At 35.5% G+C, this 72089-nt stretch overlaps 1 protein-coding gene across 1 annotated transcript; it reads right to left on the bottom strand.

The window, feature by feature from the left end:
- Positions 1-52645: 52645 nt before the first annotated feature.
- On the bottom strand, positions 52646-58710 carry LOC110734687 (UDP-glycosyltransferase 73C3-like). The gene is made up of 4 exons (XM_021914828.1): positions 57723-58710; positions 55604-56964; positions 53846-55204; positions 52646-53349 (listed from the first exon to the last, which is right to left on the bottom strand). The coding sequence occupies exons 1-2, from the start codon at positions 58500-58502 to the stop codon at positions 56281-56283; spliced, it is 1464 nt and encodes a 487-aa protein (XP_021770520.1). The 5' UTR covers positions 58503-58710; the 3' UTR covers positions 52646-53349; positions 53846-55204; positions 55604-56280.
- Positions 58711-72089: the final 13379 nt, after the last annotated feature.

The following is a 72089-nucleotide window of genomic DNA, read 5'->3' as shown; positions in this document are numbered from 1 at the left end:
AACTTGAATACTTTCAAGGCTGTCTATGACTTAGGCATCGAGATCGAAGATGACCTCGCAAAGAAAAAAGCTACTAACAATAGTAACCATAGTGGCTGGAAAGGAAAGAAGAACGACAATCCTTTTTCTTTTGAAAACGCCCACTCTAGTAACAATGTTAGTACCTTAGATCTCAGTGAAGTTTTAGCCATAGACAACCAAGGATCTAAAAAGAAACCCAAAATAGAGTTCAAACCCATTGGAATGACCTATGATGTTTCTTTTGATTGTCTCTATGATCGAGGATTAATCAAACCTATTGGCCCTGCCAAGGATCCAACGCCAGAAAAGCGATATTCAAGATGGGATCCCAATTCTTATTGCAAGTACCATCAAGGAAATGGTCATACAACTAACGAATGCTACACATTTCAAAATCTCATTCAAGATCTCATAGAAGCAAACAAGATCCCATTGCTTCTAGCTAGCAAGAAGACCGGGTGATGATAAGCACAAAACAAGAGGCGAGCTTCAACGACAAGATATCATGACCTATTTTTCTATTTCTTTTTCATTTTTTCCTTTCCCCAATAAGTCTAGCATAGGCACCTTTTTATTTTCCTTAGATTTACTTTTTAGGTTTTTTATTTTTCCTTTTTAATAAAATGAGCATTTATTTCCTTGCATATGATCAGTGCATTTCCCAAAAAAAAAAAAAAATCGTCGAACTGAGCACAAGGTATATCAATGATTTGAGGCATCTCTTGTAGCCATATCATATCTCCTTTCACCTTTCAAATATACAATCCTTTTTTGATAAACCACTTTTAGCCTCGTCTAACGATAGACCTTTATTTCTTCAACCCACATCTACCTAACCTTGGGATGGGACATGTGCAACTTATGCAATTTTGAAAAGCTTGAGTTATTTCAAAAGATCAAAATAAATAAAATAATAATAAATAGCAAAAATAATAAAAGTGTACAAAAGGGCAAGTGTTCCAATGTCATTGATATGAACACGTCTCAGATTGCGTCTCTTATCGAGTGCTCGGTACCGTTCCTGAGAAACATGAATTCCAAGTGAGTGATAGACCGTATGATCATGATTGCTTACACTTATCAAAAAAAGGTTCAAAATAAAAAAAATGCAAAGGCAACAAAAAGAGCAAAAAAAAAAAAAAAAAGAAAGGTTCAAAAGTAAGGTTGCACACCTTGGGGGCTTATCTATGGTTGTAGGGAATAATTTCAAGCCTTATAAAATCTCACTAGCTTGAACCCCACTGTGATCATACACTAAAGTACGGTGGCGTCCAAAAGGGAAGAAGATAGAGCAAAAGAGTCGCCAACAAGTTTTTAAGGAACTTGTAAACCGTTCACGAGGTGAAGGTTACACCCCTTAACGATCCAAGAGATCGTCAACTCCATAAGGTCGTGAACCAAATAAGGGTTCGAGGATGATGGTACAAATCCAACCTAAAAGAGATTGAACCTGCCCTAATAATAGGCCTCTACTTTATTCTGCTCGTATTCATGTGCGCTTTCTGATTAACATGCAATCAATAGGATTAACCGTAAACCTGTTTAGTCTATGTTGGTTGAATATTAATGCACATACAAATCTATTATTGGCGATCACTTGAATTATAATCACAATTAACCTAACAAGATTATTAATTATCTTATTAAGCGTGATTGCAAATACCAATTCCCTTTAACCTGCAATAAAAGGTGATCAAGCAATAACAATATAAAGTAATATGCATATCAAGCAACATAATAAATAATCATAATAATAAATAATCATAAACATTAGAAAGAACATAGGAAGCATCATACTTGAAATCATACTTGATATTAAAGATACCCTAGACATGATACTAGAAATCATAACAACAATCTAAGCATGATATCTACATCATGAAATTAATTAAACCAATAAAATACTTACTTGGATGCCTCGTATCTCTTTCTAATTACAAAATACACACGTTAGTAAGTTCAAGGAAAATAATAATCAAAACAATTTAATTAAATAATTGAAATAGAGATTTGGGACCAAACCCTCAGAAATTAAAACCTTTCACGTCTAGGGTGAAGGCAACTTCGAATATGGCTAGGTGTATCAAGATCTTATGAATGCGGAATTTTGTATTAAAGAGTAAAGTTTAGAAAGAATGCTAAAAGATCAATGATTCATAAACTAATTGTTGACGATTAATTATTGTAGATGATGAATGAAAACAGAGTTTATTAAAACTTCAGAGTAAAAGAAATTGGTGAATAATAGATGTAGATGATTAAATGGTGAATGAATATTGATAATCCGTGAATCAAAACGGAGTTTTTGATACGATATTTATAGAGAAAAACATCCAAAAAAGATAACTTATCAAAACAGAGTCTGAAGATCGAAAAACCACCTTGGCGCCAGCCGTAATTCATTGGCGCCAGGACCAGTGGCTAGCGCCAGGCGCCAATGGCTGGCGTCTGGCGCCAATCCTGGATCCAAGCGCGAAGGTCTGGGGTTGGACGCCAAACCGAATTTTAACACGTTTTCGAAAATCGGATAATTTTATTGTACTGGAAGATAAAATAATATAATTTCAGTCGAAAATGCTATTTGATCTAATTAAAACTCTAAAGAATCCTAATTGAATTAAGAATGGTAAAACTTTCTAGAATGTTCTAGAAGAACAAAACCATTCCTAATTGCATTAGGAATGATAAATCATATTAGGCCCTCCCCTAGATCATTGGACCGTACTTAAAGCTCAAACCACGCCCAGTTTAGTAAATTGGCCATAAATTCCTCAATATTCATCAAAATTGGGCTTATAATATATCATTGGAAAGGTCTTTGCAAGCCCCATCCAACTACACCACTATTGGACCCATATGATGGACCAACCAAACTGGATTGGCTGTTTTCTTAAAATAAAGTTTTCAAAAACAGAGAGAAGAGAAAAGAAAAGAAAAGAAATAAAACTTTCCGCAACACTAGACCTTTCCACACTTTTGTTTCATTCGATTATGATTCGATGTGAAAGGTACTCATCACTAGGTTTGTTTTTGGGGAGACACAAATGGGTGTCTACAGAAGCCCCTACTTTGACTGAGTTTGGAGAAACGCAAGTTTTGAAAACGAAAGCCAAAGTATCGATTGGGACGGAGAATGATTCAGAACGTTCTGCGATCCTAAATCAATCTTGTAATGCCGATACCTGCAAAACTAGAATTAGTTAAACAGATAAAAGAGTTAAGAAACACGTATCTTACACCGTCGAGCACACGCCTCTAAAAGTAACCGATTTTTTTTTATGACCTCCTACAAGCTAGAGAATGCCATCCCGCTTGAAAACCACTACGCCTCGTAACTGCTTCCAAACTAGAAGATTGCTTCGCTTGAAACTACCTTCTCCGCAATGATAATATTCCATGTCCAAGGGAATATCATCGAAAATTATTTCTCTTGAAATAATTATCATCCGCATTATGATCATCTTCCATGCCTCAGGAACTATGATCGAAGACAATTTCGCCCAAAATTACCTTCAGTTGTTTGTGACAACTTTCCGCAAGCTCGGGAATGATGTCGAAGACAACTTCTCTTGAAGTCATCCTCATTTGATGCGATAATCTCCCAAAGGAAAATACCAAAGATCCACGCCCGTCGATCTCTAAAAGTTCGCTTGAACTTGCCTTTTGCTATGCCTGTACGTCGGCGCTCTTTGCTCTTGAACCTATATGTCGGTGCCTTTTGCTAATAAACCTGTATGTCGGTGCTTTTTGCTAATGAGCCAATGCTTAAGCGCTTTAAGCTTAGTGAGACGATCCTTTCATCAGGTCAATCACTTCATGTAATCAAGCCGATTACCTAATCATGTCAAATTGCTTAGAGGGGCTAACTGGCGTTTCAAGGAACCAGAAATATATTGCAGAAGGCTAGCACAACCCCAAAAGGTGACTGGCTGCTTTGGCGTCGCTGAAAATCAATCAGCGCCAAACATTTGGCATTAGCGCCATGCGTTGAAATTGGCGTCTGGCGCTAAGCACAAAATGTGACGCCAATGCCTAGGGACTGGCGCCAGCATGGGAATCACTTTAAATTCCAGTTTTCAGTTCATTTCGTGCTCTGGTTTGTTGCGAACGCTGCTCGAAAGAAGTCAAAACTTCAATTGATTGTTGCTCATTCGTTTCTCAACCGAATTCGCTCAAATTTGTTGCAAATCAAAGCTCTTCTCATCCATATTCCCGATCTATGTAAGTTTTCCTCCAACTCACGTCGGTTTTTATGAATTTTTGGCATGTTCATTCACGAATTTCATGAAAATTCGAAACTTATAATGCTCAATTTGCTTTGTTTATCAAGTTTTATGCCATGAAATCGCTTGTTTATGTTTGTATATTGCCTTGGGAGTAATTTGAGACTTGTTTGACTCAATTTGGCGAAGAAATGAGCAATCCACCATTGTTGGACCTCCTAAGGTCGTGAAAAACAATGTGACTCGTTCTTGATGTTTTTGCTAGCAATTCTTATTCAATTTGTCACAATAATCACTATGGTGTTGCAAGAAATTGTTTGATTGCTTGAAAAAATGTTGTCATGCTCAATTCGAATTTGTGCTCTGTTTTAGTACTATGTACTCTGTTTTTTTTTGCGAACGTAGTATCATGCGGCTAGGAAAACCTTTAGATACTATAGAACCTTGATTTATGATGATTCTGCACAATGTAGCATGGCTAGACAACGAGGCTCAGGTTCACGGTCCCGAAACACTAGACAGGAGCATGAGCCCGTGGAGGACGACACTACACCGTCCACTTCGCTTGGTCAGTTCCCAGAGTGGGATGAGCAGACCTTGTTCTTTGCCCCTGTCCACCACATTTCTGAGAGGGTGAGACGGGGAACCGAGCCTGGGAGGACACGGCATCACGGCTCTGGCTGCGATGGCCTAGGCGATTTGTATAGGATGCATATCGCCAGAGATCGAGAGAAGAGACTCCTATGGGATTCTTGCGGATTGGTTGCCCTGTTTGAGACCTCCGAGGCTATGGTTGCCTCAAGCGGGGGTCACCACGTAGTACGCGCTCTGGTGGAGTTCTTTTGGGACACCACCAACACCTTTCATTTTCCATGGGGTGAGATGATGGTCACTCCTACAGACTTCAGTCTCATCACAGGACTCGAGTTCTCTTCTGTGCCGCTGCCATTTGACGGCGGTATCGACGTCTTTTCTCCAGAGGTTGAGGAACTGCTGGGGCCGATTGCTGTTCGGGCCCGAGCTGAGGTCGAGACGACTCAGTTCAGTGCTAGAGGGATCCGCCGCTCGACGCTGGCAGCGGCTCTTGATGACAATGCGACCACCCGAGAGCAGCGGGTGCGCATTTTTGTGCTGATGCTGTTGTCAGGGACATTCTCCCCTGACAGGGGTAGTAGGGCGTTGCTTTACTACCTCCCTGCTGTTCGCAATCTCCGGCGGATCGGGACTTATGACTGGGCCAGCTTGGCCTATACTGACTTCGTTCGCGCACTGAGGGACTTGTGTCGCCACCGGTCTTTTAGGATGAATGTTGCTTTGTCTGCTTTCTGGAAAGTTGTAGAGGTAAACATTATTCCCTATAAAGTTTAGCCCTATATGTTTAGTAAGAATTTACTTATGCTTTAGCTTTTTTGTAGATCTGGTTTTATGAATACTTTCCTTCCATTGCGCCGGCGAGACCATCGCCGAGGGGGTATCCGGTGAGCGCCTCTTGGGGCGACCACCATGTGGACTTGTCTATTGCATGTGTCCGGAGTCGGATCATCTCGGTACGATTTTTGGTGCTTATCTTGCTGTACTACGACATTTTAGACATGTTCTTACCCGATTGGTATTTTTTATAGGGACCTGAGGTAGTATACCGGCCATGGGGCGGTTAGACAGTCCCTGGATTAGCTGCACAGTACTCTGCTGAGCGCCGTTACTTTCTGGGGACCTACGGAGCGGTTGCGTACTTAGGAGAGAGAGTTGCTAGACAACACTCTTCTGATGCCTTTGTCGTTCCTTCTCCTCCACCACGCCACATGTTCGACGAGAGAGATTTGTCGAGCATGGTTGAGGAGCCTGGTTCTCTTTGGCGGTCCCATGTGATCCTTGGGCGGAGTTATGCTGAGGAGCTGCTTCCTTTGTTAGCTCCAGCCCCCGTGCCGGCCGAGGATGTGAGGGTAAGATTCTTAACTTGTGTTTTTTTTTTGTTTTTCGCTGAGTAGCCCCCAAATAATACCTTACTGATTTCTTTCTGTTTTATCAGGATGGTCCTACTGAGTTTGTGCCACCCCGTATGTCCATCCACTACCAGGGGATGTACGGGCCGATCGAGGAGATGATTTCTCCAGCTCCTGAGGGCGAGCGCTTCGTGGAGCGGTCGATTCCTCGTCACCAAACTAGAGTAAGTCTAGCTCTAATTCAGACTCTTGTATTCAGTTATCGTGCATTTTTACTGACTTAACTTTCCTTGACAGTTCTCACGTGAGGTGGTTTTGGCTATGGCACGATGCATCGATGCCTTCCGGAGCCAACTCGTCCGGATGAGGAACGCGGCTACCTATCGTCGAGGCGACGCTATTCGAGAGGTAACTTTTCTTTACTTATTGTTTCTGCACTATGCTTCAGGTTTCACCTTGTTTCTGATTTAATTCTTTTTTGCAGGGTCAGCCGATTGCTTCTCAAACCCGTACGAGGCCTGAGGGGCGGAGAGAGCCGGAGAGGTCTAGCTCGAGACGTCGTCGCACTTCATCAGGAGGTAGAGGTGGCCGTTCCGAGGCTGCTCGAGCCGACGTCGCTGAGGGCTCAGGGTCTTCTTCTGAGGATGCTCCTGCTGCACCGTTAGGAGAGGCTACCTCGGCTTTCAGAGGTGTTGGGATGTACGAGGTTGGCTCGTCATCGCAGCAGCCTCCGCGGTCTCAGCTAAGGTTGACCTTGGCTGGAGCGGTCCTGTTTTGAGTTTCCCTCCTCCTACGGAGACTAGAGCTGGTACTGAGGCCGGAGCTGGTGGAGAGGTGACTCCTCGGACGGCGCAGTTTTATGGCATGATGGGCCTACGTCCTCCGGCGCCGTAGTTTATTTCTGTATATGTATTTTATTTTGACTTTTTATAGAACTTTGCCTTTGACTTGTTATTTAGACACTTTGTTCTGTATTATCTATTATTATGTTAGTGTATGTTAGTGTGTGCAAATGTGATAACAATTTTGTTGCAAAAATTTCGTCATTTTTATTATTAATGGAGGGTATTATCCGACTCTCTCCCCCAAAAAGAAAAAATAAAAAGGAAAAATAAAACGGAGAGAAAGGCTGATTTTTTAATATAAAATCAAGAGAAAATAAAAATTAATTAAAAATATTTGATATATTTAATAAATTAATAAAAGGATAGGAAGATATTTAGTGAAATTAAAACGGGGCCATAAAGTCATTAACCGACTCTAAATTAAAATCAGAACGCAAACTGTGCACGCGCGGCTGTCCTGCTGACTTGGCGCCAGGCGCTGTTGCTAGCGTGTGGCGCCCATAGCAGATGTGTGACGCCAACATCGGGGTTTTGACGCCAATGGACGATGACTCCGTATTTCATACAGATTGAAATTCCCCGTAATTTGTGCATAAATAGCCCCCTACTCAGCCGATTCTTCACATAATTCCAGCGAAAAATTATTCTTCTCTTTAGAAAAAATAATATCATGTCTTTAGCCACTAAAACCTTCACCCAATATTCGCATGAATGGTGTCGATCTCTCAATGCTAGAGAAAGAAAAGAATTAGATTTATTTCACTTGGGGGGAATATATGTCATTAAAGGGGTAGATCTAGACATAGACTTCATACATACCGCTTTAGAATATTGGAACATTGATACACATTGTTTTAGAATAGGGTATGATGAAATTAGCCCTTTGCCAGAGGAATTTGGTGCTATTTTAGGCTTCCCTGCAATAGACTTGGTAGTAATCCCAAGAGTGGATGTATATTACTATAAGGATTTTGAGCGCTTCTTTAACTTGAAGGAAAGGGATTTATCAAGGATAGTGAATGGCAACGTGGTGAACTTAAAAGAATTCACACGCTATTATTTTGATAAACCGCTTTCTGAATCTTTTCACATATATAGAAGAAGGGCGTTCTTATTCTGCATGCTTAATCAATATTGTCTTAGTAGTGGTAAAATTAACGAGCACCATGCTTGAACAAATTGAATCAGGGAGAAATCCAATGCCTTTAATAGTTGGAGAGACTATGATTAGTCTAGATGAGTTGAAAAGGGACCCAAAAGCACCTCTTCGCGGTTCTCTAATTTTATTACAGGTAGAAAAATAATATTTTTAATTACAGAAATCAAAAATATATTTTTGTATTGTAATATTAATTTATTTGCATTGAATTTTTTTTTTTCAGATGTGGCTAATGGAAAGGCTAGGATTAATTAGTCCTCCGGACGACATTGAAAGTTATACGCCCACTTGCTTTGTGAGAAGAAAGAAGCGCATCCCTAAAATTGGGCGCCATGGGTGGAAGAAAGTCTTTAAATCACGTGATTTCACTATCAAGTGGGTCATTCCATGGTGGAAAATAAAAAGGATGGTTGGTGTTATCAAGCAACCTTTCTGCCGTCTTCCAAGCTTGTCTCGCATGACATATTATTACCCCTGCAGAGTAAAGAGACAATATGGCTTGCTTCAAAATATTCCTTCCGGGGATCTTCGTCCTCCCTATGAGTATCCCATATCTCAAGAAGTTGATAAATTTGACACTTACTGGAGCGCTAGACCTTTATGGGAGGTGATTACCCAAAAGGTTCCCCCTTCTTTACCTAATGATGTAAAGAAGTGGTTGCTGAAGAAGTCTTCAATTGATCAGGGTAGAACCGATGTGAAGAATCGTCTAGGTGACAGGGTGACACCGGCCAAGGAACGCTTAGGTGCAAGAATTGAGTTCAAGACACCTATAATGCCTAAGAAGAGGAATACTACTAAAGACAAGGGAAAAAGGAAGGTTATAGACAAGAAGGCTTGGGTGGAAAAGAAGCATGGGGTGCTAGCTGAAGGAGAAACAATCTATTCTAAGATTGAATGTCGGTCCTCCAAAGGATGCCTACTAGCTAAAGTAATGGATGAAGAGGAGGAGGCAGAAAAGAATCGGAAAAGAGCAAAGAAGGAGAAGAAAGACTAGACCATTGCTTAGCTTTAGATTTATTAGATTCTTAATTTAAAGTTAATTAATTTCAGCCTTATTTAAATTCCATTAACGATGCAATTTTATTTTATCAATGAAATTTCAGTTTCAATTAAATTGTTACTTTAAACTTATTTTATTAAAGCAATGAAAAAAACCGAAAAAATTGCTTTTCCAGAAATTCTTCGATTACGGAAGTCAAAAATTTTCCGAAAAACACCGAAATTCGCCCAGATTTTATTACTAAATTGGCGTCAATAATTGCGAATTGGCGCCAGCTATTGAGGTTTGGCGCCAGGCGCCAATACCGTCGTCTGGCGCTAATGGCTTTTTGCTGGCGCCAGGATTTGTTTTGTGACGCCAGTTGCTTTTCCGACTTTTGTTGACTTTTTGTTGATTCTGGAACGCGGAGATGTCGAAAAATAAAGTGGCCGCACCCGTAATGGGTTGCCTACGTATCCTTTCTTAAGGAATCAGGCCAAACGTAGCTCTCTTGAGTGTCCTACTCAAGTAATTATGGGTAGTATTTTTTAAGTTGGTCAAGATTGGTCATGTTTGAGAATTCATTGCCATCCATGTCAGTGAATTTTGCTGCACCACCTGACAGGATTGTTTTGACAATGTAGGGGCCAGACCAATTAGATCTAAACTTTCCCCTTGGATCTAAAACATTTTTTCTTAGCGCTTTTAATACCAAATCTCCTACTTTGATATTTCTTGTCCTGAACTTCTTATTAAAATGTCTAGACATACGAGTTTGATAGCACTGAGTGTGATGTAGGTCTTCTAGTCGTTTTTCATCGAGTAGGATCAATTATTCATATCGTGCCCTAGTCCATTCGACTTCATCGAGTTTACTCTCTAGCGCAATACGTAGAGATGGTATTTCTAGTTCGACAGGTTGTACGACATCCATTCCATATACAGAAGAAAATGGTGTATTTCCTGTTGACGTATGAATTGACGTGCGATAACCCCACAATGAAAAGTGAAGCTTGTCAGGCCAATCCTCATAATTTTCTGTCATTTTCTCGATGATAGTCTTTAAATTTTTATTGGCTGCCTCGACTGCTCCGTTTGCTTGAGGTCTTTAAGGGGACGAATGATGATGTTGGATACCATATTTATGTAGCAATTCTTCACATTTGGCTTGAAAGTGAGTTCCATTGTCACTTATCATTTCATGTGGGACTCCATATCGACAAATGATATTTCTCTCGATAAAGAGTGCTACATGTTTTGCGGTGAGTTTAGCATATGATTGTGCTTCAACCCACTTCGTAAAGTAATCAATTGCTACTAGAATAAATTCATGGCCTCCTGTCCCTGGAGGAGTGATCTTGCCAATTATGTCAATTCCCCATGTAGAGAATGACCATGGTGATGTGTAGGTGTAGAGCAAAGATGGAGGAACGTGTTGTAAATTGGCATAAATTTGACACTTAGGGCATCTTTTTACATATTGATGGCATTCCCTATTCATGGTAGTCCAATAATACCCTTCTCGTATTATTTTCTAGACTAACATTTTGCTATTTATATGAGTTCCGCAGATTCCTTCGTGGACCATTCTCATTATTCTTTGTGCATCCACCTTCCCTACACATAGGAGGGCTCGACCTTTAGGTACCCTTTTATGTAGCTCGTTGTCTATGAGTACATATTGAGAAGCCAAAAGTCTCAAGGCTCGCTTAGCTCTTTTGTCAGCATGAGGAGGGTATTCTCCATTGGTGACATAGTTGAGAATGTCTGTGTACCATGGTTCTTCTTCTTGTTCTTCATCTTTGTCTTGGACTGGGTTGTCATCTTCTATAGCCTGTATATATGCCGGTTTGTGCCTTTTTCGATAGTTAGAGGCATTTGCTCGATATCCGTGGGAATCCTAACCATTGAGGCTAATCTTGCCAAGGCTTCAGCAAATTGATTTTCTTCTCTAGGTAGGTATGTGTATTCTACCTTCTCTAACTGATCGGTAAGGGTTTCCAAATAAGTTTGGTAAGGGGCTAGGCTTTCGCTCCTAACTTTCCACCTTAACTTTTTTACCCCCAATGCCAGGGCTGTTTCAAGGCCTACCACACATGCTTCATATTCAGCAGCATTGTTGGTAACGTCGAAATCAAGCTTTATTGAGATTGGGACGTGTTCTTCTTTGGGTGATACTAGTAGCACTCCGACACCACATCCCTTTTGGTTTGAGGCTCCGTCAAAATACAAGGTCCAAGTATCATCTTCGGTGACCATCAAATCTTCATCTGGAAATTCATTGTCTTGTATTGGTGTCGAGTCTTCTATTGGAAAATCTGCCAGAAAATCTGACACCACGGATCCTTTAATAGCTTTTTGTGGCATAAATCGCACATCGAACTGGGCTAAGTTGACTATCCATCTTGAAATACGTCCATTGAGCGTTGATTTCTCGAACAAGTATTTGAGTGGATCTAATCGAGATACTACAAAAACGGTATGCACCAACATGTAATGTCTCAACTTAGTCGTGGCCCACACCAAAGCGAGGCACAATTTCTCGAGTGGTGTATAGCGTGTTTCGTATTCGAGCATCTTCTTACTTAAGTAATAGATTGCATTCTCTTTGTTTTCTACCTCTTGTGCTAGCATGGCTCCCATTGTCTCTTTGGTAACCGTCAAATATAACCTAAGAGGTATTCCGGGAAGTGCTGGTGCTAATACGGGAGGATTTGCGAGATAGGCTTTGATCCGGTCAAAGGCTTTTTGACACTCGTCATCCCATATTACTGGTACATTCTTCTTGAGCTTTTTAAAGATTGGTTCGCATATCGTTGTTAGTTTTGATATGAACCTACTTATGTATTGCAACCGGCCAATGAATCCTCGAATCTGTTTCTCGGTTTTGGGCGGTGGCATTGACATGATTGCTTTAATCTTGGTTGGATCTATCTCTATTCCTCTAGAGCTTATGACGTACCCTAAGAGCTTGCTTGATGTGACTCCAAAAGCACATTTTGAGGGATTTAGCCTCATATTGTATTTTCTTAGCCTTTCGAAAAATTTCCTTAAGGCTACTTGATGGCCTGGACGGTCTTTTGATTTCACAATCATGTCGTCTACATATACTTCGACTTCTTTGTGCATCATGTCATGGAGCAAGGCAGTTGTTGCACGTTGGTAAGTAGCACCTGCGTTTTTCAACCCAAATGGCATTACCGTGTAACAGTAAGTGCCCCATGGTGTGATAAAAGTTGTCTTCTCCATGTCTTCTTCCGCCATGAGAATCTGATTGTACCCTGCGTATCTGTCCATGAATGAGAGAAGCGCGTGATTTGTTGTGTTGTCTACCAGAATATTGATGTGTGGCAAAGGGAAGTCGTCCTTTGGACTTGCCTTATTTAGATCTCGATAGTCGACACACATCCTTACCCTTCCGTCTTTCTTAGGAACTGGGACGACGTTAGCGACCCATTCGGGGTATTTGGATACCTTGATGAAACCTGCAGTTATTTGTTTTTGAACTTCTTCTTTTATCTTAAGTGCTACGTCGGGTTTCATTCGGCGTAACTTTTGTTTTACAGGTTTCATTCCTAGAATTAATGGTATAGTGTGTTGAGCTATTTCTCTATTAATGCCTGGCATATCTTCATATGACCAAGCAAATACATCGATAAATTCTTTGAGCAAGTTAATTAAATCAGTTCTTTCTTGTTTATTCAATGTTAGTCCGATTTTAACTTCTCTTTTATGAGTTGAATCATTTGAGATGTCAACTGTTTCACTCTCTTCAATTACTGGTGTTTTCTTTTCAAGTGTTTCCATTGCTTTAATAAATTCTTTATCTTTTTCATCGTTAGCTAAGCAATGTTCGTCGTCTTGGGTTAGGGAAGAACACGAGAAGTAAGGAGAATGAGCGATATTATTATACTCTGAGATCATTACATCAAAGAGTGATATGTCCTCAGGGACAGGATCACTAACTATCCTAGAAGAAGAAATAGGAAGGGAAGGCGTTATAGCTAAAGACTTAGAAGATTCTAAAGGGAAAGGCTCTAACTCAGACTCTGACCCTGACTCTGACGATTCTTCAAACATCGGCCCTTGTCCTGTCGTGATTGATATCTTCCTTCCACTCGGAGTAATCACCTTGATAGTCTTGCGCCACCCTTGCAATAATCCTTCAGCTGGAGTAATTAGCTTTGAGGGGTCGAAGTTTTCGCTTTGTAGGACCGTTTGAATGAGTGAGGAGTTATCTTCCTCATAAACTGGCTCATTCTTTTCTTGCCCAAACAGTAATCCCATGACGTTAAAGTCAAAGCATGGAGGTGCTTTCTCCTTATGAACGGGAATTGGGATTTCATCAGTGAAATAACAATCCAAGAAAATCTCGAATCCTGGTTGTCGTATGCCATTCACAACAAATGGTTCGGGAAATTCATAGCATGGATAGCCCTCTCCTTCTTTTATAAACTGACCAACAATTGGAATTGCTTTCTTTTGAATGCGAGCGTCCCTACGTGCTTTTAATTTGTCCTGGGCTCGCTTGAGATCTTTTCGAGTCGGTTCAAAACCAAGTCCGAAAGTATCTAGTTTAGGGAGGCCAGGTGACTTTATTGATTTTGCTATCCCTTTCTTCTTTCCTAAGGTCATCCTAGGAAAGTGTCCTTGTTTCTTTAGCATAGTGTTGATAATCATGTTGGAATGGGGGTCGTGGAAAAGAGATGTCCTTTCATCCTCTTGGATTAAGGAGACTTCTTCGTTAAAGCCCCATAGGTCTTCATCATCTTCGTCGTGCTCCACGTTGATGATTGGATTCTCTATTGACTTGATCCTCATTTGCGAAGCATCAATAGTGATGGGGATTCCTCCAACTATTGCTTTCACTTGTTGGTGGAGAGATGAAGGGACGGCCTTTAGATCGTGGAGCCAAGGGCGTTCTAACAACAGATTGAATGAGGCTTTGATGTCTACCACTTGAAAAGTAGTAGCATGTTCTATTGCTCTTGCCGTCACATTTAGGGTTATTTTGCCAAGAGCTTGACGTCAAGTATTATCGTAAGCTCTTATTCCTTGTGTGGACGGAGTTAAATCCTCATCCTTTATGCTGAGCATCCTCGCAGTCCTAAGTGGACAGACGTTTATAGCCGATCCATTGTCTACAAGGGTCATGGGAACATTCATTCTTTTGCAGACTACTGTGAGGTTTAACGCTTTGTAGTGCTTGTCACCTTCCGGGGGTAAATCTTTATCAGAGAAGGTGATTAGATTAATTGGACTAGGGAGATCACTCGTGAGGAAGTTAGCTAGTCCCTCAAGAGTGGTGTCAGAATCTATCCCGATTTTATCCAAGGCATTCATTACAGCCAACCTATGTTCTCGAGATGTTGCCAGAAGCTTCCATACATTCATCTCCACTTTTTTCTTCTTGAATTGTTTAACGATGTCATTGTCTTCGATGATAGGTATGGGAACTTGTTGTACGGTAGGCATGGGTTGTGTCGAAACAGGAGGTTGTATTCTCCCGGATCTTGTGAGGACGTCTATTGATGAATCTTCTTCAGCCCAAATGTCGTCCGTGGTGTATGATATGGAAGGTGAAGGTTCTAATATGTCTTTTAGATAGACATCTTCTTCATCACTGTCCCATACTCCATTAAAAATTTATATCCTCTTCTTGTTGAACTTGGACTAATTCTTTTTAATCAATCATTTTCTGCACCAAATCCTTGAATTTGAAGCAGTTTTCTATGGTGTGTCCTCCTGACTGATGGTATTGACAGTAATATCTATCTGTTCTTTTTAATTATTCAAATGGTCTCGGTTCGAGAGGTTTGACCTTGCCACTTTCGGAGAGCATTTTAAACATTTGTGCATACGGGATCCCAATTGGAGTATAAACTTTATTGCTCTTCTTGGGTCTTTCGGTGACTTGTAAGGGAAAGTGTTTTGCCTCTTAAGTCGTTTTTACTGGTGTGAATTCTCTCTTAGGTTCTTGATCATATTCCTTGCGAAGTTCATTTAGAATTTTGAGAATTTCATGTAACAGTTGTGATATCTCCCTTAGATATAGTGTGAGTATTCGTATTTCTACCTCATTTGCTGGTTCTAGAAGATTATCTTCGACATCGAAAAAGGTCTCTTCTTCTTCGACGTTGGTTACTTTGACAGGCTTAATGAGAGATGAGGGGTCAACTTTGCCTTCTTCATCGGAGATAGCCAATGTGTGAGCTAGAGGTGCATTGTCAATACTCGGTTTCTTACTGGCAGGAGGCAACGACAGCTTATTACTGTCAATCAGGTCTTGTATAGCTTCCTTAACCTTCCAACAGCTTTCAGTGGAATGGCCCCTACCTTGATGATATTTGCAATGTGCATTGGGGTTCCAATTAGGCGACCTCTTCTCGACTGGTGGATCTCCAAATGGTCCAATGGGAGTTATAAGACCTTTTGCATTTAGCCGATCAAATGCGGTGTCATAACTCATGCCAATAGGAGTGAAGTTTCTCCTAAACAGTTTCTTTTGTCCATGGTTGTTCATGGCGAGGACTTCTCCCAGATTAAAGTTGCTAACATTATTTGAGTGGGCGGTTTTGGAAGAAGAAGGATTGTCATTCTTCTTTCCTTTCCAGCCACTGTTGGAGTTATTATTGGCAGCTTTAGATTTAGCTAAGTCATCTTCAATATTAATCCCAATATCATAAACAGCCTTAAAGGTATGAAGGTTATTTTGATATTTAAGATGTTTTGAATATTTTTCTTGGAGATTTTTAATGAACAATCTCACAGACTCTTTTTCACTTGGTACCTCAATCATTTTAGCTGAGGTTTCTCTCCACTTGTTAAAGAAAGATGTGAAGCCTTCATTCTCCTTCTGCTTGAGAATTTCAAGTTCTCTGTGGTCAGTTTCGACTTGAACATTGCATTTGTACCTATCGACGAAAGAGTTTTCTATGGATTCCCAGGTAGAGGTCTTTTCTTTTTCAAGAGAAAAGAACCATTGTTGGCAAACGGTCTCGAGAGATAGCGAAAACAAAGAAGGGAAAATTTTCTTATCGATACCCTTGATACTCATTATTGTTTCAAATGCCCTTAGATGGAAGTAGGGGTTGTCGATTGCCCTAAACTTTGGGATGTCGTTGGCACTGAACTTCTGCGGAAGAAGATCTTTATCCACCGAGACCCCTTGGGATGTGAGTTCTTGAAATTTGTAGTCGATGGACAACTTTCTTAGGCTTTCTTGCATGAGGTCCATTTGTTGTTGCTTCGCGGGATCCTCGATCTTAAGTGCGAGAAGCTTTAGTGTCTTAGATACAGTAGCCAGTTGGTTCTTGAGATCATTAACTTCTTCCTGAGTTGCCATTATAACTCTTGCTTTCCTCTTGCGAGCTATAGGTTTGTCAAAAAGTTGGACTTGTACGAAGAGGTTATTTTTGGTTAATCGTCCTTCCTTTCTTGACCACGCGCTGTAAATTAAGCCAGTTTGCGTTTTAATTACTTAACTCGAATCAGTTTGACTTTATGGCTTTTATTTTTTATTTTTTTTAAAAGTATGCATATTTTTAGGGAGCAATAATGTACATGTGTTTAGGGAACTTAAATACTATTATTTATTGGAGGATTAATATCCGACTTACCCCCCTAAAAAAAATGACGAAAAATAACGCGCGCACATAATACTCCCTTAATCATGGTCAAGACATGTGTATTAGTGTGTGAATTGAGTGTAAGTGACATGCTTGGACTCTTGTGTAAGACCATGGGACTTAGTGCCTAAACTCGAATATTGATTCAATTAAGCATTATTGCCAGCAAAATTAACCGAATTAAACAAGAAACTGATTAATTAGACATTAGGTGATGACTCGACAAATAATCCGAACTGTCGGCCAAGCGACAGGACTGGCGTCACAATATGGTGGTTGGCGCCAGACTTTTAGTAAATTTCTGGCGCTACACACCATACAGTGGCGCTACAGCCCAGATTTTGGCACCAATATTGGAGCCTCGGCCTGGGACTGTTTTCGATATTATTAGTCAACTGGGGTATGCCTAAAGTCGTACTTGGTCAATTCCGATTAAAAAAAAGAAAAAGCTTTATTGACTCGAATTAATTAATTAATTAATTAAGCAAATTTCATTAAGTCATTAATTATAATCTCAACACAAATCAACAAACGGTTAGGAGGAGCATAGAATATTTGTGCACAACAAATAATGCACAATTAGGCAAGTAAGCACAATATGATGCAATGAGTTCGCAACCTAACCATGGCTCTAGTTCTCTAAAGTTCGGGATATGGTTTAGTCAAACAGGGTCCATGGTTAATTGTTCAGATGCACCGCGTAGAAGCCTAACTGTGAAGGGTTAACGCGTGTGGATAGAACACCGCGAGTTTTTAGTTAAAAAAAACTCACTTCCATGGTTTGGTGAATTCAACATCTCAGATGTACCCTTTGTTGCCAGGAGCGTTCAATCGGGTAGATAGAGCATGAATTCCCAGAGGGTTATGTCCATATGTAGAACACATATGGGTTTCAGAAAATTGAGAAAAAATTCAATCAGGAAGTAGGATCGAGCAAACAACACTAAAAATCGGTCGAAATTAGAACGCATATTTCTGGCTCGGTATTGGGGGACATTGGCGCCAGCAAACAGAGACTGGCGCCAACTTTTAACTGTGGCGTCTGGCGCTACGGCTAAAAGTTTGGCGCCAAGCTCTGGCCCTTGACGCTACTTCCCACATGCCTCAGCAGCTTTCTGTGCTCAATAAAATCATCCAGTTCGCGCGGTGTTATTTCAGTCCTAGTTGTGAAAGACGTTTCTCAAATTTCCTATATGTAAAATTCTATGTTTTTGACTCATTACGGATGGTCTTTCCAATGAGAACCTTTTTACGCATATGACAATAATGTTAATCAAAATCACGCACATGAAATACTTAGAACTTTTCGAGTCTCATCCACTCATTCTAGATCATTGCCGAAACAAATTCAGGAATTAAAATAGAAATCCTCCCCAGCGGAGTCGCCAAAAACTGTAGGGAATAATTTCAAGCCTTATAAAATCCCACTAGCTTGAACCCCACTGTGATCATACACTAAAGTACGGTGGCGTCCAAAAGGAAAGAAGATAGAGCAAAAGAGTCGCCAACAAGTTTTTAAGGAACTTGTAAACTGTTTACAAGGTGAAGGTTACACCCCTTAATGATCCAAGAGATCGTCAACTCCATAAGGTCATGAACCAAATAAGGGTTCGGGGATGATGGTACAAATCCAACCTAAAAGAGATTGAACCTGCCCTAATAATAGGCCTCTACTTTATTCTGCTCGTATTTATGTGCACTTTCTAATTAACATGCAATCAATAGGATTAACCCTAAAACTGTTTAATCTATGTTGGTTGAATATTAATGCACATACAAATCTATTATTGGAGATCACTTGAATTATAATCACAATTAACCTAACAAGATTATTAATTATCTTATTAAGCGTGATTGCAAATACCAATTCCCTTTAACCTGCAATAAAAGGTGATCAAGCAATAACAATATAAAATAATATGCATATCAAGCAACATAATAAATAATCATAATAATAAATAATCATAAACATTAGAAATAACATAGGAAGCATCATACTTGAAATCATACTTGATATTAAAGATACCCTAGACATGATACTAGAAATCATAACAACAATCTAAGCATGATATCTACATCATGAAATCAATTAAACCAATAAAATACTTACTTGGATGCCTCGTATCTCTTTCTAATTACAAAATACACACGTTAGTAAGTTCAAGGAAAATAATAATCAAAACAATTAAATTAAATAATTGAAATAGAGATTTGGGACCAAACCTCAGAAATTAAAACCTTTCACGTCTACGGCGAAGGCAACTTCGAATATGGCTAGGTGTATCAAGATCTTGTGAATGCGGAATTTTGTATTAAAGAGTAAAGTTTAGAAAGAATGCTAAAAGATCAATGATTCATAAACTAATTGTTGACGATTAATGATTGTAGATGATAAATGAAAACGGAGTTTATTAAAACTTCATAATAAAAGAAATTGGTGAATAATAGATGTAGATGATTGAATGGTGAATGAATATTGATAATCCGTGAATCAAAATGGAGTTTTTGATACGATATTTATAGACAAAAACATCCAAAAAAGATAATTTATCAAAACAGAGTCTGAAGATCGAAAAACCACCTTGGCGCCAGCCCTGGCTCATTGGCGCCAGGACCAGTGGCTAGCGCCAGGCGCCAATGGCTGGCGTCTGGCGCCAATCCTGGTTCCAGGCGCCAAGGCCTGGGGTTGGACGCCAAACCGGATTTTAACGCGTCTTCGAAAATCTGATAATTTTATTGTACTGGAAGATAAAATAATATAATTTCAGTCGAAAATGCTATTTGATCTAATTAAAACTCTGAAGAATCCTAATTGAATTAAGAATGATAAAACTTTCTAGAATTTTCTAGAAGACCAAAACCATTCCTAATTGCATTAGGAATGATAAATCATATTAGGCCCTCCCCTAGATCATTGGGCCGTACTTAAAGCTCAAACCAGGCCCAGTTTAGTAAATTGGCCATAAATTCCTCAATATTCATCGGAATTGGGCTTATAATATATCATTAGAAAGTTCTTGCAAGCCCCATCCAACTACACCACTATTGGAACCATATCATGGACCAACCAAACTGGATTGGCTGTTTTTTTAAAATAAAGTTTTCAAAAACAGAGAGAAGAGAAAAGAAAAGAAAAGAAAAGAAATAAAACTTTCCGCAACACTAGACCTTTCCACACTTTCGTTTCATTCGATTATGATTAAATGTGAAAGGTACTCGTCACTGGGTTTGGTTTTGGGGAGACACAAATGGGTGTCTACAATGGTCTTGAGCCTTTATCCCTTTCTTCTTCAACCTTTATCCTAACCACGTTACAACCCTTAAAAGACCACTTTGAGGTATACACATACTTGTGCGAGGTTCGGCTAGAGATACATTTGACCTGATTCCTAACGGATACATAGGCAACTTCACATCGAGGTGCGGCCGTAATAAAAAATGCATTCATATTTACATTCATAATTGATCATATCTAGGAATTTCCAATGCTCATCCCTTTTCATTTAGAGCTAGACTTAGGGACTTGATCCCAACATTATTAGCTTACCTAGCCTAAAGAGTCACCATCATTTGACTCTTCTTGAAATAATATTTTCCCCTACACTTAGCTTTTGCAGCCTAACCTTAGTGTCACTATCACACACATCACAGATACATGACCAAATATACTTCCCTTAGGAACCCTGTGTCATGAAATCTTAACACAACGCTGAAGCATGCCTTGTCATATCATCATCAATCATCATTGCATACCAAAGTATGAAGTGCTTAGCCTCCGTGCCTAAGTTACCTAAATGTTTTCATCAAAGATAGCCTAGGAGAATTAATCCTTGCACCTTGATAGATAGTATCAAACAACATTTGACTTAGCTCATTCAACATGCGCCATCAAAAACTTCTTCCTTTTTGTGTATTTCTTTTTCGGGAGAAAGTCGGTACCCTCCATAAAAATGACGGAAAATTTTTGAATATTTGCGTTTTTGCATTTTGAGTCAAGCATATCACAATACAATGCACACACGAGTCATGAGTCACACGTGTCAACTCACCTTGGGTCAACCTCAAGTCAGTCAGTCACATTGAGCCAACCTCAAGTTAATGAGTCAAGCAACACTAAGTCTTAGGTCAACCCTAAAGAAAGCTAAGCAAAGTCCTATAGTCCAAATTATAAATGCAGGTGCATCCCAGAAAGCAATAACATTCCTGGATTTTTTCGAAAAACCGCTAATATGACACATGAGATTCTTCAAAGATGAGAGGAGTTACATAGATCAGTAAATTAGAGATGAAGAGCTTTAATTTACAAAAGATTTGAGCGGATTTGGTTGAAAGGAAACGACCAAGTTCAAAGTTCGGAGCGAAACCGAGCAACAAACAGTAGCAGCAAGAGCAAAATAAGGAAGACCCGACTCCAGCACCAGATGACAAGGCTGTCGCCTGACGACATAATCAAAGTGCGGCGACACATTTTCCAGCAGGCGCTGGTGCGGTGACACAATGCGTGGCCCCCATATTAGATTATGCGGACCTAGTGCAAAAATTTCCGAGTTCCTTGGTACGCCAGTTAGCCCATCTAAGAAATTTGATATGATTTAGTAATTGGCTCGATTACAATCACATAAAGTGATCGACATGATAAAAGATCGTCTTACTTAGCTTAAAGCGCCTTAACATTGGCTCATAGCAAAGGCACTGGCAAAATGGTTTACAAGTAGTAAAAGCACCGACATAATGGTTCACAAGTAGTAAAAATCACCGACGTAATGTTTCACAAATAGCAAAAATGCGTTGAAATATTGGCACCGCGGAAATTACAGCAAAAAAAATTACAACAGCAAAAAAAATTGCAACAGCAAAGTTCAAGTGAGCTTTAAAGATCGACAAGCGTTGGTCTTCGATAATTTTCTTTGGAACATTATCGTAACAACTGAGGATGACTTCAAGCGAAGTTATCTTCGACAGCGTTCCCTAGAATATGGAAGGTTGTCATAAAGCTGAGGATGGTTTCAAGAGAAGTTATCTTCGACGACGTTCGCTAATATTGTGGAGGTTATCATTAAGATTTGAGAAGATAGCACGAGATGGGCGGTCTTCGACAACGTTCCCTAAGATTGTGGAGGTTGTCATTAAGATTTGAGAAGATAGCACGAGATGGGCGGTCTTCGACAGCGTTCGCTAAGATTGTGGAGGCTGTCATTAAGATTTGAGAAGATAGCACGAGATGGGCGGTCTTCGATAGCATTCGCTAAGATTTTGGAGATTGTCACCAAGATTTAAGAAGAGTGGTTACTGATGAGGCGGTCTTCGATGACTTTTTCTATGATTGGGAAGGTTGTCACTATGTTTCAAGAAAAAGGCTCGAGATGTAGCAGCGTTGATCGACAACATTCCCAAGCTTGTGGAGGGTTGGCACAAACAACTGGAGGTTATTTCAAGCGAAGTTATCTTCGATCATATTCTCTAGCTTGCGAAAGATGGTCACAAGGCGGTAGAAGATCGTTTCAAGCGAAGCAATATTAGATAGTATTCTCTGGCTTGCAGAAGACTATCACAACGGAAATTGGAGGCAGTTACAATCGTAGCAGTCTTCAGGCGGTATCCCCTAGCTTGATGATGATCGTCGCAACAAATCAGTTACGTACAGAGACGTGTGCTCGACGATGCAAGATACGCATTTCTTAACTCTCTTATCTATTTAACTAACACTAGTTTGCAGGTATCGGCGTTACAAGGATGATTTAGGATTGCAGAACGTTCAAAATCATTCTCCGTCCCTATCGATACTTTGACTTTTGGTTTTCGAAACTTGCGTTTCTCGAAACTCACTCAAAGTCGGGGCTTCTGTAGACACCCATTTGTTTCTCCCCAAAACCAAACCCAATAATGAATACCTTTCGCGTCGAACCATAATCGAATGAACTGAAAGTGTGGAAAGTCTAATGTTGCGGTTAGTTTTTATTTAAAAATCTCTCTTTCTGTTTTCGAAAACCTACTCTATTTTATGAAAATAGCCAATCTAGTTTAGTTTGGTTTATAAAAAGGGTCCAATAATGGCATAGTTTGATAGGGATCGAAAAGAGCTTTCCAACGATATATTATAAGCCCAATTTCGATGAATAATGAGGAAGTTATGGCCAAATTACTAAACTGGGCTTGGTTTGATTTTTATATGCGGCCCAATGATCTAGAGGAGGGCCTATTATGAATTATCATTCCTAAGGCAATTAGGAATGATTATAGTCTTCTAGAATCTTCTAGAAGATTCTTTTGAATCCTAATGGGATTAGTGTTGATAATTATGTTTTATGAGTCTTATTTGGAATAAAAGAAGTGTTTTATGTGAAATTACGATTTTGCCCTTCGTACGGACTTTTACGACTAGATTTTATCAAAAATAGAAAACAAGTGGAAAAACCTTCTACAGCGCCAAATGTCAGGTTGTCGCCTGGCAACAGATCTTGTCGTGCGGCAAAAGGTGTTGTTGATGGCAACAGAGGCGTGTTTTATTCCTTTTCAAACTCTGATTCTTTTTATCAATTTCGGACTATTTCAAATAGCGTCCTTAGACCTCCATTTTCAATCATCAACTCTTAACCCGAATTCTCTAATTCTCTTCTCTTTCTAAGCTAAAGCTTATTCTCTCTCTCCCTCTTTCTAGCCTGGCCTTTTACAAACAAAATTCCTCATACATTAGCACTAGACACACCTAGCCTAGTTCGGAGTTGCCTTCACCCTAGACGTGAAAGTTTGATATTTCTGAGGGTTTGGTCCCAAATCTCTATTTCAATTATTTTATTTAATTCTTTGATTTTATATTTCCCTTGAAGTTACTAACGTGTGTATTTTGTTATTAGAAAGAGGTACGAGGCATTCAAGTAAGTGCTTTAATTGTTTAATTGATATTATGATATAGAAATCATGCTTATGTTGTTATTTTGATTCCTAGTATCATGTTAGGATGCTTTTCCTAGTATCATGTTACGATGCTTTTCTTAGTATCATGTTTAGGGTAAAGAATAAGTTCCTTATATCAAGTATGATTAAAAGAATGCTTCCTATTTCTTTCCTAATAGCATGTTAGTATCATGTTAGGGCTAAAGAATTGATTTTTATTGCTTAGTGACATGCTAGGGTTTGTTATTAATCTTGTTAATATCATGCCTAGGATCTTGCTATTATTATGCTTTATTTTTAACATGATTATTTTAATTATTATTATTATTATTATTATTATTATTATTATTATTATTATTATTATTATTATTATCTATTGTTATTGCTTGATCACACCTTTTTTGAATGTTTAAAGGGAATTTGTACTTGTAATCACGCTTGATAAGATAATTAATAATCTTGTTTAGGGTTAATTTGATTATAATTCAAGTGATCGCCAATAATAGTTTTGTTTGTGCATTAATATTCAACCAACATAGACTAAACAGGTTTAGGGTTCAACCTATTGATTGCATGTTAGTCAGAAAGCGCACATGAATACGAGAAAAATAAATTAGAGGCCTATTATTAGGGCAGGTTTTTAATCTCTTTTAGATTGGATTTGACCTTGATCCCCGAACTTCCAATCTTGGTTCCAGACCTATTTGAGTTAACGATCTCATGGATCGTTAAGGGGTGTAACCTTCACCCTGTGAACGGTTTACAAGTTCCTAAAACTTGTTGGAGACTCTTTTGCTCTAGCTTTTTTCCCTTTGGACGCCACCATGCTTAAGTGTATGATCACAGTGGTGTTCAAGTTTGGGGTAATGCTTGAAATATTCCCTAAACCAAGTAACTATAATTTCCTTATTATTTTTCATGATATACATACCTTTCATATTCAAGTATACGCAATCACCTTAATATCCAAACCTTCCTTAATTCTTTTACTCACTTCTCCAAGTAATCCCATAAACCCTAATTACCATAATTCATCCTAAATTCTCTTGCCATAATTCTTGCATGAGCTATCCTGTAAATACCCCTTCATACCTCTCACATTCTTCACACCAGTTCTCTTCTTTTCTTCTCCTCAATTTTACACAAATCATCCCATTTATCTTTGAAGCCAATTTTCAGGCACCTTTGTTCTGTTTTTGGGGTATTGACGTTTCCCAGAAGATTGTTCCTCTCAAAAAATACTTGAGGTTAGGCTCAAGAATCACTCAATTAGGAGTTATATCAAAGGAGTTCTAGCCTCTGCAAGTTCTGCCTATTCTTTCCAACGCAAATCCAATTATTCTCTTTTTCTTGGTTTCTTATCTTTTCTTATTCTCTTCTCTTATTCAATTATTATTATTATTATTATTATTATTATTATTATTATTATTATTATTATTATGGTTGATTTATAAATAATTATTATGAGTATTTTAAATTATATAAAATCAGATTTTTAATGATATTTATGAAAAATTAATTTAAAAGGTTCATGTACATATAGTTGGAGGTTTTTAATTATTTTTTAACCTTAAATTGATTAAGGTTATATTTATTTGTAGGGTGTGTTTGGAATCAAGGTTCTTGAGGATCTTTTTGTGTGGTTTTTCTAGCAATGATCAAGGTACGTTTAGGTGGCTAGATACCTTTGAAAGTGATTGGTTTGAATATCATGTTTTACATGATTTGATTGGTTATTGAATTAAATTTATTTGAATTATGATTTTTAAATAAATTAAGTTTGAAGATATTGATTTTAATAAAAGTATTTTGAATGATTGATTTTTAAATCATGTTTTGAATGATTAGGATTACTTATCATGTTTAAATAAAGTAATAGATTTTAAAAAGTTTGTTGAATTAAATAGAGGTTTTTCAAGGAAGAGTTGTTGATTTTGAAAAGTTATTAATATGATATTTTATTCTCAAGTATTTATTTACGAGGTGTGATTTTGAAAGCATGTGGAATTAATTAAAAAGGATTTTGAATTATATTGGAATTATTGGATGTTAAAAGGATTTATTAAACCATTGAATTATTATTATTAATGCTTTATAAGCATGTTAATAATCCCACTATGCGGATTTGGTTTATTGATAAGGCCTTGGACTTTGTATGACCGGGTCTTTACTCAAGAATAGCCTTGTAACATCAGGAGACTAGCTTTGGGGGTGTGCACACTTGGGTGAGGAATTGGATTAAAAGGAATTGGTTCTTAATAAAGGAAGTGGTTTTATTAACTATTATTTTGAATATGAATCATTGGAGTTGGTTTTGGAATAATGAGTTTGATATTATTGGAATTGATTTTAAAAGCATGTTTACAAATAAATTGAGTTTACATTATCTTGCACTTATCGTACTTAGCATATTTTGCTAACCCGTATTTTCTATTTGTTTTGGTTCGCCCTGTTTACCATAATGGTAAGCAATGTTCACTATTTTCAGGTGGAGTCATGAATGAGCATGTGGGAGTCCCGGGATTTGCTTCACCTAATTTAGGAATGTTGATCTTGTCTTTATTTTGATTACTCATAACAATGTTATTATTTTTATAAGTATTTGTAAAAGAAAGTTGAGAATCCGCTGCAAGTTTGTTATTTAGTTAAGTATTTTGAGTAGCCTTGCGTAATCATGCGGCGGTAATACGCCCAAGTCTATCTCTACGCTATAATTATACGTATTATACTGGCATTTCCGTGGAGGGAGATTTGGGAGTGTTACAAAGTGGTATCAGTTTTAACGGTCCTAAAAATATTAAAATTAGAGTAATAATAAAAAATGGTGGGTATACATTAGAAGGGTATATAGGATAGATAGAGTTTCGCGTTTTTGTGAGAGTCAAAAGCTTTATTTTTATATAAAACTATTTTCCTATTTGTGGAAAGATGAATGTGAAAAGTATGCTCACGTTCTCTATGGAGGCCTATAATGGGTACGACTCTCTGTCTAGGAAAAGCTCACCTCAACGTCGTAGGTAACTTTCCTGGGAGACGCAGGCTCGACCGTTCTATAATCATGATTCAAGTACATATTTATTATTTTCACAAATAAAAAGAATTGAATTAAATTGAAACTTGAGTATGCGATGTGTGCATTGAAGTTGGTGTTAAAACACCTTAGGGAATGGTCAAGTGGTCCGAAATTTTTGAGTTATTACCCATGGTTGGGTGATCTTGAGTTATGCTTAGTTGATTGAGTTCTGAATTGCTTATTGCAAATGGATTTTGAATTGAATTGTTTATGTGATTTAGCATTGAATTAACTATAGCAGGAATTATGTCTGCAAGAATGAGAGATTAAGTGAGAAGTAAGCGCACTGGTTCCAAGGTTGGGAAGGTCCTTAGAAAGCTAACCCATATTACTGAGAACATCACGAAAGTGGTGAAGAAAGGAAACCAAGGCTTTGACCTTGACTCTTATAGTGATGTTTTCAAGAGAGTTGATGCAGCCAAACCACATGTTTACTTGTGAAAGGAGGACCCTACTAGTCTTCAAAACTAGATTAGGGAGTTTGATAAGTTGTTTGATGTTATCAATTGCCCAAGTGAGTTGAGGGTGAATAATGGGGTTTAATACTTGAGGGAGGAAGCTGATTTATGGTGGGCCCAAAGAAAATATGAGTTGTTGAAGAAACCAAACTTTGGGTGGGATGAGTTTAAGGAATCCTTGAGAGAAACGTTTTACCTTTCCTACCTGAGGAAGCAGAGGTGTATGGAGTTTACCAACCTGAAAATGGGGAACATGACCATTAATGAATACTACAACAAGTTCATTGAATTGATGAAATTTTCCCCGAAAGTAGTTCCCACTGAAACCATCAAAGCTTAGAGATTTGAGCAAGGCCTAACCTTGACCCTCCAAGGGAAGCTAGGGGGAGTGACTTTAGAGACCCTAGATGAAGTTTATGGTCGTCTAGTCCATCTATACGGAATCAAGGGGAGGGAAATGGAGCATGTTGGAGAGAAAAGGAAGAACTTGGAGTCTTTTCACGGGGGTGAAAAGAGGCATAAGCCCAATGGGAACTACCAAGGGAATTCGAGAGATAGGAGGGACAACAAGGAAAACTCTTGGAAAGGAAATGATGGACAAGATACCAATGTTCAAGGAAATGGGGATCAAGGAAACAGTGAGAAACCCAAGAGATTGTATTTTTGTAGAAGGTGTGAGAAGAACCACCCTAGAAAAGACTATAAAGGTAACCTAGTGACTTGTCATTATAATCAAAAGCTAGGACATCGTAAATATGATTGTTTCAAGAGGGAATCTGATGTCATGGCAGGGAAAGTTCAAGAGAGTAAGAATCCATTCAAGCCATCTCAATCTAGTGGACCACAAGTTGGAACCAGTAACAAGGGAGGGAATGTTCTAAAGGGGTGTGTTTTCGTAATGAGTAATTGTGAACGTGAATGCTCTGAATGATTTATCATGTTCTTTATGTTTTTATAATTCTAAGCTTTTTGAACCATTCTATGCGACTCTCATTAGTAAAAGTTAAACTATGATAGCATTTGAATTTTCAAGTTTCATGTGAAGTTTTCATGAGAAACATAATTGTTGGAAATATGAGTGCATGTCAAAGTTTTACGGAATTTTAATTCCAAGGTGGAAGGATACATATTTGATTATATCAAGTGGAAGTTGGAAATAATTATTTTCATGTGCAAGTCATGAAATTGTGTGTACATATGATATTTACATGGTTTATATGAAGGAATATATGAATTCCAAGATTATTGGTGGAATAAGAATTATATAATGAGTTTTCCTAATGTTAAAATTGGTAAATAATTTCCTTATATGGAAATAGATGTTATGTGTTTTTGTGAAATATTTCTTTCATATTTTGGAATGATTGAGAGTTGAATAAATTGTTGTATTGGGTTACCCATTTAAGTATGAATTTTGTATAAGTTCGACATAGTCTATTGACTAATTTCTTTGATCTTATGTGGTATGTTGCAAGTATTTGGATCATACAAGTTTTACATGTGGTCAATATGGTTGATTTGTTATTTTGAGTTAGGTTTTGATGTGAATTGAGGAGTTATTTTGGATGTTATCATGAATATTTGGAGGATTTATGTTATCAAGTCTTTCCTAATTTTTGGAATATGATTTATGTCGAGTAAGGAAATATTATTTTTGGTAATGATGAGTTCAATTAAATCTATATAAGTGTTGAGTAAGGTATGTATATTTGGGAGATATGAATTGGATATTAGTATTAATTTATGATCGTTTGTATCTAATGATGGAAACATATGGTGTGAGAATGAGTATTGTGGTTATGATGGATGATGGTTGAAACCTTAAAGAAACTTAATACAAAAGTTAGAGGATTTTGAGTCAATTCAAGTAAAAGGATGTGTTTGAGATAAAGGTATTTGTTTTAAATAGAATTTTATTTTTAAGAAATAATACCTTGTGAAGGGATTTATTGAAGTTAGTTAAAGGAATGATTAGACGGTTACTTAAAGGATTTTACTTTAAGGGATTGACGACAAAGTTAATCGATATAGGTGAGGAGTTATTAATTATAGAATAATAAATTATTGCATTACTAATGAATTGCCTTAAAGATGAGTTATGGATTATAGCAACCAGATTGAGGAATTGGAAGTTATGAGAAAGATGATCGAGTTTTTAAATGTTTAAAACGAAGTATTATGAAGTAACTAAGAGTTAATGATTACGATTTAAGGATGTATTACCAGGATTTATGAATGTGTTGGGGAAGTTGTTAATACTTTTGGAGGATACCTTAAGACAAGTTACTAATCTACGAGCAATAAGAGAGTCAAGATAAGATGTGTTCCTTTTATGCTTAGTACCTATGACAGTGTTTGCTATGAAGTTGAATATGTGATTCTTGAGTTTCTTTATGAAAAAGTAAGACTTTTATTGAAACAAGTATTTTATTACAAGTATGCAAAATGAATTTTCAAATACACAGTTTACAAAATAAAGTTTGTATTCTTTGTTTTTAAATGGTTGTTTGGATTGGAATTTTATAGATCTTTTATTAAATATATTTATTTCAGTTCATACTTTGTAATTATATATATACTAGACTTTTACAACAATTTCTCCTAATGTAAGTATTTTAAATTATTTTTCGAATGACTTATAAAAATATTTTTCGAGTTTACTGACTACTTTTATTCGTATTCAAATCATTTTAAAACCTAAGCTCTTTGGATGTTTGAAACTTTCTGGTTTTCCTTACCTTGCTTGATGATTGTTGATAAATTGTTAACATAGTTGATTTATTTAGTGAGCTAATGTGTTGGTCGAATTACGGGGGTGTAACTCCTTTTAAGGGGGTAGAGGGCGATAGAGTTTCGCGCATATACTTTTCAAGTCATTTTTGAGTGATTTCGAGTCTTACTTGGGTTTGGTGGAAGTCTTGAGTCAAGTTAGGATTGTGCATGAACCAATAATTTCAAAATGATTTTCGTTTCTTTTGGCTAAGTTTCGGGTCGAAACTTATTTTAAGGGGGGTAGACTGTAATACCCCGTATTTTCATACATATTTTCTAATTAAGTAATTAAGAATTATTTTATAAAAAGGGTATTTTAGTAAAAAAATTTATTTAGAGCCAAAATAATATTTGAATTTTGGTGCCAAAAGCATTTTGAAAACTAATCATTATTTTGGATAAGATTTATTATCCATTTATCCTATTTAAAAACCGGATTAATTATATATTTCGGATATTTTATTTAAGGAAAAAAAACTATATTTTATTAATTAATTAATGTGTCCGAAAATTCCCATTAATTAGCTAGGAATTTTTGATTTCCTATGTATAGGAAATCTTATTTTTCTTAGTTATTTTGTTGGTGAATAATTGGTATTTAGTTAATAAATTATTCTATATTATTTACACAATTATTTTATTCCTTAAAAACCGAACAAAATCTTCCTAAATATATTTATAAGAGTCCGAAAATATGAGCTATGGTAAGCTCAATATTTTCGGCCCTATTGAATTATTTTGGGGGAATTTAATTGGTAAAGTTATATTTTTAATTATCTCCCAAAATGTCTTATTTTCCTTAATTCTAATTCTCCATCTTTTTATATCTAATCATCATATTTTCTTGCCAATCATTCTTCTTAATTATTCCCCAAGTAACTATAATTTCCTAATTATTTTTCATGGTATACATACCTTCCATATTCAAGTATACACAATCACCTTAATATCCAAACCTTCCTTAATTCTTTTACTCACTTCTCCAAGTAATCCCATAAACCCTACTTACCTTAATTCTTCCCACATTCTCTTGCCATAACTATTGCATGAGCTATCCTATAAATAACCCTTCATACCTCTCACATTCTTCACACCAATTCTCTTCTTTCTTCTCCTCAATTTTACACAAATCACCCCGTTTATCTTTGAAGCCAATTTTCAGGCACTTGTGGTCATATTTTAGGGTATTGACGTTTCATAGAATATTGTTACTCTCAAAACATCCTTGAGATTAGGCTCAAGAATCACCCAATTCAGAGTTATATCAAAGGAGTTATAGCCTCTGCAAGTTCTGCCTATTCTTTCCAACGCAAATCCAATTCTTCTCTTTTCCTTGGTTTCTTATCTTTTCTTATTCTCTTCTCTTATTCAATTATTATTATTATTATTATTATTATTATTATTATTATTATTATTATTATTATTATTATTATGGGGGATTTATAAGTAATTATTATGAGTAGTTTTAATTATATAAAATCAGATTTTTAATGATATTTGTGAGAAATTAATTTAAAAGGTTCATGTACATATAGTTGGGGGTTTTTAATTATTTTTTAACCTTAAATTGATTAAGGTTGTATTCATTTGTAGGGTATGAATGGAATCAAGGTTCTTGAGGTTCTTTTTGTGTGGTTTTTCTAGCAATGATGAAGGTACGTTTAGGTGGCTAGATACCTTTGAAAGTGATTGGTTTGAATAACATGTTTTACATGACTTGATTGGTGATTGAATTAAATTGATTTGAATTATGATTTTGAAATAAATTATGTTTGAAGATGTTGATTTTAATAAAAGTATTTTGAATGATTTATTTTTAAATCATGTTTTGAATGGTTTGGATGACTGATCATGTTTAAATAAAGGAATTGATTTTAAAAGGTTTGTTGAATTAAATAGAGGTTTTTCAAGGAAGAGTTTATGATTTTGAAAAGTTATTAATATGATATTTTATTCTCAAGTATTTATTTACAAGGTGTGATTTTGAAAGCATATGGAATTAATTAAAAACGATTTTGAATTATATTGGAATTATTGGATGTTAAAAGGATTTATTGAACCATTGAATTATTATTAATAAAGCTTTATAAGCATGTTGGTAATCCCACTATGCGGATTTAGTTTATTGATAAGGCCTTGGACTTTGTATGATCGGGTCTTTCCTCAAGAATAGTCTTGTAACATAAGAAGACTAGCTTTGGGGGTGTGCACACTTGGGTGAGGAATTGGATTAAAAGGAATTTGTTCTTAATAAAGGAAGTGGTTTTATTAACTATTATTTTGAATATGCATCATTGGAGTCGGTTTTGGAATAATGAGTTTGAAATTGTTGGAATTGATTTTAAAAGCATGTTTACAAATAAATTGAGTTTACATTATCTTGCATTTATCGTACTTGGCATATTTTGCTAATCCGTAATTCTTTTTTGTTTTGGTTTGCCCTGTTTACCATAATGGTAAGCAGTGTTCACTATTTTTAGGTGGAGTCATGAATGAGCATATGGGAGTCCCGGGATTTGCTTCACCTAGTTTAGGAATGTTGGTCTTGTCTTTATTTTGAGTACTGATAACAATGTTATTAAAAGTATTAGTAAAAGAAAGTTGAGTTTCTGCTGCAAGTTTGTTATTTAGTTAAGTATTTTGAGTAGGCTTGCGTAATCTCGCGGCGGTAATACGCCCAAGTCTATCTCTACGGTATAATTATATGTATTATACTGGCATTTCCGTAGAGGGAGATTTGGGGGTGTTACATCCTTCTCATTATAAGATCATTCTCATTGGATCCCAACCCTATATATATATATATATATATATATATATATATATATATATATATATATATAATATATATATATATATATATATATTTATATATGTATATATATATATATGTATGTATATATATATGTGTAAATATGTATATATATGTATATATGTATATATATATGTATATATGTATATGTATATATATATGTATATGTATATGTATATGTATATTCAACATGTAGGTTCCACTTTTTACCTCTACCTCATAAAATCACCATCTAAATTGAATAAATTACCCTTCATAAAGGTAAAAAGTGAGACCCAAATTGTAATACCTCGTATTTTTATACGTATTTTTAATTAAAATAAGTATTTTGAAAAGTATTTAATTAAATTGAATTGTTTTATTTAAAGTATTTAAATTATTTATCTTAAATAAATTTTAAAATATTTTTAAAAGGAAACTTTATTTAATTAATTAATTTTATTAAGTTGGGAGTTAATTAAAGGAAAGTTTTATTTTAGTAATGTTTTATTAGGGATGGGATCAGGAATATTAAAAGAGAAAAGTTAGGAAAAAAGGGTTTGTAGAGAAGGGGTATAAATATCCCACATATGAGGCAAATCAACTTTGCCCAGAGTGGAGAAAATCCAAGGTAAACTTGTCTCTCCTTTCTCCTTATTTTCTTTCTTTTCCTTTCTCCTTTTTTCCCCTTCCCCTTTTCTTTTTTTTCGGCTTCCCTCTTCACAACCACTGCCGACCATCGGCAGCAGGTGGCCGCGCGACGGCAGCAGGCAGCCACCGGCACTGGTAGTCGTCATGGTGGTTGCCGCTGCTTTCTCTCTCCACCTTTTTTCGAACGTTTATAAAAAAAAATCTTTATTGTTAAAAACTAATCTATGCCTAAATCTATTTGTTAATTATGAGTTTTGATATTTGATTTTGATGTTTGATTATAAGTATTATGTTAATTAATTTTCAGATTATGTTTTTAATTAAAAGCCCCAATTTTTGAAATCCTAGGATCTTGAATTGTAAATTATTAAAGGGTTATGATATACAATGGTTTAGACCTTTGATTAAAGTGTTTTAACGCTTAATTACAGCAAATTTTAATTAGAATATAGTGCTGAAACTTTTAGTAGAGCATTTAAAATCAAGTTTCTTTTAGGAATTTTAATTACCCTTTAATTGGGATTAAAGTACGATGTTTTAAATATAATTTAAGCTTATTTTAATTAAATTATGAGAGGTTTTATAATAGTATATATTGCTGGAAATTTGTGTAAAGTGGATTTTAATACTCTTCCATAATTTTAAATTGTAGGAGACTTTGAAGTGAGTGATTTTTACTAGTCGTGGCGATTCTAAGATCGTATACAAGGTACGTTCGCGTACTTAGCATACTTATGCTAATATAATAGCATGCTAAATGTGCTTAATTGATTACAAGTAGTTTCATGCTAGGTTTGGATTGGAAATTGTGATATAGATGTTATTGGTGATTGGATTATGAAGAATGATTTATTTGTGATGGATTACTTGTTGGAAATTATAGTTTGGAATATTGTTTATGAACCACATATTTGTTTATGGTATGTTACAGAGCATGTTTAATTAAACTAAATGTTTAATTTGGTTTGGAATATTGAAAAGGAATTTTATTATGGTTCATATAATTTTTATTGATGCCATAAGCATGAGGAAAGAGCTATATAAGTGTCTATGTACACGAGGAATAATTTTTATGTCGGTGACTTAATGCACTTAAGGTTTTTTTAACACCGAGGGATAGGATTTGTGGCACTTTATGTGTTTAGGTGTCATTGGCACCGAGGTAGAATTAAAAAGGATTCAACATTAAATATTATGTGGTCACTAATTATTCAAAAAATTAAATTGGTATATTTGATTGATTGAATAATTATTGTTGATTGAATGATTATGGTTTGAGAGTCATCACCAAGTCTAATAATATGTAAATAATGTAAAGTGAAAGAGATAACGCACCAAAACTCTTGGAACGTATATCCTTTGAGTATGAACATATGGGGGGAGTTATGTGACTTTATATTTGATCATAACTTCTACTGGAGTACCGGACGCTGTACACTCCTTTTTATTATCATTATTATTATGTGTAGGAATTCCGCCACTTACGAGTGGTTATTGATGCTGGCACGATTAGCTCCCGTGTTAGTAACCTCAAATTTATTTGGGGGAGCTAGAGTGGGAAACCAGTTCGATGCGTAGTCAACATTAAATAAATTATGTAGTGTCTAGTGAGAACTTTTATTGAATGTTGTATGCTTGAAAAACAGGTGCAACGAGGTAAGTTGTGTGTTGATAGGAAATCGTATGTTAGTGTGTTAATATGCTTATGTACTCAGCTTTGCTGATTGTGTATGTTTTGTGTGTTTGTTAGCCTTGTCTTTATATTGGCCCTATGATGACCCATTTTTAATGGAGAGTAGTGGGAAACAAGTAGAGATAAGCTTTTCAGGTGATGAAGCATATACATGAATGGACATGAGTGAAGAGCGAATCATGCCAGTTTCCATAAGTATATAAATGTTTAATTACTTTATTTATTTATGACTTATTTATTATATGTGACTAACGAAAAGGGTTTTAAATTTCAGTTTTGTTTTAATAAGGGCCTACAATGGTTCCAAGTTGTAGGTTGATTTTATTTTACTTCGTTTGACTTTGGTTTGACTTTACTTTCGTTGTTTGACTTTCAATGTTGACTTGGTTTGAAATGTTTTGAAATTAGTCTTCCGGTGTGTGTCTTTGATAGTTGCCTTAACCGTTATCACGGTGGCGGTAATGTCATAGATATTCCTATTTAAAATTTTTAAACAGGGCAAAACAGGTATTTTAAAGGAAATGAATTTCTAGGGTGTTACTCAAATGCCGAAAATTTTAGCCAATTGTTAGAGTGGTAGTGCTACTTAAACTTTTTATAACTTTGTGGTTTTTTTTAAAAAAATTAATAGGTAGTTGTTTTCAAAACACATGCTTTTATTGGTAGTTGTTGACAAATTTTCCTATTATTTTTGTCTTTTTTAAAAAAAAAACCATTCCTATTTTGGAAAATTAACAATATTTTAACACTTTTTTCTCCGGTCTCCTAACTGAATATTATTTTTAAAAAATATTTTCCATTTTTTTTTTCTCTTTTTTACAATAACCTTTTAATACTTGGATATCAATACTTTTATAATATCTTTTTTTTGTTTTCATCATGTTTCGTTTGAATATCTTCATACATTTATCTCTTTGTTCTAAACTTTCGTGAAAATTAAGGGAAACATTAATAAAAAAAAACACAGAAGGATTATACATTTCATAAAAAAAAAGGGGGCCTATTTTTTTTATCAATTGCACAGGGCCTCCCTAATAGTTGGGACGACCTTGCATTTAACCACAAAAGGAGAAGAATTATAACTTAGAGCACAAGGAAAATAAGAAGTAAGAGACTATAAATGGAAAGAGTAAATTGGGTGAGTAAGAATCTTCGATTTTATGGAATTTTGAAACAATTAAAGTGCAACACATACAAAGAACTTACAATTATAGAATAATGTTGAATTCGAAGACACATGGTGTGGATGCTTGAAAGTTGGCAAATGATAGGTTAGTTCCCTCTGTAATTTTAAGCAAGTAAGGTACAAATGATCTGGGAACTTACATATGTCTTGTTCCTTTGGCAGTAACTTTGTGTTTGACAAAACCTATAGTTCTATTATGAGACCTCTAACACTCTTAAGCGAGTGAGTATGTCTTTTAACATAAGCGAGTATGACATATTAACATTAAGTGCACATATACTTTAACTACTTCAAGTTTAACATGCACAGAAACCCCAACTTGACATTACTTGAGGGAATAATACTTTATACTTATGTTATGAGTAATTTAATTTTGTTCCATTAAGTAATATACAAGAATATGACAAGCCAAGAAAAACTCATATAAGAGAATCAATTCATAATTTTACATATTGCATTCATACTAAAATTTATTAATTTAACTATTTATTAATGTGAATAGGAACTCATACCTTACGTATGTGGTCTTTGCTATGTAATGATGTAACTTTGAAACAGTAGGTGATTAGGATGGCGTACACAAGAGTTCTTTGAAGTTTTAGTTCTATTTCTTTATGACCCTAACTCCGATGTGAATTTTATTTCAGTTTTGACTCAAGTTCCAATGTAAGTGACTAATGCTTATAAATACATTTTCGTCATAAAATTAGCAAACACAAATGTACAATGACTCAGAAGTATTACTCCCTCCGTTTTTAAATACTTGCTCTATTTTCCATTTGCGGCCGTTTTTAAATATTTGCTCCATTTCCTTATTTGGAAAGCTTTTAAAATATTTAATCAATTTCTCTCACCTAGTGGTCCCAACATACTTTCTCTCTCCTCCAATTCTCTCCACTACTTTTGCTTTCTAATATTTTTTTATTCTTCCACCAACCCCACTACCTCCATATTTTATTACTTTCTCTAATTTATCCTAAAACTTCGTGCATGGAGAAATAGAGCAAGTATTTAAAAACATAGTGAGTATCAATATAAATAAGTACAAGTGCACAACTAATAAGTTAGTTCATCTTGAAAACAAAAATAAACAATTATTTTTAAGTCTAAATTTTCAAGAAGGAATTTGGATAACATTATATCCTAGAGTATGTTACACATAGATGTCCATTATAAAAATTCATATAAAAGGCCTGCAAGACATCATGTGGTACAACTCTAATCCCATATGAACAACAAGAACAACTAATATACAATTACCTTAAAGTCTAGTTACACGAGCAACAAGTTCCTTAAAAATAATACTACCTCCATTTCGTATTAGTTGTAACTTTGTAATATTTTATACCTCACAAATAATACCCAAAGTTCCAACTAATAAGAAACGGAGGTAGTACATACCTTTAGATTGATTATTTCTTTTGAGAACTAATCTGGCTTTGTTCCTTTCATATGCCTTACTAAATAAATTTTTTCAAAACACCCTTTTTAACCTCTTACTCCTTTATAATGTGCTCAATAAATTCCTCTTACATTTCTATCATTCCAGCTGCATCTTCAAATGATTCAATGTATGTATAGACGACACTGTACTTCCTTATTTCATTAGGATTTTACTGGTATCAATAATTAATTTGTTAGTAACATATACTTTATACTACCTCCGGTTCAATTTAGTTGCAACAAAGGATATGTTAACGGAAACCAAGAAAAAAGATTGAAAACATGATTATGAAAAAATAAGGGTATATGCTTAACTATTAATCCAACCAAAAAACAAAAAAAAAACAAATTTAACCTTTATTAAATTAAATAACCCACCGCCACCAACACCACCATTTATCACCCAAACCACCCACCACCACCCAGTACCGAACTCAGCACTGTCGACGCACCACCACCACCCCACGCACCCAGCAACCCGCCAACCCACCACCATTTTTCCACCTTACGCACCCAACAACCTAGCCACCCCACAAACCTAGCAACCCACCGACCCACCACCACCGCCCCACACGCACCCAGTAACCCACGAACCCAGCACCCATGAACCAAGCCACCCCCCGCTGATCTTCAACCACGAAACCCAGCACCACCAACCCACCAAACCAACGAAACCTACCCACAAAACCCGCTGATATGAAACCACGAAACCCGACCCACAAAACCAAACCCATGCCTCCAATCTGCAACCCACGAAACCAAACCCATGACGCCGCCGATCAGCAACCCCCACCGCTCTTAACACCACAAAGCCACCATGAAAAAGGGGTTGGAGGAGGAGAGAGAAAATTAAAGGGATGAGAGTTTAATTAATTAAGCTTGGGGTTAATATAATGAAATTAGATTTGTAATTTAATAAGGGTGTTTAAAAAAAGTAAGGGTATATTGGTTCATTACCACCCAAAAAATGCTAAAAAAAGGAAAGAAATAAGTTTGTTGCGAGTAAATTGAACCACCCAAAAAATGAAATTTTTGCGAGTAAATTAAACCGGAGGTAGTATTTGTTATAGGTATACACAAATAGAGTTAGCCTTGTTGTGTCGTTTTTTTACGTCCAACATGTGTACGACATTTGTTCTTCACCTTTTACGATGAAGAGCACTTTTGTATGCCTTGACTGGCATGAGGTAATAATTTATTTTTCAATGTCTTGTTTTTTTTATAGTAATTATTTGTTTTAGAAAGTAATTGTAGACACCCAAATGTGTCTCCCCAAAACTAAACCTTGTGATTAATACCTTTCACGTCATTTGATTATCGAACAAAGTAAAAGTGTGAAAAGTCTAGTGATGTGGATGTTTTTATTAAAATATCTTTCTTTGTGTTTTCAAAAATATTTCTTCTTATACTCTATTTATGAAAATAGCCAGTCTAATTTGTTTAGTCCATGATAAGGGTCCAATAATAGTGTAGATGGATTGGGCTCGAAAAGAGCTTTCCAACGATATATTATAAGTAACTATTTGGCCTAGTTAAGGGTTTCTTTGTCTAAGAAATAGAAATTAGGCCAATCAAGGGTTTTTTAAGAAATAAAATCACTTTCTCAAGAAGCCCAAAACAGCTTCTAGAGTGGGCAAAATGAGAAGCACCAATTTTGAGCTTCTCTACATCAGTTTCTCGGGGAGCTATTTTCCCATTTAATGAAACTTTTTGTTGGACCAAAATATCCTTAACATTTCACAAAAAGACCTCTATTATCCCATTCAAAAAAGAAACCCCTCTTCTCTCTTCTCCTCTCTCATAAACATCAGCTATTTCTCTCTCCCGAAACACAAACCTGTAGACACCTAAAAATGTCTCCCCAAAACCAAACCCGATGATGAACAACCTTTCAACGCCATTATTGGTCGGGTTTAGTATTTAATCTTTGGAGTGTTTAAATCCATATTCAAATCCATATTTTCATTTCATAAACCAACCCAATTCCTAGCCCATTTCCCCAAACCATAACTTATTTTCCTCTTTTCGTGCCTTTAAACCCAAAATAATTCATTTCGTGTCCTTCAAAATCATTCATTTCGTGTCCTTTTTATAAAAAACGTTTAATCTAGTATATTTTGGTCCATAATATGGGTCAAATGATTAAATAGTTGGATGGGATTTTAAAAGATCTTTCCAACGATATATTATAAGCCCAAATCCGAGTTATAACGAATAAGTTATGACCAAAATATTAAACTAAGCCCAAACCGAACCTAAGCCCACCTTACCTACGACCCAATGATCATGTGGAGGGTCCAAATTATTTAATCCCATTTCTAAACCAATTAGGATTAATTAGAAGCTTCTATAAGTTTCTAAAAGATCTTGATTATCCTTTTTGAAAAAATAAGATTAAATAGTTTGAAATTGAATAAAACTCCTTTTTTTGAAAGTCTTAATTTTATTCGAATCGGAAGACGTTCAAAGATAGAAAGATATTATTTTCGTGCCTCATATTTTTTATCCAAATTTTATATGGTTGGATAGCCCTTGAAATTATCTTTCCAATGATATATTATAATATCAATTCCGAGCTATAACGGAAAAGATATGAATTAAATGTTAAACTCTATCCAAAACTGACACCGTCTCACTATTTTGACCATATCTTTTATTCTACAAAAAAAAATTTATTTGATCATAATTGAGTTAAAAATTAGACTTCAAGATCTTTCCAACGACATATTATTTATCTTATTCCGATTTTTGGATCAAAAGATATGATAAAAACAAAAATCACAAAAACTGTTGTCTATCGAATTTTATTTCGATTTAATTCGGATCTTATCTTAATTTTTCGACCCTTCTTTTTTCTCTATAAATAGAGGTCATATCTCCATTTTTTCCAAACATCAACAAGCTTGATCATCAAATAATTCTCTTCTCCCTCTTTAGCCTAAATACTAGCCTCCCCATTCTTTCACTATTTCTTCCTTTAACCACTCCAACGAGTCCATACAATACCTGAAGTTCTATACTTTAACCAAGGCGTGATAGGTAGAATTAACTGAGGGTTTGGACCAAATAAACTCTAATTTTTATTTAATTTAATTTCCATTTACTTTATATTTTTATTGAAGTTACTAACAGTTTATTCATGATGTAGCAATTTAAAGGAACACGCGGAATGTGAGTAATTAATCACTTAATTACTCTTATATTTATTCTTTCTAGTATCATGATTAGGGTTATTTTATATTTGATTTGACTAACGCTATTATTGTTGAATTTCTTCCAATATTGATGTTATTCTATTATTATTTATTGATCATTATATTGCATGTTAAAGGGAATATGTAATTGAAAATCACGCCTAATAAGATAATTTGGACAACCGGTTTAGGATCCTTTTTAATCTTGTTGTTAATTGAAATGATCACAATATATTAGGGTTATAAAATGCATTAATATTCAACCAATTTAGCTTAATAATAGATTGGAGCAAATTGAATCTTTGTTTGTATGCCTTTGAAATCGCAAGAATCAATTTTCACTATAAGAATCGAGTAGAGGCCAATACTGGCGAATGTGACTCCATGACTCACTTCTTACCATCATCCCCGATCCTCCTTTCGTGGTTCCGAACCATATGGAGTTAGTAATCTTATGGATTATGAATGGGGTGTAACCTTCATGGGTCAATCATTGTTTCCTATCGTTGTCCCTTATTCATGGTTGTCTTTTATGATCCGTGAACGGTTTACAAGTTCCTTAAAAACTTGTTGGCGGCTCCCTACTTTATTTGTCCCTAATCGTATTATTTCAATTCCTACTTCCTAAGAGTGTCAAGCATATTCACAACATGCTTTTTACGTAGGCGCATTTCGAGCGACGCCTACAATTTGGCGACTCCACTGGGGAGGATTCTTGGTTATTTATCGATTTGAGTGATCGGTATTTAATTAAGATGAGTGGATGAGACTTGAAAGATTCTTGAATTGTATTCCTGTGATTTAATTGGCATTTTCACATATGCATATGCAATTTTAGGTCACCTATTTTGCCACAATAGTACGTGTTCTACGTATGTGGCTAGCCCGGGAGATTTAAGCTCTATCAACCCGAAAACGTTCATGACAATAAGGGTTCATCCGAGATTTTAAATCCACCCAAACCGTGGAGTCGAGTTCGATTTCATCACGAAATCGCGGAGCCGCCCGTTGGCATACACCCTCAAGGGAGTCTGCCTTGCTAACGCGTCCAAACTCTAAACCATGGTACCCTTTGACACCCAAAAGCTTGACCATAGTCGAACATAGAACTTGACTTTAGGTTGCGAACTTCATTGCATCATGTGTGACGATATGCTTATGTGTGCAATTTTTTATTGACCTTTTTTTAATTATTATTTTTTTTCTCTTATCAAACCCCTTTTTTTTTATTATTAGAGTCGAGCCATAGATTTTTTTAAAAAGAATTTTGAGTCACCCAGATTTTTATTTCCGTATACTGCACAAGAGTCAACTTGTTTTGGTCATATCCAGAGTTCTAGAAATAGTTACGTGTCGTGCAAACTATGGATCTGTAGCCCCGAGTTTTATCTTTGATTTAGAGTTGGTTTCGCCCAAATCAGAGTCACAGATCAAAAGTTATAGTCGATATATTACAGCCTATCCAGTTTAGGTGTCTTTTTAGAGTTACCTTTTTTATTTTATTTTATTTTATTTTAACAAAAAAAATAAAAACCGTGTCAAACTAGTCTTATCCAAGTCCTTTAATCCGTGTCAACTCATATAACATAGGATTATAGATTTTTATTTTTATTTATTTATTTTTTTTATACCCATGAGTCATAACTCTTCTAGAATTCTAGTCCTCTTCAATTCCTAGTTTCTTGTGATTGATTTTTTGTGCTAACCTTAACATGTGTTCTTTGTCTTTGATTGTGGTAGTCTTATTTATGTCTAATGATTGCCAATGGACCGTTTTCACCTAGTAAATAGCATAAACATTAAATTTGGACAAAATTAATCAAGTTAGTTTGTCTTTTAGTCTTCCGTGCTATTTGGGCATTTGGTCCTTTGTTTTTCACAACGTCCTCATGTCTAGCCATGCGATCATACTAAGAGTCTTAATAAACTCATCTAATCACACATGTTGAGTCATTGCACACACTTTGTCTTCGAGTAATGCACTATATTGTTTATGATCGTATACTAGGACCATGCATGCATCACTTTCCGTCGTAATAGGAATGAGTGGAGTATTTCCCATAAGTTTTCAAAATTGTTTCATACACTCTTCCTTTCCAATCCGAGTATTGAGTTAATGCATTAAGTGAGTTCTTCCTTACACAGTACTTGAGTCTAAAATAACTAGGCAATAGTTGGAAGAATAAGGGGAACGTCACTCCTTCCTTCTTTCCTTCCAATCAAAGCATCAACAACAAGAAACTTTTTTCCTCAACAGGTGGAAAGAAGTAACTCATAAACAACCATGAAGACAAAGCACGATTCAAGATTCTCACCAAGATTTCATGTTTTCTTCTTCTTTTGTTTCAAATCGTTCCCCCTAAAAAGTCTAACATAAGTTCTCCTTATCCATGTGTCTATGCGTCACATTTCTTACCTTCTTCATAAATGAGCATCTCTTTCTTACATTCGATCATGTGATTAAAAGAAAAAAAAATCAATTACCGAACTAAACACAAGGTACACCAATGATTTCAGGCACCTTTGCAACCCTGTCATTCCCTGTTAACCGTTCAATCACATTCCATTTCTTCATCAACCACTTTGAGCCTCGTCTAACGTTTGGCCTTCATTTATTCAACCCACATTCACTTAACCTTGGGATTGGAAGATGTGTAATTTTATAACATTCAAAAATCAAGTAAATAAAAAAATGCAGCAAAGCAACAATAAAACAATGTCGAAAGGCAAGTGTTCCAATGTCTTTGATATGAACACGTCTCAAATTGCGTCTCTCATCGAGTGCTTGGTACCGTGCCTGAGAAACATGAATGCTAAGTGAGTGATGGACCGCATGATCTGAGATTGCCCACATTGATTCAAAAAAAAAAAAAAAAGAAATTCAAAACAAAAAAAAATATATGAAAAATAAAACTTGCAAAGTCTAATACACAATTGCATATCTTGGGGGCTTCTCTTGGGCCTTGAGCCTTTTATGCCTTTCTTTCATAAACCTTCATCTTAACCACCTTACAACCCTTGAAAGACCTCTTTGAGGTGTACATACACTTGTGCAAAGTTCGGTTAGAGCTACGTTGGCCTGATTCCTAATGGATACGTAGGCAACCTTACATTGAGGTGCGGCCACATTCATATGCATGATCGTGTCAAACAATATCCAATGCTTAATCCTATGACCCTATCCATCTAGAGCTAGACTTGGGGGCTTGAACCCACATCACATTAGCTTACCTAGCCTAAAGAGTCATCATCTTTGACTCTTCTCATATCTATGTCCATCACCATAACCCTTGCAACCAGCCTTAAATCACATTCACACACTGCACTCACACATACATATCCATATCACCTTTCCTTCTAGGAACCTTATATCATGAAATCTTACTTCAACGATGCGCATGTTTTGTCATCTTTCAAGACAACATCAAAAGAGATATTGTATACTTGCTTAGCTTCTAGACCTATTCCTGTGATCTCAAAGGCATACAAACAATAATTCAATTCGCTCCAAACTATTATTTAACTAAACTGGTTTAAAATTAATGCACACATAATTCTAAAATATGGTGATCACTTGAATTAACAACAAGATTAAAAAGGAACCTAAACCGGCTGTCCAAATTATCTTATTAGGCGTGATTTTCAATTACATATTTCCTTTAAACATGCAATATGGTGATCATCAAAAAATACAATAGAATAAACATTAATATTAAAACCAATTTAATTAGGATTCCAACAACATAAAATCGTTAGAAAAATAATAAAAACAAAAGGAGCATGATCCTTACTTTGATTATGTTTGTTTGCAACTACAAAATAATAAACGAGTTAGTAACTTCAAGGAAATAATAAAACGATGATTAAATTAAAATAAATAAAATAAAGTTGATTTTGGGACCAAACCCTCAAACAGTTCTACCTTTCACGCCTTGGTTTAAGGATAGAACCTCGAGTAAAATATGGACTCCTTTGAGTACTTGAAGAAGGAATTTTGAAGTAAAAAAGGGTAGGCTAGTGTTTAGGCTAAAGCATAGAAGAGAGAAAATAAAATTAGAGAATTACTCGGTGCCCCATTCATCAGAAATGAGGGGGTATTTATAGGGAAAATGTGCTGAGGGAGCACATGGAACCCTAAAATGATAAAAACCCTAAAAAAGTATCCCGTGACACAGTCAAACTGTACCGTGACACGGTCAGACTGTACCGTCAGACGGTACACTTTCCCGTGACACGGTACAGTTTTGGAGTGACGCGGGAAATTTTTTGAAAACGTAATAAAAACGCGTTAAGGATTTACGCGGAAAGGACACGGAACGTCCCATGTCACGGCAGACCTCCCGTGTCACGGGAAGTCCCACCGTCAGACGGGAAGGGTTCCCGTGACACGATCAGATTGTACCGTGACACGGTCACTACTCACTTCCAGTCCATTTTTCCGGCTAAATTCATTTTTAACCCTAATTTCTTTCGGCTTTTTAAGTGCCGATTGATAATTTCGGGCTTTTTCTGACTTTTATTATTCGGGCTAAAATAAGAAAATAATAAAAAAAAATGTTTGGGCCAAAAATAAATAATAAAATAATAAAATAAAAAGGTTTGGGCTTAAAATTAATTAATAAGCTTGGGCTAAAATTAAAACTATGCTTTTACCAAACATCAAGACTAATCCATGGACCTTTCAAAGGTATGAAATTAATAAAATACGATTTTTTTAAGCACTCTCGGGATTAAATACTAAACCCGACCAATAGTGGCGGTGAAAGGTTATTTATCATCGGGTTTGGTTTTGGGGAGACATTTTTAGGTGTCTATACTTGAGGAAAGCCGACAAAGGAATTTTGTGGTTTTCTATACTTGAAGAAAAATCCACTGATGATGCTTTCCATTCCTGAGGAAAGTCGACTTGGCAGTTTTCTATACTTGAAGAAAAATCCACCGATAACACTTTCCAAGCCTGAGGAAAGCCGACTTGGCGGTTTTCTATACTTGGAGAAAAATCCACCGATAACGCTTTCCAAGCCTGAGAAAAGCCGACTGATGAATATGGTGTCATTCTATGCTTGAAGATTCCACCGATAATGCCTTCCATGCTTGAGGAAAGCCGACTTGGCGGTTTTCTATACTTGAAGAAAAATCCACCGATAACGCTTTCCAAGCCTGAGGAAAGCCGACTTGGCGGTTTTCTATACTTGGAGAAAAATCCACCGATAACGCTTTCCAAGCCTGAGGAAAGCCGACTGATGAATATGGTGTCATTCTATGCTTGAAGAATTCCACCGATAATGCCTTCCATGCTTGAGGAAAGCCGACTTGGCGGTTTTCTATACTTGAAGAAAAATTCACCGGATAATACTTTCCATGCTTGAGGAAAGTCGAAAGATGATGAGATTGCAAGTCTCTGTGTATCGAGAACCTTGCGTCATGAAATGATGGTGGTCCGCTTGTCCCCGGACGTGGGTTGTAGATAAGACCTGCAAAAATAAATTTGCCAATGGACTCGTATATACTGTGATTGACTTGACTACTAACTTGACCAAGTTTGACTTGATGTGACATGACATGTGTATGACTTGTGAGTGTGTGTGTGTGTGTGTATATGTGTGTGTGCGGACACAAGCAAACGAAAATGCAAAAGCAAAAATTTTCCGTCAATTTTTGTCATGAGTGGAGGGTACCGACTTTCTCCCGAAAAAGAAAGATGTGAAAACTGAACTTTTATTTTCGAACTTCCTTCGATGAAAACTTGGAAAAAGTTTTTTGAACTTCCCCAAAATAAAATAATGAAAAGGGAGAGAAGTTTTGGACTTCCTCCTTGAGCAAGACGAAATGAATCGTATGGATTGAATTGCTTGTCCCGAAAATAATGTATGCATGATGCAAGCTCTTAGGCCAGGAGGCTAAGGACAATTACATCATGTGGCACGATAGATGAATGAACTTAAGTCATGGAGCTAAGCATCATATATGGTGTAAAGAAGCGATTTTGAACGTCACTTAGGTCTGGAAGCTAAGCACGTATAGTGATTATTGCATAATGAACGTTGCTTAGGTCAGGGAGCTAAGCACGATATGCTTTGTATGATTAAAAATCATTGATATATAAATGTTTCTTAGCACATTATGCGAAACAATGAACATTGCTCAGGTCAGGAAGCTAAGCAAGTATACAATGTTTCTTCTACTGAATGTTGTCTTTAAATATGATGAAACATGCACAGTGTTGAAACAAGATTTCATAATAAAGGGCTCTTAAAGGGAAGGATAATTGATATGGATATGGATGTGTGAGTGAAGTGTGTGAATGTGATACTAAGGCTGGCTGCAAGGGTTATAGCGATGGAAAGAGATGTGAGAAGAGTTAAAGATGATGACTCTTCAGGCTAAGTAAGCTAATGTGATTTGGGTTTAAGCCCCCAAGTCTAGCTCTAAATGGGTAGGGATAAGCATTGGATATTCTTTGACTTGATCATGCATGGATATGAATATGAATGTGGCCGCACCTTGATGTGAGGTTGCCTACGTATCCGTTAGGAATCAAGCCGAACGTAGCTCTAACCGAACTTTGCACAAGTGTATGTACACCTCAAAGAGGTCTTTCAAGGGTTGTAATGTGGTTAAGTTGATGGTTTAAGGAAGAAAGTGGTAAAAGGCTCAAGACCCGAGAGAAGCCCCCAAGATGTGTAATTGTGAATTTGAAAATTTTGAATTTTGCAAGTCTATTTTCAACCTTTTTTTTTAATTTGAATTTCTTTTTTTCTCTTTTTTTTTTAATCAATGTAGACAATCTCAGATCATGCGGTCCATCACTCACTTAGCATTCATGTTTCTCAGGCACGGTACCAAGCACTCGATGAGAGACGCAATTTGAGACGTGTTCATATCAAAGACATTGGAAAACTTGCCTTTAGACATTGTTTTATTGTTGCTTTGCTGCTTTTTTTTTTTAACTTGCTTTTTGAATGTTATACAATTACACATCTTCCAATCCCAGGGTTAAGTGAATATGGGTTGAAGAAATGAAGGCCAAACGTTAGACGAGGCTCAAAATGATTGATGAAGAAATTGAATGTGATTGAACGGTTAACAGGGAATGACATGGTTGCAAAGGTGCCTCAAGTCATTGGTGTACCTTGGGTTTAGTTCGGTAATTGATTTTTTTTTTTTTTTTTTGCTAATCACATGATCAAATGTAAGAAAGAGATGCTCATTCATGAAGAAGGTAAGAAATGTGACACATAGACACATGGATAACGGGAACCTATGCTAGACTTATTAGGGGAGAGGGTTGAAACAAAAGAATAAAAAAAAGCATGAAATCTTGCACGAAGGATCTGTGTGCCTTGTATTCATTACTTCTTGCCGCCTGGAGGGACAGGAAGTTTATTTGCATCCATCAAGTCTTGAATGACGTCCTTCAAATTCCAACATTGCTCCGTAGTGTGGCCCCTTCCTTGATGGTACTTGCAATGGGCATTGGGATTGCATTTGGCGCTCCTTTCTTCAGGTTTTGGCTCTGGAAATGGCCCAATAGGTGTGGTCAAGGCTTAACTATAAAGGCGATCAAAGGCCGCATCATAAGTCATTCCTAAAGGAGTGTAAGTTCTTTTCTTCTTGGGCAATGGAGTATCAAGAGCTAACACTTCATTGAGATCAACTTGGCTTATATTGTTGGTAGTATTTTCGTGCTTAGAAGACGAAGAAGAAGGATGGTCGTTCTTCTTGTTTTTCCAAGTGTTATTATTGTTACTACCAGCAGTCTTTATTAGCTCATCCTCGATATTAATGCCGATGTCGTATACAGCTTCGAAAGTGTTCTGTGGAAGAAATTTGAGATGTTCCCTATATTTATGAGTCAGATTTTGAATAAAGAGGCGAACCATCTCTCTTTCTTTGGGGGGATCTACCAAGAGTGAAGCTGTTTCCTTCCACCTGTTCAAGTAAGCGGTGAAGCCTTCATTCTCTTTCTGTTTGAGAATGGAGAGTTCACGTTCAGAAGTTTTAGTTTGAATGTTACACTTGTAACGATTCATGAAACTTTCGGTGACATCTTGCCAAGTCGCAATACGCTTGGCATCTAGGGAATAGAACCATTGTTGGCAAGCATGTTCTAAGGAGAGAGGGAACACCGTAGGGAAGAGTGTTACGTCCAATTCCTTAAGAGCCATGGTTGCAGAGAACGCCTTCAAATGGAATATTGGATTGTCAGTAGGCTTGAACTTTGGAATATCAGTAGTGGAGAACTTTTCAGAGAGTCTGTCCTTCACATTCAAAGGAGTGGGAGGTCGTTCCACATAAGTGAAATCCTCAGAAATCTTACTCATTTGTTCCTTCAGTTTGTCAAGGGTGGAAACAGTGACCTTATTTTGTTCCATGGTAAGTGACCCTAGTGGTAAGGGTTTGCATCATGGAAGACAGTGCCTCAATGGATTTGTTGATGTTCTCAATGTCTTCTTTAGTGGCCATTGAAAGGTGATGAGTAACGAAGATGACAAAGTTCTCTTTGAACGCCTATTAGATCTGAGAGATTATTGCGGTAATGGCTCGAACCGTATTGATCTATCTCTATTCCTTGAACAAGTACTGTGAAATAAAATAATTCACTTAATTGTTTAACTCATTGCTCAAGATAGGAAAGGAAGGAAAAAAAATAGACATTTGAAAACAGGTGAGAAAACTCCACTTATTTTTTATTATGACGAAAAAAGGGTGCATGAACCTAATATACGATCATAAACGACCTGGTGCACGACTCGAGTCGGAACATAAAGAAAGTGTGTGGACTATACTTGACTCGTGAGTGACTAAGTGATGTTATAAGACTCGTGGTATGATCGTATGGCTAGACATATAAGCAATAACCAAAATGACTGACGCGAGGACCAAATTAACATGGAAGACTTGACTAACGCTTTTTTTTCTTTTTTTTTTTTTTTTAAATTCCACCGTGTCACGGTGGAAATTTGCCGTGACACGGTAGAATTTCCCGTGGCGCGGGATTTTTTTTTTTTTTTTGTTGCCGTGACACGGGAACTTCTCCCGTCAGACGGGATAAAATCCCGTGTCACGGGAATTTATTTTTTTTTTTTTTTTGCCGTGACACGGGAACTTTTTTTTTTTTGGCTGATATCAGGGGGTGACGTGGCACGGGAACTTTTCCCGTCAGACGGGATAAATTCCCGTGTCACGGGAGTTTCTTTGTCCTTTTTTTTCCGTTCAGGCCCACCGTGTCACGGTGAACAGTACCGTGACACGGTAGGGTATCCCGTGTCGCGACAATTCCCCTATTTTGAAAAACTATAATTTTGAAAATCTACTTGTTTATTTTTAAAGGGAGGATACCATCCGACTTACTCTAAAAAAAACGACACAAAAACAAGACTTCCCTAAAATACGGTCAAAAAAGTGATGCACGACTTAAAGCAAAAAGTGTGTGAGCACGACATGTGAGTGATTAAGTGAAATTATAGACGCGTGTTTTGACCGTATAGCTAGACACGACTCGACTGTGTCACGGTGGACACAACATTCGCACAAAAATCGAGAAAAAAACTGACAGGACACTTTCCTGGGCACCGTGTCACGGTGCAGACTGTCGTGACACGGTGTAGTCTACCGTTAGACGGTAAAATTTCCCGTGTCACGGCACTGTTCACCGTGACACGGCAGAACATGCCGTGACACGGTGCGCAGTTCCAGGTCAGTTTTGTGATTTTTTCAGATTTTAATCGATTTTAAGTTCATACTAATTACTATGTGAGAATAAAAACCCTCGGTCATGGGTTAAACAAAAAGAGCAAACACATGAGGGTTAGCACCAAACAACCACATAGCATTTAGGCACGATGATAAAAAAAAGTTCGCAACCTAGAGTCGAGATCTATGTTCAACTATTGGTCAAGCTTTGGGTGTCAAAAGGGTACCATGGTTAAGAGTTTGGACGCGTTAGCAAGGCAGCTTCCCTTGAGGGTGTATGCCAACGGGCGGCTCCGCGAGTTCGTGATGAAATCGAACTCGACTCCATGGTTTGTGTGGATTTAAAGACTCGGATGAACCCTTGTTGCCATGAGCGTTTTTGGGTCGATAGAGCTTAAATTCCCCGGGGCTAAGACGCATGTAGAACACATACGTTTGTTCAGAAAAATTGAAGGAAGTCGACTATGAGAAAAGAAAATAGGTCACCGGACTGATTTTAGGACTGCCGTGACACGGCAGTCAGAAAATCTGACTGGTGCCCTGTTTGCTTTTGCGCGCAACCAAGTTATCCAATTTTTCCTACGGGACAGACCTGAATGCGACGTTAAAACGTCTATGCGGATGCAAAAATGCCAAATTAATCACAGGAATATTTTTTCAAGAATCTTTCAAGTCTCATCCACTCATCTTAATTAAATACCGATCACTCAAATCGATAAATAATTAAGAATCCTCCCCAGTGAAGTCGCCAAATTGTAGGCGTCGTTTGAAGTGCGCCTACGTTAAAGCATGTGGTGAATATGCTTGGCACTCATAGGAAGTGGGAATTGACATTACGATTAGGGACAACGATTAGGGACAAATAAAGTAGGGAGCCGCCAACAAGTTTTTAAGGAACTTGTAAACCGTTCACGGATCATAAAAGGCAACCACGATTAAGGGACAACGATAGGCAACAACGATTGACCCGTGAAAGTTACACCCCATTCATAATCCATGAGATTACTAACTCCATATGGTTCGGAACCACGAAAGGAGGATCGGGGATGATGGTACGAAGTGAGTCATGGAGTCACATTCGCCCGTATTGGCCTTTACTCGATTCTTATATTGAAAAGCATTCCTATGATCTCAAAGGCATACAAACAATAATTCAATTCGCTCCAAAGTATTATTTAACTAAACTGGTTTAAAATTAATGCACACATAATTCTAAAATATGGTGATCACTTGAATTAACAATAAGATTAAAAAGGAACCTAAACCGGCTGTCCAAATTATCTTATTAGGCGTGATTTTCAATTACATATTTCCTTTAAACATGCAATATGGTGATCATTAAAAAATACAATAGAATAAACATTAATATTAAAACCAATTTAATTAGGATTCCAACAACATAAAATCGTTAGAAAAATAATAAAAACAAAAGGAGCATGATCCTTACTTTGATTATGTTTGTTTGCAACTACAAAATAATAAACGAGTTAGTAACTTCAAGGAAATAATAAAACGATGGTTAAATTAAAATAAATAAAATAAAGTTGATTTTGGGACCAAACCCTCAAACAGTTCTACCGTTAGACGGTAAAATTTCCCGTGTCACGGGAAGTCCCACCGTCAGACGGGAAGGGTTCCCGTGACACGGTCAGATTGTACCGTGACACGGTCACTTCCAGTCTATTTTTCCGTCTAAATTCATTTTTAACCCTAATTTCTTTCGGCTTTTTAAGTGTCGATTGATAATTTCGGACTTTTTTCTGACTTTTATTATTCGGGCTAAAATAAGAAAATAATAAAATAAAATGTTTGGGCCAAAAATAAATAATAAAATAATAAAATAAAAAGGTTTGGGCTTAAAATTAATTAATAAGCTTGAGCTAAAATTAAAACTATGCTTTTACCAAACATCAAGACTAATCCATGGACCTTTCAAAGGTATGAATATAATAAAATACGATTTTTTAAGCACTCTCGGGATTAAATACTAAACCCGACCAATAGTGGCGATGAAAGGTTATTTATCATCGGGTTTGGTTTTGGGGAGACATTTTTAGGTGTCTACAGCAATGCTTGCATAATATGCCATGTGTTTCAAATTTACGGCAATCGCAGCTCACGTCCTTCACATCAATAAAAAAAACTTCACACAATATAATCTCCGATAATCAGTGATTACTTCTTTACTTGATCCTTCAGGTACGATCCACACCCTATCCTCAAGCACATATTCAGTCAACGTGTCCGAAATTTTCTTGGTCTCTAATACGTAACTATAACCCATCCTTGCACATTCTGTCTGAACCTCTTAAAATTTATTGTCTGTGTAATCTTCTAGAACAACTTCTCAACTCTGAAACCACTAACCAACCTTCTCAAATACTTACCACATCTAGCATCACGCACCCGCTTCTTCAACGCTCTTGAGTATTTCACGGGGAACTCATGCAACTTTGTATGCCTGTTTACAAACCCATCAAAGAAACGGTTGATGCTTTGGTGGTTTTCATACCAGCCCAGAAAAACTCTTTCATGTAGGCCGGAACCCACATGTGACTCTCTTTGTGTAAACTAAGCAGCCAATCATCATCTTCAAGCTCATACTCAGACAACATTTCAGCCCAACGACGGTGGAACTCTTGCGGGGTAAAACTCTCATATACAACCTTCTTGATCACATTTTTAAATTCAGGGTACCTGAAAATTACATTTAACAAAAATAAGATACAAATGAAAGGTACACAGGGGCAGCACAAGACACAACGAACAACAAGCTAAGCATTTCAGGAGAGACTGACCAAAAATTAAGCAAAATTAAGCAATTACAGAGGTAAACCATCATGCTATCAATACTCAAATCAACTTTATCCGTTTCTCAAAATCCATTCCTCAAAATAACCACAAACTATTCTTCAACATATATAAGATATTCTTTTACAATATGAACAGGTACACATATTACAAAAAACATTAGGACGTCAAAAAACAACAAATTTTCATTATCCCACAACTAATTGACAAACAGATACCATTAACAAATTCAGCCAACACGCAAATTAAGTACTACCAGGGTGGGGCATGAACAACTGCAAGTTAAGCATGAACAACTGCAAATCAATAACATTTAAGCACATGAAAAAGGGTGGGGTAGACATTAAAATAAGTCAAACAGGGCAGATATAACAGGCCTCACCGTGCTCGCTTGCCTAGTTTATCGGGTATCTTGCTCAAAATATGCCAAATGCACCACCGATGCCTAGTATGTGGCATTATTTCAGCTAGAGGGCGCCGCATGGCAGCTGCTTGGTCTGTTAGAATGGCCTCGGGAGCACGATTGTTCATACAATATAACCACTGCCGAAAAATCCATGAAAATGTGTCACAGTCTTCATGCGACACTAATGCACATCCAAGCAACAAGGACTGCCCATGATGGTTTACCCCCACAAAATTCGTACTCATTTGTCAAGTACGTTGCATCAAAACATACTACGTCACCAAAGTCCTCATAGGCTACCCTACTCCGGGCATCCACCTAAAGGACATCCTTCAGCCGGCCAACGTTGTCCAAGCGTTGAACATAAAAAAAAATTAGAATTCCCAGATTGCAGTTTTTGAAAATAATCCATCATAGACACCGCATCCCCGCCAACCATTTTCAACCGCCTCGCTTTATAAACCTCATGTTCTAAGTCTTTCACAGTCAGCTTCAAATTCCCATTACACTCCGCGTCCATACACCCATGAATCTGAGAGATAGGAACACCTTCCTCATAGTAACCAAACAGCTTCCTCTTCACATTAGACGTCAATTCCCTCATATGATACTCCTTCACAAGCTTTGCCTTGCGTGGAGTTGGATCATGACCAGAATGCTCTAACTCCACTGTCTTCAATTCCCAATCACCATCTCGATTCAAACTAACGTATACTTTAGCTTTGCATAGACATTTCTTCGAAGTCCTCTTCCCTTTACGCACTTCATCATCACATACTTCCCCACCAACAGATGTTGCTGGTCCAGCAATTTCCATGGCTTTTGCCCTCTTCTTCGCCTCCCTTCCTGCCCTCATGTCAGGTCTCCCCCAACACTCGCACCTCCATGTTGTCGCAATTCTCTTCTTTTTATCAGTCTTGGAGTTAACTCCCTGCACCCTTGTCACTTCGAATCCCTGTTGCTCAGCATAATCCTTGTAATATGCTTCAACGGCTTGCCAAGTTTTGAACACCATACCCTCTCTAGGAGGGTCAACAACTGTAACAACAGTTACCTGATTGTTTGCAACAACAGTATGTGTGGTCTCCACAGTCTTCTTGGGAGTAAAGTATCGATAACCCTCAATTTCTGTCTCACCTATGTCAGCATCACCTTTCTCCTCCACATTTTCTATCTCAAACCCAAAACAACTTTGTCCTCCAGAGGTGCATAAGTTATCCTCAATTACTATTTCATCTAGGCCACCATTGCAATCTCCTTCTACATTTTCACAACTATCCTCAATAATTTGTTCTGATAAATTATCAATTTCCATGAACGTACCAGCACTGATTTCTGAATAAAAAAAAGTTCAGACATATAAAGTCAAAATATGCACTATGTCCACTGCATTTACTTGTTTTAGCAATATATAAGTGCAGATAACAATATAATATCTGGTCAGATAATGGTGGGAATTACTCAACCAGCAATAAAATTTTTGAATTACCAAACACCAGAAATATAATCCAATTCAATAATTCAATCTGATACATGTTTATGATAAAATTCGACTACATTGTTTTCAGTAATTACAAACACACAATTCGACTCATATTATTTAACTACAATATTTTCAACACCAACAATTTTAATAAACTTTTGACAACTGTAATTAATTAAAAACTAGTACGACGACTATAATTATAAACAAGTACGATCGTAATTGTAAACAAAATCACAAAAAACCCTAACCTTCATATATACGCCGAGCGCAGGATCTACAATATTTTCAAGTGAAAATTTGTACTCCTTCCCTTAGATGACGAACCCTACAAACCCCTTCTGCTGTACAACATCTTCTCTTTCTCGATTGTGTGTTTTTTTTTCTATTTCTGGCTTTTTTTTTTTTTTCCTTCCTGGTCGAATCTGAACTCTGAACCACGAAATTGGGAAGAACACACTTGAGAGATTTACTGACCATAGTAACTTTGGAGTAACAAACGTTAACTTCAACGGATGTCAAAGTTAGAAAAAATTGACGGAGATTTTGCCTAGGAGTTCACTCCGTCTTCCCAAAGTCCATATCAGCAAAGTTAGTGTTTATCACAGTCAGCAATAATTAATATTAGTTTACACTTTTCAAGGCACAAATATTACAGAACTGCCACTAGAGAAACAGAAATTGTTTCTCAATAAGAGTTACTAGGGGACGCCCTTAATTATTATTGTAGAGATTGAAGGATTAACATAGAATAATTATTCTTCAACAACCCACCCCAATTATGTGTTTCATATTATTTGCAATTTTGAAAAATTTAATATCTCACATATAATATTTCAAAGTTGCAAATAATATGAAACGGAGAGAATAACTAATTTCTTCATTCTTGGCTTATCTATTTTCGACTTAATCACTAACACGTTACACATTACTGCCTAACATGTTGGATAAAAGAAGTAACGTTCAAAAATGAAGACCCACCCTTTTCTACTGCCTTTTTAGCTTTCTCCCCAAGTTCTTTTGCTCTTTTTCTTATATCTTGTCCTTTCTCCCCTTCATCCATAAGTTGGTTTATTGCATTTTTCACACTATCTCTCATTACATAAACCCCATCATTTTGCTCCTCTCCCCATTGCATGGTGACCTCAACCCCTATTCTAACCCCAATTTTAAGCACTTGAACAATTAACTTCTCATTATAAAATTGTTCAGCAAACATTGGCCAAGTAATCATAGGCACACCCGCACTTACCCCTTCTAATGTCGAGTTCCATCCACAATGTGTTAAAAACCCTCCAGTTGCAGGATGGGATAATATCAACACTTGAGGCGCCCACCCTTTGATTATTAGTCCTTTTCCTTTAACCCTATGTTCAAAGTTCTCATTCATTATCCACTTCACTATTTCTTCATTGTAATCAACATCTCTAATTATCCAAATGAATGGACAATTTGATGCTTCTAAGCCCTTGCCAAGCTCAATCAATTGCTTAGGCCGTAAATGACATAGGCTGCCAAAACAAACGTATATAACTGAATTTGATTTCATGGAGTCAAGCCATCTTAAGCAATAATGTTCGTCGACTGTGGCCGTTTTCCCATTGTTTTCATCCTGCATCAATAACACCAACTGTAATTTAATGGTATTTTCTTACATTTATAACCTAATTTTGGAGAAATGCAACCTTTGAATTGAAATTTACAAAATGATGAAGATTTCTATTTTTTTTTTTTTTTTTAACCACACATGGTTGCACACATCATGTACCAATCAAATTATTTTTTAATTACAATGTGAGAAATTCCACAATTTGCATTAATTGCACATCTTATATTATTATTATTATGAGAAATTTGTAAAAAGTACCTTTTAAGTGAAAGTTGTGCAAAATGAGCTTTTTAAGTTATATTTTGATTTTAGGGGGTACTTGGGTGAGTTTTTTGGGTGGTAAACGGCAGAGCTCTGGCTTTAACTTTCACGTGAATTAAACCATTTTATTTTTTCCTTTTTAAACTCACGTGAGTAACACGTGAAAGTCAACACTAGCGTTTCGATGTTGACCACCCGGAAAACTCACCCAAGTACCCCTAAAAAAATACAACTTATAAGGTTTTTTTCACAACTTTTCATTTAAAATGTCTTTTTACAAAAAGTCAACCACATAAAAGATCATTTTTCACAAATTCATTTTGATAAATCTGTAAAAAATTTAAATTTTGAAAATTTATATATCTATATATAGATGAATCTATTTTAAGATCTCATATGATTATATTTTTCCAAACATATTAATCACAAAAATCACGTGTATGTGTGAATTATAAATAGTCAAATTCCAAACGTTGTGATTAAAAAGAATAGGTTAGTACCATTTTGTTGCAAAGAGAAAGAGGGCCAACACAAAAGACATTCCTCATCACCGCCTTTTCATATGACTTCACATACTCAAACTCAAGCTCTTCAAATGTGTTCACCAACAACCCTTCCGCGGATGAACAAGCTTGCGTAAATTGATCGCGAATGTCTTTCATGTCAACACCATCATCAATTTGTGGACTACACCTCCTCATCATCTTAGGCAATTGAGCATAAGTGAACTTTATTTTATCCGGGACATCTGGCACCAAAAACGGTTCATTATCATGTTTTGTATTTTCATGCACATTATGAAGCATCATATTGTGAGAACACAAGAGAGTGAAGCAAGAAATACTTTGGTAAGCAAACCTAGGAACATTAAATTTATGTGCTACATCACTTGTCCAAGGAAGACTAGAAATTATACAACTAGGTTTTGGATTCATTCTTTCAAGGTAATTTTCAAGTGGTGCTTGTAATAAAGAACTTGCTACAAGAAACTTTGTTTGCAAATTAGGAGAAGGGAGACTATCAAGGTTCTCACATCCTTCCGGTAGTCCGGCCTTGTTGCACGGAAAAGGAAGTGGCACGAGTTGGATGCAAAGGCCGGAGCTTATGGCTCGATCGATGGTAGCTTGGTAACGAAGGGCGTTACGTGGTGTAGTGATTATGGTAACAATAAGGCCTCTTTGAGCTAAGAGCTTAGATAGGTCTATCATGGGAATTAGATGGCTTTGTGACATTAAAGGGATAACTATGACATGTGGTTCGATTTCGATTTTCGATGCCATGGACTTACAAATTGGAGAGGGAGAGCTAAAGAAAGGGAAAGTGATTTTGCTAGAGCTCAGAAAATGGAATATTGAGCTTAGAATTGGATGGCTAAGTGTAGTGTAAGGTGAGGTATATATATATGTGTAGTATAATTATGGGGAGTTGGAGACTCCTTATATGATTGGTAGTGTGCAAAATAAATAATGCTCACGTCCAAAGTTAAATTATGTAATTGCACATAATTAAGCATCACTAATTGGTTGTGCTTGCAGATATCGATCTTCTAGCATTTTGGCATTACATGGTTGGAAAGGAGTGGTTTTCTTCAAATTTATTATTTAATAATTTTTATTTTTGTGGAAATATTATTGTACTATATTGATAAAAAAAAATTTGGTTAATTAATTACTATTTTTTTTCTTATATGGTCCATCCACTATAATTATATGTGATAAAATATTTTTTGTCAAAGGTTGTGAATTGCAAATTAAACATTATACTTTGTGACAGATTTTGACCGAATATATTTTAGGGATTATAATTTGAAACCCTCTAACATCTCGCTCAAAAATAATCATTGTACCAATAATTTTTTTTTTTTTTGTTTCTAATTGTCAACCAACATTTTAAAGTTAAATGAGGTTATTTAAAGTTAAATAACTAATTAATCAAATAATTTACATGGACCGGGACTCCGACTAACCCTAGTGGATGGTCCTCCTCTGTGTAAAGCTATAATAATTTTTATAAGTAATTAATATACAATTTGGTTTAATTTCCTTTAAACATTCTCAAAGTATAAAACACTACATATTATTGCTTGCACTTGTTTCTTAGCTAGCCTCTGTCAATCTAATTTTCACTTATTTTTCCTAAAACAATTGATAATAAATTTAAATAAGTTTATTTCAAGATATATATGTTTTACAATATATATTAGCTATGTTCTGTAAAAGAATAGATAAAAGTTCTAATTCTAATTCACATCTTTAAAAAGTTTATAATATGTTGAGTTCAAGGAATGTGTACAAGATGTGCATATAGTATTCGGTGATCTTGTGTTAATGCATCAATATCTTTTGCGATCAATTTAGCGCGGGGAGAAAAGTAGCTTTAAATATAAGAAGACAAAACATATGTGATGCTTTATAAATTATCTTAATCAACCACTAATTAAGTGATTAGGTTGGATCTATACACAACCCTATAACCCTACACTAGTATACTACCATGAGGCGTGATCTAGATAGGTTTAAGTAATAAGCTAGTCAAATAACTAGTTAAATCAAGGAATACAAAATAAAGATGCTTAATAATACTTCTTCTAATCCATATTAAATGTAACATAGTACTTTGACATGTAACATAAAGAAGATATGTAAAGGTGTAAATGATCAAATTATATTGAAAAAAATATGTATATAATTTTAACACTGGCCTAGTAACGTATAATTTCCATCTTGATTATGCTTCAATCATTTTGATTATGCACGTCTTATATACATTTGATGTCGATCAATCAACTAGGGAAATCTTTGTATATATTGAGCTTGCTATTTTGCATGTCAAAGGTCTTGAGTTCAAATCTTTGCATGCTTTATTATTTCTACATTTTTTTTTAATTAATAAGCAAGTTTAGGAGACCCTATTATGATATCCTTGGTTCAAATTCAAGAAAGCCTTGTAATACAATAGGCATATATAAGACGTGCACAAGAATGTTTACTACAAACCTTTTATTACGATCTAGCTTATTGTATATAACATGATTCCAAAAAAATTTACATGTGCATGAGAAGTCTATGATTAATGTCATAATATACTTTCTTTTATTGTCCTTTGATTTGTTGAGGACAGTATAATAAATGAATTAGGTGGTGCCATTAGTAACAGCATACGATTATTAGGCTTAGAGAAGAGACTTTCACCAATTGGTAGTAGTGAGGGGTCAAGATAGAAAAGGTGGTGAGTGTAAAGGAGTTCTATATCGACCAATGAAATTAGTCATTTTACACACCATTTTAGTGATACAATATAATTATTGATCCAAACATTATTATTCTTATATATATATATATATTATATATCGAATACTATGTATACATCTGTATGTCATTGTTATATTAAGAAAAAGTAATTTCGATCAATATAATTTTTTATTTTATTTTATTTTTATTTAGAGAGCCATTACAAAGACGAGTGATGAGAATCAATGACGGGATCACCTGGAACCGGGAGGGAGCTCTAACCACTTAAGCTATCCCTCACTCACAATTTGTTTGGTGGGATATAAAGTTTTCTTTATTAATTGAAAATTTGATTTTTCAATGTCTTTGTTTAACATATGTTGGAACTTCAATTCATTCTTCTTACTTAACTAGGTATCATAACTTTCACATCTAAATTATATATGTTAATTAAATGTAAATAAAAAAGTAATGTACAATATATCGACAAGAAAAGATAAGATAACGATAGATACAACCGTACAAGGGAGGATAAAGGTATTGTATTATGAGGGATGGAGATTGAAAGAAATAAAATGTAAGGAGCGCTTTGTTCCCACTACGATATGGGTTGGAATTATAAATGAAAATTTAATGTTATAATGAAATTGGAACTTGATTTTTTATACCACGTGTTTGTTTCAATTCTAGAGTAGTATTATTTGTTCTATTCAATTCCTGGAAGAAGTGTTGGTATGAGCAAAACTCATCTCTCCCTTCCCACAGCTCTATATTTCTAATCTCATACCTAAAAGGTTTGAGATGTTGGTTTAAGATTCTAAAAATCGCATGGGGTTATATTAAACCATTTTAAACCCATATTTTGTACCTATATCTAAAATAATTTTTTTTTTTTAAAAAAACAAGGAAAAAAAAATACCAAGTAGATTATTCCGACTTCAAAAAAATTTCCTCTTGATTTATTAAATTTTATAATATTGATATTCTTCCCAGTTGTTAAGAAATATTAAGGTAATATTAAAATGTCCTAAAAGTACAATTATATATAAATATAAAGAAATTATAAAGTTCCAAAAGTACCAAGTAATGGTTTCATGATACATGCTCCCATGCCTCCAACCAGCCCCTTAGTTCCCCATCACAACAATCTTTAAGAGTGTTAAGACATTTTAAAAAGTCATTCTATGAAATAGTGCAAAGAAAATATTTTTATTAACATTATTATAATTAATCAGGTTTTTATAATAAGTTATTATAACTAATGTACGTACAAGGTATATGCTTTACAATTGCAAGGGACATAATTAGTATTTTTAGTGTAAATGAATTTGTCTTGTAGCTGCTTCTTAAGTAAGTTATTCCATTTAGGGTTATCAAACCCTACAATTAGGGGTATAGGGTACAGTCAAATGTCCATTGACATTGATGCATGTGTCCCTTTTGGGAGCAGAGCATCTACTTAATTTTATGCCTTGATTCACAAAATATTTAATTAATTTTATGATTAATTAGTGGAGAACCCAACCCTAAAGCTATATGTATAGCTAATTAGCTTCATTAGTTATATTATGACAATGGATTTGTTGATACACATCATTAGGTTTTTCTTTTTTAATGTTGGAATAATTATAGATGTGGTTTTAGTGGTGTCAGATTCAATATTGTTTCAGATCTCTAAATTCAAAGACCAATGATTTATATATGCTGTCTTTTAAGAGTATTAGTTTCTTGATGGAGTTGATTTAAAAGAAATAAGACTCTGCTTCGTTTAATGTATGTAAAGCGCTATTATGAAAATTTATTTAAACAATTTTTTAATATTTTTAATGGTTGAAAATATTTTCCTTTATAAAATAAGACAAGTCAGATTTTCCTCTTTCTTCCATAACTTCTTTTTACTTTCCTCTCATCTATCCTCAGATGTTCACCTTCTATTTTTAAGTTTTCTAAAACTTTTATTGTAACGAACAAAACAAAGGAACACTACTTTATAATTGAGGTTTTATTATTTGAAAATAAGTTTTTTCATGAAAATTAAACTAAGGGTCTGTTCACATTTACTGAACTGAGCTGAACTGAACTGAACTGAACTGATTGGAGCTGAATTGAACTGAACTGAGCTGAGTGGAGCTAAACTGAACTGAACTGAGCTGAAATGATTATTTTATGAGAGAGGGAAATTAGGAGCTGAACTGAACTGCACCGATTGGAGTTGAACTGATTAGAGCTGAACTGAAGTGAACTGAATTGAAATTAAGTAAATGTGAACAGGCCCTAAGTTTTCATAGAAAATGTTTTACATCAAATCAAACGAAACCTATAAGGCAAACTGAAAATTATTGTATATATTGTAGGTTATTACTATAATAATGTTGTAAGGACAAAATAGTACAAAGTCTATTTGATGGTTGAGTGGAAAGTAAAGGTTGCCAAAACCAACAAAGAGAAGGTATTGTGTCAATGCGGACTGACGAAACACTGACAAAATGCAGATTTTTGATATCCTCAATTGGCGGGATGATATCCTCTATTGGGTGGATGGTATCCTCTATTGGCTGGATGATATCATCTACTAACTGGATGATATCCTTTATTGGCTATAAGATATCCTTTGTTGGATAGATGATAATTCTATTGGCTAGATAATATCCTCTATTGGCTAGATAATATCCTCTACTAATTGGACGATATCCTTTTTTGTCTATATGATATCCTTTATTGGCTGGATGATATTTCTACTAGCTGGATGATATCCTGTATTGGTTGGATGATATCTTTTATTGACTAATGGTATCCTTTATTGACTGATGATATTTCTACTAGCTAGATGATATCCTCTACTGGCTAGATGATATCATCTATTGGCTATTATGATATCATATAGCCAATAAAAGGATATCCTCCTGCCAATAAAGGATATCATAGAAACAATCATAAACGATATTATATAGCTAATACAGGATATCATCTATTGGCTATAATGATATCATGTAACCAATAAAAGATATCATCCAACCAATAAAAGATATCATAGACACAATCATAAACGATATCATATAGCTAATACAGGATATCATCCAACCATGATATCATATAACCAATAGAGAATATCATTTAGCCAATAAAGGATATCATAGTCACAATCATAAACGATATCATATAGCTAATAGAGGATATAATCCAACCATGATATCATATAAATAATAGAGGATATCATCCAGCCAATGGAGGATATGTATAACTTGTTTGAATATATGTATAATTTGTTTGATAATATGTATAACAATGGTGGAACCTCCATTGAAGTTCTTGTACTAAGGTCATGGGCATAACATAACTTGCTCATTTCTCAACCAAAATAGATGCATATGTTATCAAAATGCTCACAATCCAACATACAATCATATATGACAATCAATTTCAACAATTATACATCACATAAGAAAGCCCCAATTCGATTTTTGGGCATTTTTAAAAAAAATGCAAGAATCTCAAGTTTTCTCTCTCTTCTGCCATGGATGACCTCACTGCTCTCCTTCACCGTAACCACCACCAACTTGTAATCGGGTGAAAACTTGTTCTTCATCGCAAGAAGATGACGGTGATCTAATACTTTTTTGAGTCTCGACTGACAAAACATTGAGTGCGGCCCATATCCATACTTTGTGAACTAACAAATCGATCAAAATAAAGTTTAGTTACATTTTGCTCGACTACGTTTGAAAAGGTCCAATTTAAGTTTGACTTTGATCACTTTGGAACGACATCTATGGTATGCAAAAATATCCTACTTGATTGAACTTATATAAATATTACTTGAATTTGGTGCTTTTGGATGGAATTAATCTTGAAAACTCTTGCAACAACAACAACAAAAAAAAAAAATCTTGAAAACTAGTAAACTTGTAATGACTTGTTCTCCGTGCCGTGAGGAGGCGGCAAAATGTTTCTATTCTAGTCACCAATACTCTTAACATAAGACATTATTATTATGTGCTTAGAATTGATTAGATTTATGCTTAATTGACTACTTCATTTCATTAATAAAGTATTTCTTGGCCAAAAAGAGAGAAGAATTCTATACATGTATAGAAAATGTTTGGCGTCTGCATCACATTATTGTACTCGCGGCAAAAGTTCAAAGGAAAACATCTAAGTTTAAAAAATGCTCAGGTAGCCGAATTCCTTTTCTACCAAGGAATCAGCTTTGTGATTGGTTGTCCCAAGATCCTTTGAGATTTTGCTACCCAACTTTTATCTGATCGTATCTTAAGAGTAAGTACAAATTAATCTCTGAAATACACAAAATTTGTTTAACACGTGGCAATTTTATAAACAAAAACTTTTGCATGCCTCCGGTGTACAATAATTTTATTGTACATCGAATATTTTGCGAAAAGTGACCTTTTTTTACAAAAGTGACCCAAATTTTCACAAAAGTGACTCTTTTTTTCCCACAAAAGTAACCCTTTTTTTTCATAAAAATAACCCTTTTTCACAAAAGTGACCTTTTTTTTCCACAAAAAGTGACCATTTTTGTTCACAAAAGTGGCCCTTTTTCACAACAGAATTAAGCTACATATGCAAAACAGAGTATCAAAATCAATAAAATTAACAATAGTCATAAAAAATAGTACAATCACTCAAACAAATTAAAAGTCGCCGTCGGAACCACTACTAGCGACGCCGATAGCGCTGAAACCATCGCCGATTCCACCATTTCTGACCATCTCACCGAGCAAAGCGACGACGATGACCATGACTCTTTCTTCGAGTTAGAGCTCACTTTACCTTCTTTCTACTTCAAAACTTCTCTCTCCACTCCTTGCTCAAAAAATTCATCCAAAAACTTCTACAATTGTGTAGAAGAGAAGGAATCTGAATTGAAGAATTGAGGGAAAATAAAATGAAAATGGAAGCATATGAAGAAGAGAAAGAAAGTAAAATATGAACAAGAGAAAGTACCATATGAAGAAGAGAGAGAAATTAAAGTAGAATATGAGGAGGAGAGAGAAAAAAATGTTTGTAACAAATTCTTTGCCAACTGGAAGCTCGTGTACTGTGAATGAATTTGGTGGAGTAACAAATTTATTTCTATTTGTTACCGCCGCGGCGCCGCGCCATACACAAATATAGTGTACTCCGGATTTTTTTTAAAAAGTTTCTGTTTTATAAATAAATTAACAACTTTTTTCAATAAAAGTGGGTCTCGCAGTGATGATAACTGGATAAAGTTGTTGATTAATTTACCAAATTGCCACATGATAAACAAATTTTGTTCTACATTTTTTTAATTTTTTTTAAAGCAAATTAGGGGGAAGTAAGAAGTCCCCCATCTCCAAGTACCATCACTTCTTTTTTTGATAAAAAAAATTAATACATATATAAGAAATCAAATGCCATATAAATTAAAGAGATTTGAATCTCACTAATATCCACTAACAATTTAATAAAATAAAAACATCATTTCAACACAATACAAGTTACCATCGTTGTTGTATATTGTACATGTCCATACCCCCTTTACATCAATGTAAGTTATAGTCTTTCTCGATGATGGAATCTAACGATATACTTCATCTATAAAGAATTTTTTTATTTAATTCTTCTGATTGTTATCTAAACTAAGGGTCTGTTCTCATTGACTGAACTCAGCTGAACTGAACTGAACTGAATTGAGCTGAACTGAATTGAGCTGAACTGAACTGAGCTGAAATAAATATTTTATAAGAGAAGGAAATTAGGAGCTGAGCTGAACTGAACTGAACTGAACTGAGCGGAACTGAGCTGAACTGAACTGAACTGAGCTGAACTTCAACGTAAGAGAACAGACCCTAAGGATTAATCTCTTTTTCAATCTCACAAAAACATGTAATTATAATACTCATAAATAAAGAAAAGGGTCAAATCTAAACCAAATATCTTACCTAATACAAGGCATAATTGCCTAGTACATACCTTCACTTGGTAAGGTCGAAAATGTGAATCCTATATATCTTGAATTTAGGGATTAGCTTTTACCAAATGAGTCAAGTATTACTAGATAAAGATAATGCCCAACAAATATAAGGCATAATGAGCTAAGATTTCAGGAAACAAGACAATGAATGAAATCAATCTATCAAATCTAATCACTTTCGTCCAAATATTTTTTCTTATAAAAACGCATGGATTTTTTTTATATTTCGTATATAATTTGAAGGCCTTTTTTTTGTTTTTTTTTTTTTTTTTTTTTTGAAGGCTTTATTTTGTAGTGTTGCAATTTTAAAAAGTTGCACCTTTTAATACAAGTTTTAACTCTTCTTAGGTCACTATTAATTTTTTTTTTTTTGGACAAGATCTAAGGACAATTGGAAAGTACATTTATCAACTTTTTTTTTTTTTGGTGGCATCCACACATTTGTAATAAAAATTTTGACAAACAATTTAGTATTGTGTTTGTAACAATACAACTTAGGCCTTGTTCATTTCATATTATTTTTGCTGAACAGAAATTATGTTTATTAACTCAAATTATTTTTGCTGAACTTAAGTTTTTTTTTTTTAACTGAATTAAAATTAATTATACTGAACTAAAATTATTTTTGTTGAGCTGAAAATATTTTTACTAACTTTCTGTTATGTTTATTCTTTAAAGTTACCGAATTTTACTGAATTAAATTATTTTTACTGAACTGAACTTATTCTTACCAGATTGAACTTATTTTTTTTTTTATTAAACTGAACTTATTTTTACTAAATTAAAATTATTTTTACTGAATATTTTTGTAGGGTGAAGTGAACAAGGCCTTACAGATTTGTTTAGTAAAATATATTAGAAATCGGTTATCTAACTTTTATAAGATCTCACATTAAAATATAATAAATTATTACACTACCGCACGATATAGCTAGTCTTTAGGGAAGAGTTTTTGTAATTGGACCTCATATTCTAATTAAGCTTATTGTTATTTGCATGGTAATTTATTTTAACTATTTACATAAAAGCGATTTATATGAAAGCTAACTTTTGGCGGTTTGGTGGTGGTTAAAATAAAATAAACGAAAAAACGAGTGGTTAAATTAAAATAGGGTGTTTTGAGGGGTGGTAAAACACATGTAATCCTAAATTTTATTTATGAAAATTAAATTTAAAATGTACATGATGACGAATATAACGAAAAAACGGCATTTTCACTCCCGGTTTTGTGGTGGTTAAAATAAAATAAACGAAAATACGAGTGGTTAAATTAAAATAGGGTGTTTTGAGGGGTGGTAAAAAACATGTAATCCTAAATTTGTTTATGAAAATTACAAATTTAAAAATTTACATGTGTAGGGAATAGATTTCAAGCATTAATTCCCTCGCTTGAACCCCACTGTGATCATACACTAAAGTACGGTGACGTCCAAAAGGGAAGAAGATAGAGCAAAAGAGTCGCCAACAAGTTTTAGGAACTTGTAAACCGTTCACAGGGTGAAGATTACACCCCTTAACGATCCAAGAGATCGTCAACTCCATAAGGTCTTGAACCAAATAAGGGTTCGGGGATGAAGGTACAAATCCAACCTAAAAGAGATTGAACCTGCCCTAATAATAGGCCTCTACTTTATTCTGACCGTATTCATGTGCGCTTTCTGATTAACATGCAATCAATAGGTTTAACCTAAACCTGTTTATCTATGTTGGTTGAATATAATACACAAACAAATCTATTATTGCCGATCACTTGAATTATAATCAAATTAAACCTAAACAAGATTATTAATTATCTTATTAAGCGTGATTACAAATACCAATTCCCTTTAAACATGCATAAAAAGTGTGATCAAGCAATAACAATAAACAATCATGCAACATAATAAATAATCAAAATAATAATTGTAATCATCATAACAATAATCATCATAATAATAATCATTATAATAATATTCATCATCAAAATAATAATATTCATAATCATCATAAATTATAATAATTATAATCATAATCATGTTCACGTTAATATTAAAGCATAATAATAATAGCAAGATTCTAGGCATGATACTAACAAGATTAATAACAAACCCTAGCATGTCACTAAGCAATAAAAATCAAATCTTTAACCCTAACACGATACTAACAATCATAAAGATTAGGAAGAACATGTGAAGCATCGTAACAATCATATTTAATATTAAAATTACCCTAGACATGATACAAGGAATATCATAATAACAATTTAAACATGATTTCTACATCATAATATCAATTAATCAATTAAAGTACTTACTTTGATGCCTCGTACCTCTTTCTAATTACAAAATACACACGTTAGTAACTTCAAGGAAAATAATAATCAAAACAATTAATTAAATAATTGAAAGAGAGATTTGGGACCAAACCCTTTGAAATTAAACTTTTCATGTCTAGGGCGAAGGCAACTTTGAATATGGCTAGGTGTTTCTAAATCTTGTGAATGCGGAATTTTGTATTTAAAAACAAAGTTTAGAAAAAGAAAGAGAGAGAATAATCAAGAAAATCTTGATGAGGATTGGTGAATGATTAAGAGAAAATTAGAGAATTAATGATTGCGAATGAAAACTGATTGTAGGTCCATGAAAACGGAGTTTTTAATACGTTATTTATAGAGAAATCAGCCAAAAAGATAAAATATCAAAACAGAACACTTGGCGCACGTAAAACAGAGCTGGCGCCAGCACCAGCTGAATGGCGCCAGGCGCCAATGCCTGGAGTCAGGCGCCAGGCCTGTTTTTGACGCGTTTTCGAAAATCAGATAAGTTTGTCGTACTGGAGGATAAAATCGTATCTTTTCTTCGAAAATGCTTTTTGATTTTAAATAAAACTCTGAAAAGTCACAATTTTATCAATGATAATTGAATTAGGAATGAAAAGAACCTTCTAGAAGAATCTAGAAGACTAAAATCATTCCTAATTGCATTAGGAATGATAAATCTATATTAGGCCCTCCCCAAGATCATTGGGCTGCATATAAGGCTCAAGCTGGGCCCAGTTTAGTAAATTGGCCATAACTTCCTCAATATTCATCGGAATTGGGCTTATAATATATCGTTGGAAAGGTCTTTGTAAGCCCCATCCAACTACACTACTATTGGACTTATAACATGGACCAACCAAACTGGATTGGTTGTTTTCTTAAAATAAGTTTTTAAAAACATAGATAAGAGAAAAGAAATTAAAACTATCCGCAACACTAGACTTTCCACACTTTCGCTTCATTCGATTATGATTCGACGTGAAAGGTACTCATCACTGAGTTTGGTTTTGGGGAGACACAAATGGGTGTCTACAACATGATAAGACGAATATAACATGATCCAATTTTTTTTATATATATATAATACTTGTTCTCATAGTTTAATGTACAAAATGTCGTCAAAGTTGAATCAACTTAGTGCATCATATTAGACCATAAATTTCAAACTAGATCATACTAGCTAGTTCTCTTTATGTCAAGTGAAGAGAAAAAGTCCTAGGTGTACAACCATTGTCGCATGTACTCCCTTAAGATGTTTGCAGTTCTTCTTTGAGACCAACAAGAAACTTAAGTGTAGCTTCTCTACTTGCTCCACAAACACCAATTCAATAAGATCCACATATGCTATTACCTTAGTTTTTAAATTAGTGAAACATGTATTTTGACTTTTTGCACTATTAATCTAATTCACTTTGACTAATGCTTTCATGCTCATCATTGCACTCATTAAGTTTTTTTTTGTTCTTCCGGGAGTGAAAAGGTCGGGTGTCTGCTCATTCACCTATCTAATGAAGATTAATTACTATGCCTTTCTAGTTAAGCCCCTTAGAACATATAATCAAACACAACAAGATTGGATTAGGTGAGCTATAAGGCTAAGGCTTACAACTTAACTGGAAGACCTGGAATCGTACCCTTGGCTTGAGGGTCAAAACAAACTATATATACTTGTCTGGTGTATGTGTGTCTTGAGCTTTTTACTTTTAATAAAAATCTCGTACTCCCCCTGAAAGATTCTTCATGTTAGAAAAATGCCTCTGATACCGGATCTGCTAAACTAAAGAATGTAACATCTAATCTAATAAGGAATATAGGAATGCTAGCTGCAAGAGATGGATAAGGGGCTTTGAGGGATTCTTTCTTCACTACTCTTCTGTTCTCTCTAGATGCGGTTGGTGATATAATAGCCACTGCTTTTCTTTTAAGAAGTGCTCCTATGGGAAAAATATTAGGAGCGGCTACTCACACAGTAAGAGTGCCTTTTGGACCGGACAAAATCAAAATGGATGAAATGGGAAAGATCCAAGTAATTAGTCAATTTGTTATAGGATTAGTATGCGATCTAGTTCCATGTTTATATGTGAGACCTTAAAGGATCTGATTGTGGTTAGTAGCAAACCCAAATAGACGGCCCACATATTGTAGTTGGTTTTTAGCTAGTAATCATAACATATTCACATTAATTATGGAGTATCTACTAATTAATTCAAAGGTAAGATTGACATCTTGAATCCAAGGTAATACTAGCTATTACCAATTTGGCCAAATCTTTCTTGATGAAAACAAATGTTTAACTAATACATGACAAAAGCTTTTCTTAACTTTATAACAAATTGTTAGACTTAATGATTTTGATGATGACACAACCTAACTTACTTACAGACTAATAAGAGTTTGATTGTTTGAGTGTGTGATCAGTTGTAATGCCTAGGAGAATTGAGAATCTTGCGAAGATTCCATGAGGAATAGGAAAGCTAGAAACAAAGCTATCCAAAAAGAAGAGTTTCTTTGCAGGAACTAATGCTTCAGAGTTGAAGACTTGAGAAGAAAAGATTCCCCTCAAGGAACAAAAGCTTCAGAATAAAAGATTCACCAGAGAAGATAAGTTCCCCTCAAGGAACAGAAGCATCGGAGTAGAAGCTTCATTAGAGAACATGAAGACTTAATATATTTTTAAATTATAAGATTTATGTAAATATAAGGATAAAGTTACACTCGAAATAGCTATGTGGAATTGGTCATATATGATAATATTGTGCATGCTTGTTTTTAGGAAAACACTTGTTTTTCAAGGTTTATCTTTTTAAGGATTTTATTTTAATATATTTTCGAATTATTTTTCTAACAAATAAAATCTGATTTTAAGATTTCCAAAACTTGCGGCCTACTCCCCAAGATCTCTTCCATATCATGGTCTGGCACATTAAGGAGTTCATGTCCTTAATTTTGGAACATGTTTTTGTTAGTGGGTTGGAGTAGTGACGTAATGGAATTGTTGCACAAAAAAGTTTTTCCAAAGCATTTTGTACTCTATAAATAGATAGTTATTGATTTCAGATGGAAAAACTCACCCTAGCTCAAATAAGTTTTCATCAGCTTTTGCTTTCTTTAATCGAGTTAAGAGTCCAATTCCACACTAGTGAAATAGAGTGTTCTTGTGTTCTTATATTAAAGTTAATCTTTCGAGTTGTATTTTGGGAATTGGCAAGTTTGAGTGAACTTTCTGTTTGTGAGAAAGAGGAGTGAGAAAGAGAAGAGAAAGAGAAAGAGAAGAGTAACAAGTTGGGTGACTTGTTCCTCGAGGCTTTGAGTTCGTTGAGGAACTTGAAGTTAGGGTCTTTAGTTTGTAATAGGTCCATTTGCCCGATTCCAGTGAAGA

The sequence above is a fragment of the Chenopodium quinoa genome, unplaced genomic scaffold (assembly GCF_001683475.1).
Source record: "Chenopodium quinoa cultivar QQ74 unplaced genomic scaffold, ASM168347v1, whole genome shotgun sequence".
Lineage (NCBI taxonomy): Eukaryota > Viridiplantae > Streptophyta > Magnoliopsida > Caryophyllales > Amaranthaceae > Chenopodium > Chenopodium quinoa.
Note: the sequence above shows the minus strand (reverse complement) of the source record. Positions and strands in the feature narration are given on the sequence as shown.

Excerpts from the sequence above, each read along its gene's own strand:
- LOC110734687 (XM_021914828.1), bottom strand. The coding sequence starts at position 58,502 with ATGGCATCGAAAATCGAAATCGAACCACATGTCATAGTTATCCCTTTA. Across the intron at positions 56,965-57,722 it reads TTTCTCTTTGCAACAAAATG|GATGAAAACAATGGGAAAAC; the intron begins GTACTAACCTAT and ends TTATTGATGCAG.